Source organism: Mixophyes fleayi, chromosome 1, assembly GCF_038048845.1.
Source record: "Mixophyes fleayi isolate aMixFle1 chromosome 1, aMixFle1.hap1, whole genome shotgun sequence".
NCBI lineage: Eukaryota > Metazoa > Chordata > Amphibia > Anura > Limnodynastidae > Mixophyes > Mixophyes fleayi.
The window spans coordinates 14,991,443-15,063,531 of record NC_134402.1 but is presented as its reverse complement, the minus strand read 5'-3'; the positions used below and the strand labels follow the sequence as shown (position 1 = coordinate 15,063,531).

Here is a 72,089-nt window from a genome sequence, read left to right as displayed (position 1 = left end):
TCTCTGTAGGATAATACAGTGTAAATACTCCTAGCAGTCTCTGTAGGATAATACTGTGTAAATACTCCTAGCAGTCTCTGTAGGATAATACAGTGTAAATACTCCTAGCAGTCTCTGTAGAATTATACAGTGTAAATACTCCTAGCAGTCTCTGTAGGATAATACTGTGTAAATACTCCTAGCAGTCTCTGTAGGATAATACTGTGTAAATACTCCTAGCAGTCTCTGTAGGATAATACAGTGTAAATACTCCTAGCAGTCTCTGTACGATAATACAGTGTAAATACTCCAGTCTCTGTAGGATAATACTGTGTAAATACTCCTAGCAGTCTCTGTAGGATAATAGTGTAAATACTCCAGTCTCTGTACGATAATACAGTGTAAATACTCCTAGCAGTCTCGGTACGATAATACAGTGTAAATACTCCAGTCTCTTTAGGATAATACTGTGTAAATACTCCTAGCAGTCTCTGTAGGATAATAGTGTAAATACTCCTAGCAGTCTCGGTACGATAATACAGTGTAAATACTCCTAGCAGTCTCCGTAGGATAATTTACTGTAGTCTGCTAGGATAGTGCGCTCTTATCACTTATAGCAAAGTCTTGAGAGCAGCTTAGTGCATGAACAGTCTCTTTAAGTTAAGCTGCATACACACCTATTCTATCTTACTTCAGATGCAATTTCTGTAAAGCTTTCACCAACGATTAAAAGTCCCAATGAACGCGTCATTTCATGCGCACACACCTACACAATTTACCTTCAGATCTGTGATCTCCATCTCAAAACCATCTGCTGAAAAGACCGTGACTATGTACACTGTACAGATATCTGCCTACACTGCTGGTTGTGAGTGCGTACACACTGCCGTATGTGCCCGACAATATTCAATCGTTGATCATGATTCTTAGATAGTTTATAAAACCAAATCAACAGATGCAATGTGTTTTGCTACGATAAAACATGATCGGGGGAGTCTACACAGTCTAATCTGCACAATAGATTCTTAGGTGTGTACCCAGCTTTACTTTGGGTATTACCATTTAGTAACTCTCTGAGATGTCTCTTTAGCATATTACAGTAGGACCAGCATCTTAGTGATTTAAGTATTAATTACTATAATCTCTCTCTCTGTCAGCTGTCTGGGTATGTTGGTACAGCCTAACCACTCCATTTTGGTAGTACAGAGCACCAATATATATTTGTTGGCCCCTCAGGCCCATAATTCAACATCCATTGTGATGACCAATGTCAAAAGCTGACACCTGTTCTACTGGCTTTTGTTTTGGAAAATACAATGTAAAAGCTCTTAATGTAGACGATCATAACAGTGTATGTAATCACTCTTCCATGCACTTACTGAGTGAATGAAAACAGCTGACCTGCCATGGAAATGTCTCTTTCAATTAAAATGCTTCTGTTACCTAGTGGAAATGGAGTCATCCATTCTGTGAGCTTGACCTATATTCAGCCTATCAATTCACCAGAATCTAGTGGCTGCACGGAGACATTAGACTCTTAGGGGTATATTTACTAAACTGCAGGTTTGAAAAAGTGGATATGTTGCCTATAGCAACCAATCAGCTTCTAGCTGTCATTTTGTAAAATGTACTAAATAAATGAGAGCTAGAATCTGATTGGTTGCTATAGGCAACATATCCACTTTTTCAAACCGCACTTTAGTAAATATACCTTTTAGTGGTCTATTTAACAAGACCCGGGGGGTAAATGTATCAAGCTGAGAGTTTTCCGGCGGGTTTGAAAAGTGGAGATGTTGCCTATAACAACCAATCAGATTCTAGCTGTCATTTTGTAGAGTGCACTAAATAAATGATAGCTAGAATCTGATTGGTTTTTCAAGCCCGCCGGATATATGAAAATCTTCTTTCACCCAATTTAGCAAGAATATATCACCTGGGGGAGCAGATAGATGAGAGACTCTTAACGCTTCACCAGGCTATCTTTGGTTCTTCTGCGCATTCGTGAACCGGTTGGCTGGCTCGCAAAAGCGTACTGGGTGACCAGTTCCAGATTCGTTCTAAAAAAAATACTAATAGTACAAAAATAACAAAAGTTAAAAAAAAAAAAAATTTAAAAATTAATTAAATCAGACCATTCAGTTTCAAAGAATATGAGATGACCACAGTGACAGCAAGACAGCGGCAAAGTGTAAATACACAAAGCTAAGCGCAATATATAAAAACAAAAATATTGCTTTAATTCTCAATCAACACACATTAAAACACATAAAAATAAAATTATTAAAAAAATTGAAAATGTATCCCCAACAAGGATATGTGGATACGCAGTTAACAGGCAAGACAAAAATCCATGTGTAGATGTTTAAACCTGTGTATTCAAATTCTTAGCTTGTAAATTTACATACGCATCCATCAGAAAATCCGAGATTCAGAATTAAAGTAATATTTTTGTATACAGCACTTAGTATTGTATATTTACACATTATGCATTACTCAATGGTAATCCGTGGATTCACACGATACGCTCACAGTATTTCACTATGTGATATTTCTCACTCATTAAACATTTGAGTACCGGATGACTAGATGGAAGAAATCATTCCGGTGATCTGTAGAGGATGTTGATACCCTGACGGATTTCAAGTGAGTGCAATTATATGTACCATTGTTATCCACTTCATCATAGTACTTCACTATGGGCCTGATTCATTTTTTGATGTAAGTCCCTTTGCACGCCGTATCTTGTAGCTCTGCGGATGCTCAGAAATGGACCTTACGCCAATGAACGCAAGTATATGCAATTCAATTGTCAAAGTCGAATAATTGGATGAAAAAAAGTATATTGATTAATATTGTTTTACCGTGCGATTGTGATCAGTGCGCCACGTGTCATGGCGCAACCGCACGATAAATAACGCACGCATACACTTACACATTCACTTGTATATAGTTCATTTTTATAATAGTTCCAATCCACAGTCGTTTATGAACAGTTGTTATTTAGTTTATAGTTAAATAACATAGGGTTATATGTACACGTTAGTGAGATCTAAAGTTCAGGTCACAGGAAACATGTCATGTCTGGTATCATTCTAATCCCTTATTTATTCGCTGACGTCCAGTTCTATCTGCGAAAGGATCGCTCCTTGCGTATGCTAGTTATGGGTGATAGGGAATAAATGATTAGAATGATATTGTCTGTGTAATGCTAATAGACCAGTTTAAACTAGTTCTTGGCGGGAAGATTAGTATTCATCCTCTGGAGAGCTGACCTCCACCCTTGGAGGGTGTCGTTTGAACTGACCTATGGACTGCATTACACTGGACCTTCCTGAAGCCTAAACCTATGGAAACATGCCAAGTCATCTGTATTGTATTTACTGTAACACCAAATGTATATATATTGCTCCCTGGAATCATCTTGCAGTCACTCTGACCACAGTCTTCAGGACTGAAGGACTGTAAAGCTGGATCCAACAGAGCGCATGTATCAGCTGTACTTATTTATTGAACTGTTATTCTTTTGCTTTTGCTAAATAAATTGCTTGTGCTTTGGAACCACACAAATCGCATAGACAATGGTTATTGGAAAATGATGAAATAACTTTACAATTGACACGACTGCCTACGACTTGAAAGGCGGAATGGTGGAGGGAGGGGCAGAGGAACGTAGGCTATGTACGGTGAGGGCGCGCCAACGCAAATGTGGATGATTTAAGTCTTGGATCTCGCAAGTACGTGTTTTTTAGTCGTATCATGTGCACCAGCACTAAAAGTGTAGGTGTAAGTGCCGACTGATAGTGATGATTGACACGGCATAATCTTTGTATTAAAAACCACGCGTATGCGTGCCACTAACTAGCACAGAATTATGCTCAAGTCCCATGGTCGTTTTTTTAATCGCAAGTTGCGTGAAAGTTACATCCAAAGATGAATCAGGTCCTCAGTGTTTTTGTCTTATTTCTTTTTTTGTTGGAGCAGAACACTCATCACATGAAACTCGACGTATACAGTCTATACATATTGGTGGAATCAGACATTTCTTTTTCTTATTTGGACATTGATGATTGACTTTAGATGTTGTCATATGATACATTGCCATTCATATCACTTTACTTTGCATGCATACATGTTAGTAACTGATTTATTCTGCATTGGGATTTCTCATTACATACATGTTTTCAATTAGCGCCAAGACCAGATTGGACCTTGGATTCTGGTACGGCAGCTTCTCATTAAGTTTATTTATTTCACACCTGCCAAATAGTTCACAGTGATGCGGGAGAGTCCTGATTTTCGAGGTCCAATAAAAGCGAAGCTCACACATATGGGGTTGTGGTATGGTCTAATGAGAGTGTGATTTGCATGGACTGGGGGAAATTGGGGAAGTGGACAAAATATATCCTGATTCTTGTTAACTGGGTAGGTTGGAAGGTTTACTAAACTCTGTAATTACAGATAAATGGAAGTAGGTGATCAGCAAAGTGTGAAGCGAAAACTAATTGAGCAAACAGCTAACATCATTATTATTATTATCATAGATTTGTAAGGTGCCACAGTGCTCCATAGCATTGTACAGTAGGGAAAACAGGACGTACATAAAACAGGGACATACAAGGCTGACAAAATAAATGCAGACATGAAAACCAAGGAAGGACCCAGCTCATTAGAGAGCTTGCAATCTAAGTGGAAGAGGGCACAGCTGAAAGAAGAGGGGCAGGTTTGGCTTAGAGCAGTGGTTCTCAAACTGGGTGCCGCGGAGATCTCACAGGGGTGCCGCGGCCAGGGCCGGTGGTAAGCCAGGCAGGGGGACTACTTGGTAATTATTTTGACTTAGGGGTGCCTTGAAAAAATTAAGGAGACTCTAAGGGTGCCTTGAACTGAGAAAGTTTGGGATCCACTGGCCTAGAGTCCATATTTGGAGAGTTGTGAGGGTGTATTAGTGGGAATAATATCATCAGGGATAAGGTAAGCTTTAAAAAAAGAGATGGGTTTTTAGAGAACGTCTAAAGATTACAGATTTGAAGGCTGTGGGAAAGCCTGATTAAGCGTGGAAGGGAATTCCATAAGTGGGGAGCAGCACGGGAGAAGTCTTGCAGGCGCAGGGGCGAGTCTGAATTCTACAGCAGCCGCGGCGCTGTCAAGCAGCATCCGCGGCAGTGCTGTATTATACTACAATACAGCACTGCCGCGGACGCTTTTTTGACAGCGCCGCGGCTGCTGTACCATTCCGTTGGTTCGCGGAGGGGAGGGGTTTCTGGAGAACCAGAAACCCCCCCTGCGTGCGCCACTGAGGCGGGAGTGAGAGGTGGTTACCAGAGACGAGACAAGGTGCAGATCAGAAGTAGATCTAAGAAGACGGGAGCAGGGGAGAGCTGGCAGACTTTAGCCCAGGGGGCAAGCACACAGCACTGGCCCATAAGTAGCGGCGCATCCTTAAAGGGTGGTTTTTGGCACAATATATATTTATATAAAAAGAGGCTATTTTAGTGTTGCTTAATCCATATATATATTTTTATGCCCAGGCCCAGAGCTGAATTAAGGCTCTGGGGGGCCTGGGCACTTTAGACAGGGTAACCCCCTATGATGTAGCATGGTTATCATTTTATACAAATACACAAGCAATACTGTGTGCACCACTGTTAGGTGCACGCAGCTCTGCCTTCACGAGCAGTACACGGTGAAGCGGGACATACCTCCCAACTGTCCTAAGCGAAACAGTCACCCAAATTTGGGACTGTCCCACCAGATTCAGGACAGTTGGCAGACTGTCCTTCTCTCTCCTACCTGTTCTTGTCACTTTCACCACCTGTGGCTGCTGGTTTCTTTAGCTCAGTTGCAGGTTGTCTGGATCCTGGAATGTTGGAGGCTCTATTTTGAAAAAAAAAATGGATACATAAAATTTAGGAAACTCCAAACAGTTCTGGTGTTAAATTAATAGCACCAACATTTTATAATTAGGCCTCCTTCCACCCCCAACATTAAAATAATAATATTTACATTTGCTAAATAGATCTGTTTCCCTCCAACCACCCCTGACATTAGATAGCAAACACATTTAATATATAAATCTATTTCCCTCCCTCCAACAGCCCCACCAATAAATTAAATTGCCCACCACCACCCCAAAAACAAAATAGCACCCATTAAATAACTAGCCCCCTCCTGCACTCCACCATTAAATAGCCTACCTCCAACACTAAATTAAGACATCCCCCCTTCCCTCACACATTATATTGACAAGCTCCACACACACACACACACACACACACACACACATTTTACTGACTTGCTGCCCATCATACACACATTTTACTGACATGCTGCTCATCACTTACCTTATTCATCTGCGTGTTGCTCCTCACACATAGGAAAGGCACCTCTTACGTGGTGCGCTTCCCATGTGACACTGGGGCTCTGAAAGAGAAGGGAGGGAGGGAGGGGGATGGATCGGAAGGATCCGTGGCCAAGGATAGTAGGTGACTGGTCCCGGAGGAGGGGCCAGCCACCAAGCAATAGGGATTTGGGCCGGTCATTGAACTTCTTTTATCCGGCTCAGCCCGCCCCTGGGCGGGAGGGAGAGTACTTTGATATGAGATCATTTAAATTAATATTAGCAGCAGTCATATTCTTTCAGTGTCTGCCTCCCACAAAGCTCTATGTCCTAAAAGTAACAGAATGACAGCATGAATTTCCATTAATAATCAGTGCTCGAAGTGGGAGTTTGGAAGTGGTGGTATAGAAACCAAAAAGCAAGTGGCTGATGCCCGAGGGCCGCCTAGGTAGCCTGATGCTCTATAGATTTTAATAGAATACCATTAATATTATATGCTTTTTAATAATATATATAGAATAATATAAAACATATTACATGATTGAAGGCTAATCATCCTGTGTCCAACTACCTCTCTCCTGTACATTTTCCTAGTATCTCTCGTGTTCCTTAAAGCTTCATAAACTCTCTCTTTGCTTCTTTACATCTCACTTTTGTCTTCCGTGTGTCCCTTTTCCTTTTCCTTCTTGGTTTTCCTTGTTTTGTTTGCAACGGGCAGTTCCTGATTGGTTTGGGGACCCTCTTTCTGCTGTTTGTGGCACAATTTACTTACAAATTGATTCACCAAATTACTTACAGTCGGCTAATAGGAACAAAGAATATTTTTTTGCATAATTAAATGTTGCCGCCAGGACTGACTGTTTGAGCAGTGTGAACACTTCATCCTGACGGTCTGATCTCCAAATGTGATCTGATACTTTCCTGCAAAGGCAAGGTGCCTCAGAAGAAAGTCATGTCCAAGTCCTACAGTGATCTAGATACTATGCACTCACACACTTGATTTCATTGTCTGACCTGCGTCAGACAGATACAAATACAAGATTTGAGGGAACTCGCTGAGAATATAGAATGAGTGCGTTCTGCTCCTAGAGTTGGGTCTGGGGGAGGATTTCAGAACTGCAAAGAATTTTGTACAATGAAAAACCCCATAAACACGTCTGACACACCTCAGCCATGCCTAATCCACCTCCCAATATGCAGGTCAAGTGCCACTGAAAAATTGTTTTGTACAATGATGATGCAGGTCAGCTACTAGCTTTACAATTGGTTTATCAATCTAAAAAGAGGAAATCCAGTCACTAATATCCAACAAATTGTAGACAAGACCCATCTTGACCCAGAGCAACCCGCTTAAGACGAAGACCATGAGCAAATTCCTCCTCTACCTGATTACAGTTGACAATGGATTATTTTAACAGGTATCCTATTGCTCCTTCTGCTACAAATGCATTTACAGAATCAATGGAAGATATATTACTCTTTGAAATGTGCAATTTGTTGATAAATATTAACAGCTATTTGGATGGAAAAAACAAAATCAATAACGAAAACTTATTATCTACAATGAACCAAAGCGTAACACAAACAGCAGTATGCTTGCAATAACTGTTTACTGATTCAATAGCAGGGATATGATATAACAATCTCACTCTCTGAAGAAGACGCGGATCCATTCATGCTGTTGGCTATGAGAGTCACTAATATGGATTTAATATCACTGCAAATAGATGGAAATGGAAAACTCTATGGGCTGCGACTAATGTTTCTGCTGGATTAGATATGGAACGATCAAAACGCTTTTAATAAGACCAGGGGCTGGAAAAGAGAGCCATTTAATCTGGCCGCCATTCACTTTCTCCGGTAAACAGTCACAGTTCTTACAGGGGAACATTGTTAAGAGTCTCATAAAGGTGACAGATATCTGGTTTTAGCAGTTTTATTGATCCGGTAATAGGTGAGTTCAGAGATTTGTTGTGTGTAAATATTTTTCAGTCTGTTTTTCAGATATGAAAGTCGGACAGCATGGAGTTAGCTTGATTAACTCATTCATCACCAGAAGTGACCAGCGAATTGAATAATAGGAATGTACTATGCTATTGTAATTGAATATTAGCAGACGTGTTGCTGTCATCATCATAATCATTTATTTATATAGCGCCACTAATTCCACAGTGCTGTACAGAGAACTCATTCACATCAGTCCCTGCCCCATTGGAGCTTACAGTCTAAATTCCCTAATATAGACACACACTCACACACAGACACAGACAGACAGAGAGGGAGACAGACAGACAGAGAGGGAGAGACTAGGGTCAATTTTGATAGCAGCCAATTAACCTACCAGTATCTTTTTGGAGTGTGGGAGGAAACCGGAGAACCCGGAGGAAGCCCACGCAAACACAGGGAGAACATACAAACTCCACACAGATAAGGCCATGGTTGGGAATCGAACTCATGGCCCCAGTGCTGTGAGGCAGAAGTGCTAACCACTAGGCCACTGTGCTGCCCAGTGTTGCTAAAGTATATTTAAATATGTTAAGGCAGGAATTCCCAAACAGATACTTTTTTTTCAATGTGAATAACTTTATTTAAACCAATCTAAGACCAGGGGCTAGATTTACTAAGAATCGTGTTTGGTGGCGGTTTGAAACCGCCACTCATCGCCGGCAGTTTAGTGGTTCAAACCGCCGCATTTACTAAAGGGCAGCTTGAGGCTTCAATTTAAAATGACTGGCGATGTGTGGAGGATTGAAAAAGCTAAACCGCCGGCAGTTTGGATGAAAGCGTCATCAAAACCACCATCCAAAAGACAGGACAGGACAGTTTTAAATCCAGCTTCAGAACGACTTGATAGCTTAAATATGCTAATACAAAAGTGGAAGCTGCTCAAATCAATTTATAGGCCATAACAGGTGCTTGAAAGGGTGGGGTTATCCTGCAAGGAACATACACACAACATTTTTTCCCCCAGCACACTGCTATAGCCAGCAACAGATCTGCCATTTCTACTGTAGATAAAAATGCAAAAGTCTTTGTTGCACACATTTGCAAATGTATGTTTAAGCCATCCTGCCACGCCAAGGCGCTTTTGCTAATAGGATGGTCCTACTCTAAACAATGAGAGTCCCATATATTTGGGCCATACATATGTGTTTTTAAATTGAGAGCCAACTTACCAAAGAGGTACCCCAGAAGCCTCCAAACAGCAATTTAGTGCCAGTACCCCCTCTCAGCTACTGACACCAACATGCCTCTCAGACAAATACAAAAGTGGAAGCTGCTCAAATCAATTTATAGGCCATAACAGGTGCTTGAAAGGGTGGGGTTATCCTGCAAGGAACATACACACAACATTTTTTCCCCCAGCACACTGCTATAGCCAGCAACAGATCTGCCATTTCTACTGTAGATAAAAATGCAAAAGTCTTTGTTGCACACATTTGCCACATTTGGCTTAAACATACATTTGCAAATGTGTGCAACAAAGACTTTTGCATTTTTATCTACAGTAGAAATGGCAGATCTGTTGCTGGCTATAGCAGCTTAAATATGCTGTTTGAACTATTTTGCCATTCAGAACATAAGAGAAAGCACCATTGACATTTAAATTATGTTGGCAATCATTATTTATTGATTAAGGGGCAAAATGAATTAAATATTAACTTATGAGGGAATAAAAAAATTTCATTATATTAAGGGGATAAAATTATTTCATTATTATATTATTTGGACAATATGTCATGACAAATTGTTCAACATAAATAATTATATCCACCATTAACAATCAGTTAATAATATTATATATTCACATTTTCTACATAATATAATGCTATAATAGTGTCCCTTTAAAAAAAATATTTAAAAAAATTCTCTCATAAATTAATATTAAATTTATTTTGTCCCTTTATCAATAAATAATCATTTTCCAAATTATTAAAATATCAATGGTGCTTTCTCTTATGTTCTGAATGGCAAAATATCTCAAACAGCAGCAGTTTGATCAATCTCGCAACTCACAGCCACCTCTTTCATTTTGCCCATTTGGATGGCTGTTTTGCGGTGGTTTTGAAAACCCCAGCTTAGTAAATCCGGCTGTTTGTATGTTCATCATTGATAAAATCGGGACGGTGGTTTGCAAAGTGGTGAAAACCGCCCTTTAGTAAATCTAGCCCCGAGACTACTACGCTGGGATCATTCCTGTTGAAGACCCAAGAGCTTATTTCCAGAGAGTGGCCGTCAATCTGCCACAATGTAAGAGATTGCATGTTTGTACTTTGCCCAACATAAATCCCACGCCCCTATTGGACTAGGGATGTGCACCGGCGACTTTTGAGGTCTCGTGTTTTGTGTTTTGGATCCGGATTTTCGTTATTTTTGGGGTTCGGATTTGTCTCGCAAAACACTTGACGAAAGGTCTCGGTTCGGATTTAAGGTTTTGGATTCGGATTTTTTTTGAAAAAAACATAAAAAGTTTAAAAATCAAGTTTTTGGGCTTATTTTCACTCCTAGGCTATTATTAACCTCAATAACATTCAATAACAAGCATTTCCACTAATTTACAGTGTATTCTGAACACCTCACAATATAGTTATTAGTCCAAAACGTTGCAACAAGGTATCTTTCTGGACTGCGTAGAGGAGTGGGTCACCACAATATATATTAAAAACCCTGAACTTTTATGATTCGCACCAATAAATGTACCTGGACTGCGTAGAGGAGTGGGTCACCACAATATATATTAAAAACCCTGAACTTTTATGAATCGCACCAATAAATGTACCTGGACTGCGTAGAGGAGTGGGTCACCACAATATATATTAAAAACCCTGAACTTTTATGATTCGCACCAATAAATGTACCTGGACTGCGTAGAGGAGTGGGTCACCACAATATATATAATAAGAAAACCATCAACTTGTTTGATTCGCACAAATAAATGTACCTGGACTGCGTAGAGGAGTGGGTCACCACAATATATTAAAAACCCTGAACTTTTATGAATCGCACCAATAAATGTACCTGGACTGCGTAGAGGAGTGGGTCACCACAATATATATTAAAAACCCTGAACTTTTATGATTCGCACCAATAAATGTACCTGGACTGCGTAGAGGAGTGGGTCACCACAATATATATAATAAGAAAACCATCAACTTGTTTGATTCGCAGCAATAAATGTACCTGGACTGCGTAGAGGAGTGGGTCACCACAATATATTAAAAACCCTGAACTTTTATGAATCGCACCAATAAATGTACCTGGACTGCGTAGAGGAGTGGGTCACCACAATATATATTAAAAACCCTGAACTTTTATGATTCGCACCAATAAATGTACCTGGACTGCGTAGAGGAGTGGGTCACCACAATATATATAATAAGAAAACCATCAACTTGTTTGATTCGCAGCAATAAATGTACCTGGACTGCGTAGAGGAGTGGGTCACCACAATATATTAAAAACCCTGAACTTTTATGAATCGCACCAATAAATGTACCTGGACTGCGTAGAGAAGTGGGTCACCACAATATATATTAAAAACCCTGAACTTTTATGATTCGCACCAATAAATGTACCTGGACTGCCTAGAGGAGTGGGTCACCACAATATATATTAAAAACCCTGAACTTTTATGAATCGCACCAATAAATGTACCTGGACTGCGTAGAGGAGTGGGTCACCACAATATATATAATAAGAAAACCATCAACTTTTATGAATCGCACCAATAAATGTACCTGGACTGCGTAGAGGAGTGGGTCACCACAATATATTAAAAACCCTGAACTTTTATGAATCGCACCAATAAATGTACCTGGACTGCGTAGAGGAGTGGGTCACCACAATATATATAATAAGAAAACCATCAACTTGTTTGATTCGCACCAATAAATGTACCTGGACTGCGTAGAGGAGTGGGTCACCACAATATATTAAAAACCCTGAACTTTTATGAATCGCACCAATAAATGTACCTGGACTGCCTAGAGGAGTGGGCACTGGGCACCACAATAAAATATATAAAAAACCTTCAACAGGTCTGCATTACACTACACATACGGCTGCTCCTCCATCCTCTCCATCATATACATGTTGGAGTTTTAGCGTGTGACAACCTCTTGTTTTTGATAATGTCAGTGCATTTTGAATATTTTTCAATTTGCCCCACACCACTGAATGTACTTTATCTATGATACGCATCTATCTATCTTGACTGCGTAGTGTGGTGGCCCCGGTACACAATTTGGTACCGAGGCCACAATATAATTAAAAAACCCTCCACGTGTCAGAATTCCACCAAACAAGTATCTGGACTGCGTAGTGGGGTGGCCCCGGTACCCAATTTGATACCGGGGCCACAATACCTCCTCCAAACATGGTACAGACAATTCGTCATTGAGATCCCATCAAGTATGTTAAAGACAGACAGGGTCCAAGTGTTATTGGTTGACTTTGTAAACCAAAAAACTGTCCCTGTTGCACATAGTCGTGCAATGAAGACTGACTTTTTCATTTAAAGGCACCATCTTTCAAGTGTAGTGTTTGTAAGTCTAAGTCATATTATACTTTTGGTAAAATTGGTTTATTTTGTTCCTCTTTATGGTAACTACTAATAGAATTAAAGTATTAAATAGAAGCGGCAGTTCCTCTTTATGGTAATTAGTAATAGAATTACAGTATTAAATAGAATTAAAGTATGAAATAGAATTAAAGTATTAAATAGAATTAAAGTATGAAATAGAATTAAAGTATTAAATAGAATTAAAGTATGAAATAGAGTGGTATAGAGTTGTAGTGTGGTATAGATAGAGTGGTCCCCACAATATAATAATAAAACCCTCAACTGGTCTGAATTCCACCAAACAAGTATCTGGACTGCGTAGTGTGGTGGCCCCGGTACACAATTTGGTACCGAGGCCACAATATAATTAAAAAATTGGGCATCAACTGTCACCGTTGTTTAATATCTGATACACCTAAATATGGACTGCACAGTGGAGTGGCCCCGGTAGTAAATTTGGTGCCGGGGCCACAATACCTCCTCCAACTTACAAGTGTAGTGTTTATAAAGACAGACAGCGTCGAAGTGTTATTAGTTGACTTTCTTAACCCTAAAATTGTCCCTGTTGCAAATATTCGTGCAATGGACAGTTACTTTTTTATTGAAAGACTCAAGCTTTCAAGTGTAGTGTTTATAAAATATAAACAACAATACAGTAGTTTTAGAGCACGTCAATACCTCTTGTTTTAAATTATGACACGGCATTTTACTTTTGGTTTAATTTCTTGATTTTTTTAAAATTTGGTTTTACTTTTTGAACATGGCAAACGACTGTTGATTGGTCATATAATGCAAAAACAAAAGTTCCAAGATGGAATTGTCCTTGGGCCCTCACACCCACCCTTATGTTGTTGAAATAGGACATGCACACTTTAACAAACCAATCATTTCAGCGACAGGGCCTACCAAACAACTTTGGCTGAAATGATTGGTTTGTTTGGGCCCCCACACCAAAAAAGCTATTCATCTCTCCCTGTACAGACTAAACAGGCTCTACTGAGGCAAGATGTCGTCCTCATCCTCAACCTCTGATTCCTCTCCCCCTACAGTGTGTACTTCCTCCTCATCACACATTATCAATTCGTCCCCGCTGGACTCCACAACCACAGGTCCCTCTGTAGTATCTGGAGGGCAGTGCTGTACTTCATTGAGGAATTGATTATTCATTTTTATAAACATCATTTTTTCAACGTTGTGAGGAAGCAACCTCCTTCGCCGCTCACTGACCAGGTTCCCCGCTGCACTAAAAACTCTTTCCGAGTACACACTGGAGGGGGGACAACTCAGGTAAAATAGAGCCAGTTTGTACAGGGGCTTCCAAACTGCCTTTTTTTCCTGCCAGTAACAATATGGACTGTCTGACATGTCTACTTGGATGGTGTCAGCAAAGTAATCATCCACAATTTTTTCTATTGTGACAGCATCCAATGCAGCGAGAGTAGACATGTCTGCAATGGTTGGCAGGTCCTTCAGTCCGGACCAGATGTTATCAGCATCCCCGCCAGTGCCTCTTTTGGGAAAACTGAGCTTTTTCCTCGCAGCCATAGATGTGGAAGAAAATGAGGGTGGAGCTGTTGGCATGTCACGGTCCTCTTCAGAGGACAATCTCCTGACCAGCAGGTCTTTGCACCGCTGTAGACTTGTGTCCGCCGGAAACAGAGACACAACATACGCTTTAAACCGAGGATCGAGCACGGTGGCCAGAATGTATTCCTCTGACTTTAAAAGAGTGACCACCCTCGGATCCTGGCAAAGCGTACGAAGGGCTACATCCACAAGAGCTACATGCTTGGTGTAATCGCAATGGCTTACCAGCTCCTCCCTCACTTTCTCCAGCTGCTTCTGCAACAGCCTGATCAGGGGAATGACCTGACTCAAGCTGGCAGTGTCGGAACTGACTTCTCGTGTGGCAAGTTCAAATGGCTGCAGAACCTTGCACAACACGGAAATCAGTCTCCACTGCGCTTGACTGAGGCGCATCCCCACTCCTTTGCCTATGTCGTAGGTGGCTGTGTAGGCCTGAATGGCCTTTTGCTGCTCCTCCATCCTCTGCAGCATATAGAGGGTGGAGTTCCAGCGCGTCACAACCTCTTGTTTGAGGTGATGGCAGGGCAGGTTCATGCTTTTTTGATGTGCCTCTAGTCTGCGGTAGGCACTGGCTGAATGCCGAAAGTGTCCAGCAATTTTGCGCGCCACCGCAAGCATCTCCTGCACACCCCTGTCACTCTTGAGGTAATGCTGCACCACCAAATTAATGGTGTGGGCAAAACATGGGACGTGCTGGAAATTGCCCATATTTAATGCCCGCACAATGTTACTGGCATTGTCTGACACCACAAATCCCCATGAGAGTCTAAGTGGGGTAAGCCACTGGGAGATAATTTCCCTCATTTTCTCTAATATGTTGTCAGCGTTGTGCCTCTTATTAAAGCCTGTAATACACAATGTTGCCTGCCTTTGCATGAGCAGCCATTTTGTAGATGCTGCTACTGATGCAGCTGTTGCTGTTGCTGCGGAAGGGGATGCATCTACCCAGTGGGCTGTCACAGTCATATAGTCCTTCGTTTGCCCAGAACCACTTGTCCACATGTCCGTGGTTAAGTGGACAGTGGGTACAACCGCATTTTTAAGAGCACTGAGGACACTTGATCGTACTTCTCTGTACATTTTTGGTATCGCCTGCCTAGTGAAGTGGAATCTCGAGGGGATTTGGTACCGGGGACACAATACCTCCATCAACCCTCTAAATCCCACTCCACTGATGGCGGACACCGGGCGCACGTCTAACACCAACATTGCAGTTACAGCCGCAGTTATACGCTTTGCAATAGGGTGACTACTATCGGATTTTGTGGTCATGGCAAACGACTGTTGGACGGTCAATTGTTTTGTGAAAGACTTAGCGGTCTTACGACATCCCCTCTGGGAAGATGACCGACTAACAGCAGCAACAGCAGCAGTGGCAGTAGTAGGCGTACCGCTGCAGGATTCCTCGGATGAATCCCGTATTGAGGAGGACTCAGTCTGGCTGCTGACTTGGGCTGCAGGACTGAATCTGATGGAGATTGTGGAGGAAGTTGACGAGGAGGGTGTTGCTGGTGTGTATCCAACTGCACCACGGGATTTAGGTGTCCCTGTACCGATGAGGGTCCTAGCCCCAGTTCCTGAACTAACCACTGAACTATGAAGGTTATTCAGGTGACGTATAAGGGAGGATGTTCCTAGGTGGGCAAGATCCTTACCCCTGCTTATTTGAGCTTTACATAAGCTACATATGGCCATACATTGGTTGTCTGGATTTGGATAAAAATAACTCCAGACCGAAGAGGTGCATTTTTTGGTCTTCTGACCAGGCATGACGATGGGCTTTTTCATCCCATGGACATCAGCTGTTTCCCCCCCTGGTGCCTCATTTACAATAACCACATCACCATCCTCATCATCAAGTTCCTCCACAGCGCCAGCTACATCATCAATAGCCTCCTCCCGAGCCACCTCTTCCCGTACAGTGATGGGAATGTCAGGCTTGACAACCACCAACATCCTTGGACTCGCCTTGTGGATTTGTGATAATTTCTCTTTAGAAGGCAGAGTTGTTTGCTGTTTTGTTGCTGACAGCATAACTCTCTTCAATTTTTTGTAGGGGGGGGGGAGGAGGAGGAGGGCTAAGATCCGTGGGTGAAGCTGAACCACTAGTCATGAACACGGGCCAGGGCCTAAGCCGTTCCTTGCCACTCCGTGTCGTAAATGGCATATTGGCAACTTTACGTTTCTCCTCAGATGATTTTAAGTTTCTCTTTTTGCTACTTTTTCTTAACTTGGGCTTTTTGGATTTTACATGCCCGGTACTACGAGATTGGGCATCGGGCTTGGAAGACGACGTTGATGGCATTTCATCGTCTATGTCATGACTAGTGGCAGCAGCTTCAGCATTAGGAGGAAGTGGGTCTTGATCTTTCCCTACTTTATCCTCCAAATTTTTGGTCTCCATTATGTGTAGCACAAGATACTGCAGAATGTGTGAACTTGGTAATATTGCAGTACCAATGGACTTATACTGCTGTATTGGTTTTGCAAATTTGGTTATAATTATTATCTATTTTTTTTTTTTAAAATTTTTTTTTTTTTTTTACTTTTTTTTTATTTTTAAAAAACTTGGGAATAGTGGGGAAATAACTATGCCCTTAGAAGCACAGAGCACAGGACACAGCACCACTGGACTGAACAGGACACGGCACAGGACCCAGCAGCACTACGGAACTCAGCAGGACAGAGCACAGGACACAGCACCACTGGACTGATACTGCAGAATGTGTGAACTTTGTAATATTGCAGTACCAATGGACTTATACTGCTGGATTGGTTTTGCAAATTTGGTTATAATTATTATATATTTTTTTTTTTTTTTAATTTTTTATTTTTTTTTACTTTTTTTTATTTTTTAAAAACTTGGGAATAATGGGGAAATAACTATGCCCTTAGAAGCACAGAGCACAGGACACAGCACCACTGGACTGAACAGGACACGGCACAGGACCCAGCAGCACTACGGACCTCAGCAGGACAGAGCACAGGACACAGCACCACTGGACTGATACTGCAGAATGTGTGAACTTTGTAATATTGCAGTACCAATGGACTTATACTGCTGGATTGGTTTTGCAAATTTGGTTATAATTATTATATTTTTTTATTTTTTTTTAAATTTTTTATTTTTTTTTACTTTTTTTTTATTTTTTAAAAACTTGGGAATAATGGGGAAATAACTATGCCCTTAGAAGCACAGAGCACAGGACACAGCACCACTGGACTGAACAGGACACGGCACAGGACCCAGCAGCACTACGGAACTCAGCAGGACAGAGCACAGGACACAGCACCACTGGACTGATACTGCAGAATGTGTAAACTTTGTAATATTGCAGTACCACTGGACTTTTACTGCTGAATGTGTGAACTTGGCAATATTGCAGTACCAATGGGCTTATACTGCAGGATTGGTTGTGCAAATTTTGTGGTAATTAAAAAAAATTAAAGTAGTTTTTGGTATTTTTTTAAAAAACTTTTTTTTATTTTTTTAAACACAGGGGAATATTGGGGAAATAACTATGCCCTTAGAAGCACAGAGCACAGGACACAGCACCACTGGACTGAACAGGACACAGCACAGGACCCAGCAGCACCACTGACCTCAGAAGGACAGAGCACAGCACACAGCACCACTGGACTGATACTGCAGAACACAGCACAGCACAGCACAGCACAGCACAGCACAGCACAGCACAGCACAGAACTAAACAGCACAGCACAGAACTAAACAGCACAGCACGAGATCTACCAGGACAGAGGACCACCTAACACACCCTCCCTCTACCCTGATCAATGCCCGAGTGAAGATGGCGGCGACTAGCGGGGAATTTATAGGATCCGAGTATCGCGAGATCCGACAACGGGATTATGAGTCAGAGCCTCAGTTTCACATTTGAATTTGGCGCCAATACCCGGATCTGTCTCGGATCCGACTCGGATCCGCAACGTTCGGGTGGGCTCGGATTTCATAAATCCGAGTGCGCTCATCCCTATATTGGACCATTGCTTTCTCTGACAATCTCTAATTTTATAGGGAGATGTTTCACCTGCATGGACGGCCTCGCAAAATTGTCTCTGATCAAGACATACAATTTGTGTCTAAGTTTTGGAAATCCCTGTGCAGATGCTTCGATATTCAACTCAATTTTTTTATGGTCTACCATCGTTAGTCAAAAAGACAGTCTGAGGTGGTCAACAAGGATTTGGAACCTTCCTAAGAATATCGATCTCTGCTAGTCAAGATGATTGGATGGATTTGTTACCCTGGGCAGAATTCATTCACAATAATCAATTTCATGAAACTGCTTCTTTTTCACCATTTTTCATTGTCTACGGAACATCTTTGTCACAGTTCTTGGAACACTGGAATGTACCTGCCGGCGTTGGAACAACTCCAGTGAGAAGTGCGGGGTCTAGCGCACCTCCAGTCTTCTCCAGGGACCCCCACAAGGAGGTATGGGTTTTGCTGCGGGAGATGCGCAGGTCGTGGTCCTTCCACTGAGCCGCCAGCGAGATACAGAAAATTGAGGGTAGTCAGTCTAGCTGGATCAGCAATGTACGGACAGCAGAGATACACAGGGATGTCCAGAAGGAGTGGTCAAGGTGAGCCGGGTTGGTAACGTTCGGGCAACACAGTACAGTAGGAGGATTTCCGGAGGAGTGGTCAGACAAGCAGGAAACAGTACCAAAAAGCCAAAAACAGGAGCAAACAGGAGAATAGTGTGGAAAAGCCAAGGTCATATACTGGAGATCACAAAAGAATACACTGCAACGCTGGAGCTGGGGGACCTAAAACTTTGGCACCCACATGGTGCCAGAGACAGCTTTAAATAGTGGCCAGAACCAGTCATTAGCTGCGTGTTATATTGGGCACCGCTGGAGCTCCTAATAGCGTCCCGTCCCATGCAATGAGACACACATGCATAGAGGAGCTGGTGGGAACCCGGATGCATCAAAGCAAAACATCTGACAGGCGGCTATCCCGACACGGCAGAGGGATGATGTCTGACAATCCTTTTCTCCCTAAAACTGCATCTTTACCCTGTTCTGAGGTACCAGCCGTTGAGCCACTTTATCAGAATTTCTTGAACATTTGGTCTAAGGTTATGAAAAGTTTGAAGAAGTCTACCACCAAATATAAAAAAAATTCTGCCAAGAAAAGACTTTCAGTCCCTAAATTACAGCCGGGCGATAGAGTGTGGTTATCCACTCATAAATCATGTTTCCGAGTTCTTTGCATGAAGTTCACACCACGCTATATCGGTCCCTTCAAAATCTTTATGTATTCCCGTATTTAATATGTCTCTCCTTGAGCCTCTTGTTACCAACGGATTATCATCCAGTCTAAGTCCTCCATCTGCTAGCAGAACCCAACACCAAGATGAATCAGAAGTCAACCAGATCTTGGACACCCGCATTTCTGGGGCGATGTACAATTTCTTGTAGACTGATTATGGGCCTGAAGAATGCTCAAAGCAACTCCCCTCATCTCCTCAAGCTCTTCGACAAAAAGGTCCACGGTAATTCTAACCCGGATTTCAGCTCACAGCAGAGCTGCGAGCAGAAAGCCGGAGTTAAAAGTACCATAATAACAGTAATAGTGCGCAAGCCAGTGACTTTTTCAAGTAATGCGGCTAATTGAATTCCCCCCACTATGACTATGTCCACCAACTTACTGAAGTAACTGTGCTATGCACAATTGGTATGGGCAGGTCCCTGGGGAGTCCACATGGTGCCAAATTAATATATTAATCTGATATCTATATGATCGGTGATCACATGGGACTGAACACACATAAATGTCATCCATGTAGCCCTTAGAGTAACCTTGTACTTACACTGTGTCACACATCAGGGTCTTAACCCCACTTACCTGGTCCGGCAGTGTCAACTCACGACCATCCGTGCCCCTCCTTGCCGCCATTGACACTCCTGGGTCCCTTGTCATTATGTGTAAACAAACACTCTCTGCTGTTCTGCTTCATAGGCACCGCCATCTTGGATTGCACCACATGATCCATTCTGACAAACCAGTCTCCAGCAATACTGGTCACATGATTCAGCCAGCCTATCAGTGCACAGTGTGCCCTACTTAAACCAGGATCTGCTGATTATGCATTGCTAGAGCTCTCATTCCTAGGTGAAGGTTTTCTGGCTCTGCAGTATCTTCTACCAGCAAGTGCTCTGTTTCTGTCTGCAGTATTTCCTAAAAGCTTTACCAAGTGCTCTGACCCTGTCTGCAGTATTTAATACTGATCCACTTGTCTACCCTCCCGGAATGTTCCTGGAGACTCATAGAATATTGGGAGGATAGCAGAAAAATCTCCCGGATTTCTGTGGGGCATCATTTTGGCTCCCGACGGGAAGGATGCGGGAGATTTGCCTTCTTTCCCGGGAGTCCAGGAGACCTACCCGGAATTCAGGAGTCTCACATTTTGGGTGAGTGGGCAAGTATGGACTAGTGCGATGCTCCATGATGGCCAAATTATGGTAAAGGTCCGTTGCGTTTTCATGCCGTGTCAGCATGTGTATGTCCTCCCAATATTCTATGAGTCTCCAGGAACATTCCGGCAGATTAGACAATTATGATAAATATAGATAATAAGTAAGAGAAAGTGTCATTGTATGATGGATGGAATTCCACAGACTGGGTGCAGCCGGAGAAATGTGCTGTAACTGGATATGGGAGCAGGTAATGAGCAGGGAAGGGTTGGAAAATTTTAGCTCGGGGGTCAAGACTGGACTAAGCAGCCAATTAGGAACATTTTAAAGGGAAATAAATGCAGCCCAAGATAGCCCACTATGGGACCGGCCCAGGGGGCAAATGCACCCTGTCAATCAGCCCAGCCTGCCCCTGGTAATAAGTATGGATAAGAGGCGCAGTTCTTGTGCAGAGGGGTTGAGTTTGGTAGATACTGTGAAGAGATGTATGTTGGAGCAGTTTTATTAATGGCTTTGTATGTTAGTAGAAGTATGTTATATTTGATTTGTTACCGGCAACTGATGGAGTGACTGACCAGTGAGAGAGACATCCGTCTGTTTGAGTACTGAACCTGTTTTTCACAGTGCGCGTGCGCAGAAATGCACAACTTTTTGCCACTTACCACTCCTTATGCCTGAAGAAGGGTGACGGGGGAGGGAACGGGTGTTCTAGCATAAGCACTGTACGGTAAGGGCAGGGGAAGGCTGGCAGACTTTAGCCCGGGGGGCAAGCACTCAGCACTGGTCCATAAGTAGCGGCGCATCCTTAAAGGGTGGTTTTTGGTACAATATATATTTATCTATATAAAAAGAGGCTATTTTAGTGTTGCTTAATCCATATATATTTTTTTATGCCCAGGCCCAGAGCTGGATTAAGGCACTGGGGGGCCTGGTCACTTTAGACAGGGTAACCCCCTATGATGTAACATGGTTATCATTTTAGACAAATACACAGGCAATACTGTGTGCACTACTGTTAGGTGCACACAGTTCTGCCTTCACGAGCAGTACACGGTGGAGCGGGACATACCTCCTAACTGTCCTAAGCGAAACAGTCATCCAAATTCGGGACTGTCCCTCCAGATTCAGGACAGTTGGCAGACTGTCCTTCTCTCTCCTACCTGTTCTTGTCACTTTCACCACTTGTGGCTGCTGGTTACTTTAGCTCATTTGCTGGTTGTCTGGATCCTGGAATGTTGGAGGCCCTATTTGGAAAAAATATGGGTACAAGAGATTTAGAAAACTCCAACTAGCCCCAGTGTTAAATCAGTAGCACACAAGTTTTAGAATCAGGCCTCCAACCAGCCCCAACATTAAGTTAACAGTATTCCCATTTAATACATAATCCTTTTTCCCTCCTACCAAACAGCCCCAGAAATAAATTAAATATTTACAATTACAATTAATAGCCCTCAGCCCCAAAATCCCATATTCAATTAATAGCCCCAAACCACCTCACCTTAAATTAATAGGACCCAATATTAATTTAAATAGCCCCACCTTCACCCCACAAATAAAATAGCACTCATTAAATAATTAGCTCCCACTTGCACTCCACCATTAAATAGCATACCTCCCACACAATATTAAGACCCCCCTTCCTTTACATATATTAACATACTGCCCCCACACACACTATATTTATATACTGCTCTCCCACACTCACACACACACACTATATACTTCCCACACACACACAATATATATCACACACTTACCTCATTCCACTCGCGCATCTGCAGTACTGCACTGTTCACACATGGGACGGCACCTGTCACGTGGTGCGTGTCCCATGTGGCAAGCCGGGGAGGAGGGGACGTGGCCTCAGCCAATGGTGAAAGGTGGCTGGTCCCGGAGGAGGGACCTGTCACCAAATAGTAGATACTTGGACCGGTTCATGCACCGGCCAAAAAATTTCTGTCCGGCCCAGGGGGCATGTGGCCCCCTGTAGCCCGGCCCAGCCCGCCCCTGGGTAAGGGCGTGTTTAAGTAATTGCGTTCAGATTCAGACTGGGACATAGAAAAGAGATTTTAACTGTGGGTGGTCAGGGCAGGTGTACAGTAAGTTTGGAATAATGATGAGGACGACGAACACCCGATCTAGTGGATTGCTTGCAATTAGAGCTTTGCAAATGATTCACGGATGCGTAGTTCGGCCATAAATTAGAGTTTGCGGAGAGTGCTGTAGGAAAGACTTAAAAAAACCTGTACGCATCTGGGAAGTTGTTCCTGTCGTATTTGCTCGGTTATTCAAGTTTACATGAGGCTTCATAGCAATTACATTAGTAACATATAAAAATAAAATAACAGGTGTTTGTACACCAAGTTAGGCGTGTCTAAGGGGTGTTCCGTTATCAATAGATGCAATAGATGTTTCTTCAACTCTGAACACGGCAGACATACACATTCACTTACCTGCAACTTTTTCAATAATGAGTTTGAAAAAAAATGTTCATATACTGCATATTTAACTTTCACAAAAATTTGGCCACTAGGTGGTGCTATTCGTGACTGTCTAATATAGGACCTCTACTGTACCTCCAGTATATATACATAACTGCAGATCTCTCTTGCACAGACATAGCATCAGAATGTGACAACTGTATGTATTTTGTAATGAAGTTGCATAAACATGTGAGCTTATACAATAAAGGACAGTTGTGTTATTTATGTATTATTTCTGTCTGTATTTTTAAATGTTACAGCATGATGGAGCAACTACTCCCGTCACTTTAATGTGTGGAGAAAACAGCAGCAGCGCTACGATAGCAAACACACTAATACAAGATTGTCTCCCTCCCAATCGTATTTTTCTAAAGGAAGTATTTAAACCACAAGATTTTCAGGAATGTCCCAACGTACGTTACGGGGATTCCGTCTTTATATTGTGAATATCGTCTTTATTTAAAAGACACTTAATACATTAAAACCTTTACTAAGAGACTTCATATCAGTCTTGTTTCATGAATGCGTGATAAGAGTGGGGATAAATAATGCGACACTCATTTCTGGTCACTATGTAGATTGGTCTCCCCCTCTAGTCGGTGTGGTTGCTTCCACTCGCTGCGGTGACCGGCTGAGCTCGGGGAGGGGTGTGTCTTCGCAGTGACGTGTAATAATGGATCCCGTTCTGTACATTGTAGCAGCTGCTCTGCTGGCTGTGCTGCTGTTCTTCGCTGCCAGGATCTGGGGGCAGACGGAGCCAGGTTAGCGAGGTCTGGGGGGGAAGGCGGAGCCAGGTGAGCAGGGTTTAGGGGGGAAGGTGGAGCTAGGTGAGCAGGGTTTAGGGGGAAGGTGGAGCCAGGTGAGCAGGGTCTGAGGGGGAAGGCGGAGCCAGGTGAGCAGGGTCTTGGGGGGCAAAGGCGGAGCCAGGTGAGCGCCGTCTGGGGGGGAGGCAGAGCCAGGTAAGCAGGGTCTGGGGTCGAAGGTGGAGCCAGGTGAGCGGGGTCTGGGGAGGAAGGCGGAGCCAGGTGAGCGGGGTCTGGGGGGAAGGCGGAGCCAGGTGAGCGGGGTCTGGGGGCGAAGGTGGAGCCTGGTGAGCAGGGTCTTGGGGATAGGCGAAGCCAGGTGAGCGGGGTCTGGGGGACGAAGGCGGAGCCAGGTGAGCGGGGTCTGGGGGACGAAGGCGGAGCCAGGTGAGCGGGTTCTTGGTGGCGAAGGCGGAGCCAGGTGAGCGGGGTCTTGAGGGGCAAAGGAGGAGCCAGGTGAGCGGGGTCTGGGGGACGAAGGCGGAGCCAGGTGAGCGGGTTCTTGGTGGCGAAGGTGGAGCCAGGTAAGCGGGGTCTTGGGGCAAAGGCGGAGCCAGGTGAGCGGGGTCTGGGGGGGATAGGCAGAGCCAGGTGAGTGGGGTCTGGGGGGAAGGCGGAGCCAGGTGAGCGGGGTCTGGGGGCGAAGGCGGAGCCAGGTGAGCGGGGTCTGGGGGACGAAGGCGGAACCAGGTGAGCGGGTTCTTAGTGGCGAAGGCGGAGCCAGGTGAGCGGGGTCTTGGGGGGCAAAGGCGGAGCCAGGTGAGTGGGGTCTGGGGGGGATAGGCAGAGCCAGGTGAGCGCGGTCTGGGGGGGGATAGGCGGAGCCAGGTGAGCAGAGTCTGGGGTCGAAGGTGGAGCCAGGCGAGTAGGATCTTGGTGGGGCAGGCTGAGCCTGGCGAGCAGGGTCTTGGGGGGGGCAGGTGGAGCCAGGCGAGCAGGGTCTGGTGAGCAGGGTCTTGGGGGGGCAGGTGGAGCCTGGTGAACTGGGTCTGGGGGGCAGGAGGAGCCAGGTGAGCTGGGTCTGGGGGTCAGGAGGAGCCAGCTGAGCTGGGTCTGGGGGTCAGAAGGAGCCAGGGGAGCAGGGTCTGGTGAGCAAGAGGAGCCAGGGGAGCAGGGTCTGGTGAGCAGGCTGAGGGTGAGCTAGCGAGAAACATAAACCTTTTTGTAATGGAGCTAAGCGGGAGATTCAAAATATATAGTACAGGAGGTGTAAAATTGAATATAGTAGCTGATAAGAAATGTCCTGGACCCTGCAGCCAGTTGCCATCTTTAATTCTCCCATCCCAGAAGTGTTATGTTTTGTCCATCGTGTGTAACTAATACTGTCTGCAAGTCTTTGATCCTGTGTTCAGCGTTGGTGAATGAACTTTCACACTGTATTAACTTCAATTTCAGGTGCAGCATCCTTTTAAGATATTTTATATACATAGAATTAATACATTTTCTGTTTCATTGTAGCTGACCGCGAGCACCAGCAAAATGTTGTGGCAGCAGCGACGGCGAGGCCGCGGCCTCAGCTAGAGGAACGAGGGGATGGAATGCCGAGGCGGCGGGTGAATCGTAACATGTTGGCGCAGAGACGAGCTCAGCGTATGGAGGAAGAGAGAGAAGGTATTCCTCTTAGTCTGTTTATTGCCATGTAATGGAAAGGATAGCTCTTTTTTGGACATTTTTAGGGCTCACGTATCCACTTTTGTTGCTCTTTTCACACGCCACTAAACAGATGAAAAGTGCTTTAAAATAGTACATAAGGGTCATTGGTGCCATTCCCATATTGTGTTCTAAAGCTTTAACATGGCATTGACGATCTTGGAACGTAACGCGCCTCTCTCATGCGTTATCTTTACATAGATTATATAGTTAAAATCACAGCGTATGAGAAGTGCCTGGCGAATAGCATTAAATATGCATCACAAAGACAAATGTTCATTTTAATGCATTTTTTTTTGTTTTTCATTTTCCCAGAGTGTATCAGTGGATGAGCCCTTAGCAACTAAGTGTAGTAGACTCGGATGGTTTATTTTGCAAGTTAAGTACCCTTTTTGTCTACCTGTTAGATGCATTCTGCTAAAGAGTGTATCTAACTTGTACTTTGAGATACAAAAGTTCTATGCTGCTTGGGGTCAGGCATAGTTTGAAGGCACACTCGACCCCGCTGGCACGTCATCAGCCTGATTTTTCCATTATTCCTGCGAAACAACTGCGGTTTTTAATCCACATAAACCCACCGTCCTATCACTGACCAGCAGAGTGCATGACAGCGCCACCATCTAAAACCCCACAGCTCCTAATTTGCTGCCTAATGCTCCCTGATCTCTGAATCTCCAGGTAAAGAACATGCAGGAAAGTTTGCACAGGTTATTTTTTCTTTTTCTGTTGTCGTGGGTGTGATCACGAAGATACAGTTTACCGACATGACGGGTATTTTACTAAGTAACTGACAGTCCTGCAGTAAGTGACATATTGGAGGGTTGATTGGCCATTTAAACCCCGACAGTGAGAAGATGAAACAGCAAGAAATGAATGGTTGCTATGGAAACTCTTATACCACAGTCCAGCCACACAGGGGCAGCGTAATAACACATCTGATGCTGAAGACCCTACATGGGGCTGTGCCCACTGCGTTGTTGGAGTGGCAGGGGCAAAAGCAAGATTTGTAGAGGGGGGTTTTTCACATCACGCCGCCAGTGGGCGTGACCAGCATGCATGGGGGCGTGGCTATAATTTTAGCCAGTGCTTGGCTGCTCTCCAACTCTTCCTATCCCCATAATATACATGGGCAATGCTGCGTGCTCTACTGTTAGGTGCACGCAGCTCTCCCTTTTCAAGCAGAGCCGTGTGAAGCGGGAGCAGTGTCCAGCCACCACAATTATACAGTGCCCCAGGCTTGGAGGGGGCTTTCTGGGCACTAGGAAACCCCCCACCCTTGGTTTGCCTGTGACTGGGGAACTATATAATAGCCCCTAAATGCTTTTGCATCCCCACAACATTCATGGAGGGTGGGGGCAGGTAGGGCCCCCGAGATCTAGACCTGGTGCCCTTAAATAGTTCTGACACCACAATGCACAATGGTGGGGCTGCAAAGATGTGACTTGATTACTATTCCTCGGCCACACAAGGCAACGGGGGCTTTTTGTAATATTCCTGGTCCCACACTGCTCCAGCTTGTATTGGATTTGCCATTTTATTTTTGCCATCCTTCCAACTTACCAGGGGAAAAGGGGCATCTTTCACAGCAGTCCCTGCACTCCCGCAGGAGGGAAACTTGGCACCTAAAAGGTGAATACACTGATACTGAATTGCGATGTAATGTATCGCTGGTCACTTCTATTTAGGGGGGTAAAATGCAGTGTTGGTTCAAAATTTTAGCTACAGAGGCAAAGGTGTGTTTGCTGTGTGGTGCAGGCTGTCAGGACTCAAGGAGCGGTTTTGTTTAGAAGGGAATCGGCTAGCTGATAAGAGGGCTAAAAAAAAAGTGCAAGGAGTAAGTAATTTACAGTATTTAAACCTTTTGGTTGTAGTCATCCCATTTAAAGGCAATGTAAGCCGAAGCATTTATATTATGTATATGAAGTACACCACGTGTACGGTAGTTTGCTTAAAAGTTTTTCTCTTGTAGACCAGTCTAGCATTTATCTGCTTGTTTATGGTAACTCGGCCTCTTGGTGGCGCTGTTGTAAAGGGCTCTATGGATAGACAGTAAACCTATTTATTTTTCTCTGCAGACGATGTGAATATTATGGTTCTCTCTGCAGAATAAAACAAAATCAAACCCTGCTCTCCATGAAGATTAGGGTTCTCTTTTGGGGGGATCTCTTGTTGGTCTTGTTTAGGGTAAGTTACCCCAGAAAATATTTATATACTGGTTTGCAGATTTAAAAAACAAAAAAACACCTCCCACAAATGTCCCATGGATAATGTCAAATATTTAGGCAGCCTGTGGCTCTCCAGATGTTATGAAACTACAAGTCCCAGCATACCCTGCCAGCTAGGGCTATGCTGTGCCTTTAACTGCACCCCATCTGGAATCTCTGGGCACAAAGTTGACATTTGTTTTAAGTTGGACAAATTGCTCTATAACATATTGTGAACTGAACATTTCATTTAACTGCAGGGGCAGCGGAAAAGCCCAGGATTGGATTTATATATCCATTTAATATTTATATTTTGATTTATATATCCATTGTCCACTATATATTTTATTGATGAAATGGCAAAGATAACATTTATGACCTTGACATATATATGCAAATATAAATGTTTCAATATAATCATTTATGTGCATTTAGTGGATTCTCCTGGTAGCTGGAGAAATGTCACATTAGTTAGGAGCTGTTCACCCTGATTTCATTCAGTGTACATGGTTTGGATGGTGAAGGTGGTAATATTATTGTCTTTAATTTATATAGCGTCGCCTTGCTACTCAGCGATGTCATTCACATCACTCCCTGCCGAATTGGAGCTTGCATTCCGTACCAAACAGACAGGCACGCTCTCTAGGGTACATTTTAGTCATCTGCCAATTAACCATGTATGGAAACCCACGCAGACATGGAGAGAACATAAAAACTCCACACACACATAAGGCCGCGATTGAGAATCGAACTCTTGACCCCATCTCTGAGGCAGCAATGCTAACCGTGTTGCTTCCATTCCTCTCCACATCTGGGTTGGCTGGATTCACCTGTCAGCAATGATAGCTAAACAGCAGTGAGGTAGCGATTGTAGGACAAGTGGTTATATTATTGTTAAATCCCAGAAGCCCGTTAACGTTTTGAAGTCTGAGCTGTGGTTTAACTAGAGTCCGAGCATCCATGTTCATCCTTGTGTGTGTTCGTCAATCAGGTCCTCAGTATTTTCACAAAAGCACAGAGTATTTCAGGAGACGGGTGCTCTGTTTTTGTGAGTCATTGACCTGTCCTCTCATGTGATTATTTTTGTGGGTACAGGGCTGCATGTGATGGGGTATTGACTGAGTGTTGGATGGTCTTCCTGCAGCACATAGTATGATGTGAGGCTCCTGCAATACTTATTCGGGAAAATTGTGGAACTGCTTCTGTGTTAACTAAAGTTCATATCTTTGTTGTCAACTTGGCGTATAATTATGTTGGATTAATAATATAATTGTTAATGCTAATGGAGCTTGAGGCCAGTCTTTAAATGTTGAGAAAAAAATTACATTCTTAGATAATAACTGAATATTAAAACTAAAAAGGTATTTATTCTGAAAACAATGTATGCTATGCAGACATCTTGCATATAACAAAGTAACGCTTCAGTTGATTGGCTTGGGTTAAACGTTGACGCTCAGTATAGCCAAGCAAGCATTATTTTAATTTAACAATAATTTGACCACCAAGGTCAGTGATTTTTCCTGTTCATGTTATCTTGGCGGTGGGGCAAATTAGACTAATAAATTGTATTAAGGAGGGGAACAGGTTTGCATGTGCAAGATTACATATACTTGTGTATTTTACTAAATATTTAATAAAAATAAAGTTGTGGTTAATTTTGTTTTAGAATATAGGGCAATACCCCTTGTTAATAGTGGCAAACAAGGCTATGTGTGTTATATAATTTTTGAGGATCTATTTAGCCAAAAGAGAAATATAAAACTGTTTATTAGTCAATTGTATTTCTGACGTTATTGGGCACATATTTGTGTGTAGATGACCGAATGTTTCTAATAGACACCAATGCCGTAGTTTTTATCTAAGGTCAAAATTAGCATTGAAACATTGCGGAACCTTTTTCATGAGTGTAATCAAGTTATAACTTGACTACTGCGACCTTCTCCTTACTGGCCTCCCCACTCCCATGTTGCTTCTCTTTAATCTATACGCTTTTAGACTTATCTTCCTCTCTCTCCACTTCACATTTTCCTCCCCTCTCTGCCAAGCCTTAAGCTGGGTACACACTACAGGGTTTTTGTCCAATAATCAGCTCAACCAGCTGACATACGACCGCTCGTTCGAAAGTCGGGTCAGTGTGTGTAGTGATAAAATGGTCGAAAGTCTGCCCAAATGGACGATTGTCGCCTCATTTGGTTGGTCGTACCGTTCAATATTTTCGTTCCAATCTCCTTTCCGTTGTGTAGTGTGTATAAACTTCCGACCGATCCACGATGATCCTCCGAAACTTCCTCGACCTGGGGGGGCGTGTGTATGTAAATTTGTGATGCCTGTACCAGTCCCACATGGTGCGGTATCCGCACATCACAGACCTGTGTTTTGTATAGATGTGTATTGCACCTGTCTGGCTTACACTTGTATAAAGCACGTGTGTTATTACCCTTTGCATCTGTATTGGGAACCTATTCATATTTACCCTTTATAAACTAATACCTTTATAAACTATTAAACTTATAAAGTCATATTAACCTTTATTAACTAATATTTGTAAAATACCCAGAATAAACCACACAGTCTTGATGCAACAGTTTTATTGCAGGAAAAAGTACAAACATTTTTATTGCAGAATATGACAAACCGCAGACACATTTCAACAAAATTTCTCAAAGTTTTGAATTTTTTTCTTGATGTCGCTTTGGTTTATATTCCATTTGATTTCTGTACCTACGCAACTAGGAAATAAAAAAATGTTTACCATTAAACTTCTATATCTGGAATCTATATCCAACACCAGTAATACTCTCATTTGCTCACCTTGCACACTGCTCAAGTACTTTTACCATCATCTCCACCTCTCTTGGGCTCATTGGCTTTGCTCTTCTTGAGCTTCTCCACCCCCCACCTTAACTTTTTCAACATTTTTTGGCCCTTCCAGCACCATCTCTGACTCTGTCTCCGTCTCCATAGCTGCAACCCCCACTGACACCTTCTCCTCACCCGCCATCTTCTAACGTTCCTCAGCGCCAAACAGGCTCCTCTGTCATTTTATACACTCAGACATGGGCGTTTGTTTCTGCTGTGGACCAATGAGCGATGATGTGCGCAGAGAATGGAGCATTGTGGGTGATGCCTATTCGTGTATAATAACCTCGTGTATGGAGATTTTGGGCTATAACTTTAACCCGTACAGGACCATTACATACGAAGGGATTTTATTATTAGGTAATAATCATTGCATTGCACTTTTACAAGTGAAATGTTTTTTCTAAATTTTATGTATGGTAATAAACTTCTATTTTATAGGAATGAATGACGAGACAGTGTGGTCTTCTCTTTTTATGCAGTTTTAGTGTTAACTATAGTGAAAGCTCTGCCCCTTTATGCTAATGTCTTTGCTATATAGTTACATGCCCCGCAAATGTTGCTTCAGTGTGTCCGAAATTAAAATCTTTGCTCACGACAACATTGCTGTAAAAAGTTGCTACCTGGATGGCCGCTCTTCCCTTTATCGTCTGAAACAAGGTTAGTGTGTATGCAGTCCATGGACCCAGCGATCAGACCATCGATCGGATGTAAAATCGATCGGCAAAAAAAGTTGGTGGAATATTCTGTAGTGTGTACCCAGCACACTGGCTCCCCTTCCCTACAGAATCCTCTTCAAACTACTCACCCTCACATGCAAGGTCCTCTCCAACTCCACTGCTCTCTACATCTCCAACCTCATCTCCATACATGCTCCCTCCCGCCCTCTCCAGTCGGCCATCCCCTAGCCCAGGGTTTCCCAAACCCAATCCTCAGGGTGCAGGTTTTCCATATCTCCTTGCTGGAGCACAGGTGTATTCATTACTGACTGACACATTGTAACATTCACAGGTGGTCCTAATTGTGTCACATGTGATCTGGAAAACCTGCACTGTTGGGGAGCCCTGAGGACTGGGTTTGGGAAATCCTGTGCCTAGCCTGTAAAGCTTCAAACGTTCATCGACAACCCACCTGTTCATAAAAGCCCACCAGTCGTCTGTTTAACCATCTCACCATGTAGTATATACCTCGACCTCTTTCATCCTCCATTGCTCCCACTCTGGCTTCTTGCCCTCAGATCCCCTTACACTGGCTCACTCCCATGTGTCAACGGTTTGTTCCCTTTAGATTGTAAGCTCTAGTGATCAGGACCCTCCTCCCTCCTGTTCTCATTACCTATAACTTTTGCTCACTAACTACACTGCTCACCTCCTCCTGGGCTCCCTGCCCATTGACTCAACTCCTGGTCTTCGCACGTCTTTCAGTGGCTCTACACCTGTTAGTTGCACCCACGCTAATTGACACAGGATTCAGCCTGCGCTAAATATACCCCTTGTACCCCATTACCCATCCAGGCTATCAGCTGTGTTGAGCTGTAATGTTATTTGTTCACTGTATTGTACTGTTATACCATGTACTGTCTTGTTTGCCCTCGGTACGGCACCGTGGGCCCCTTGTGGTGCCCTGTAACTAAAGGTTACTAATTACAACTTTTAAATGATGCATGTTTAATATATGGCATAAAGTATTACCTGCAAATAAGTAATTTTACTGCGTAGTGTCTTCCTATAGTGCAACTATTACCCAGATATAGTGGTGGCGTCCATCTTGTAGGCTGAGATATTATTTGTGAGAATACAGCGATTCCCTAGGAACTAATGCCGTGACGACGAGTGAATCTACAGGCTTCATCCTCATTAGTGTCTGTTCAGAAATCCACAAGATGGCTGCCTTCATTGGAAGTTGAGTGCATGCTAAATGAGTGTACTGTAGCTGGTAGGCTTGCATCCTGGCAGGAAGCAGTATTTACAATCTTGAGTGGATCTGCAGATGCCTTGTCGGCACCTCTGACCGTGAAAGGGCAAATTCTTGAAATGACTCACAGGGACGTACGTCTTGTATTTTGTGCTGATTTTATGCATCGATAAGGCTAATTTATAAAGACATTGACATTTTCCTGAATTTTAATGTAGTTGTCAATCTCGACGTGACTGACTCCAAATATATATATTAACTGAAGATCTTCGTTGTTGTTTTATTTAAAAATAAAATAAAAAATTAAGTCCTTTTTCAGTTTGTTTTCAACCTCCTCTGGAGATCCATCATTTTTCGGGCCCCTGTGTCTGGGGGCCAGAAGTAATATAGAGTCTTCTCTGTCAAGCGAGAGTATCTGATAGCAGGAAGCCTTTCATATTTAAGGGGGATGATCAACTGTGGTTCTTATGATTCATATCCTTTAAATCTGTCAGTAGGTACAAGTATGTTATCACAACTTTGTTATGCAGAAACGATCATGATACCACAGTACATAATAACATTATTAAAAACACTAATAAGATTCTGTTGGAGAACAGAAAATCTGTTTCTTCCAAGGTTCAATCAACATTTATATCGTGCATCATATTCTGTACTTCTTTACAACTGGGAACTAACGTAGTAATAAAACAATACTGGGTAATACATACAGACAGAGAGGTAAGAGGGCCCTGCCCGCAGGCTTACAATCTATAGGACAATGGGAGTTTTATACATGAGGGTAAGTGCTACATATTGCATATTGGTCCAGCCAGATTGCAAAGATGAAAAAAGTGCTTAGTGGGCTGTATGATCCAGTCACACAGTAATGTTGGTCAGTGGGTTGTTGTCTGTGTGAACTGTATAAAGGGTGGTAATAGGGTAACCTAGGGAGGTTGAGGGCGGTAGAGGAATATTATAAGCTAGCCTGAAGAGGTGGGTTTTCAGAGAACGCCTGAAGGTTTGAAGACCAGAGGAAAGTCTTATTGTGCGATGGAGGGAATTCCACAGAGTGGGTGTAGCCCTGAAAGAAGTCCTGTGACCGGGAATGGGAGGATGTGATGAGAGTGAAAGAGAGACGTAGATCTCATGCAGAACGGAGGTGTCAAGGTGGGAGATATTTTGAGACAAGTCAGGAGATGTATGTTGGCGCAGTTTTGTTCTTGGTCTTGAATGTTAGTAGAAGTATTTTATATTGGATTCTGTAATTATCAGGCAATCAGTGTAGAGACTGACAGAGTGGCTCAGCAGAGGAAGAATGATTTACAGTCTAAAATAGATTGTAGGGTTGGGAGTCTGATTCGGGGGGCGAGATGTTTCTTAGATATATGTAGGAGGATGTAGATATTACTTGTTATTAGTCTTTCTTTATAGTCGCTCCACCTGAGGTCTGCAGTGCAGTGAGCGGGCAAACAACAAGACAGTACAATACAGCAAACAAATAACATTACAACTCACAATACAGTTACTGATTAGCCTGGGGAAAAAAGTTACAGGTAATAAGAGCAGGAGCGAAGAGGTTCCGGACCCTAGAGCTTACAATCTAAAGGGAAAGTGGACAATAGATTGACACATGGGATGAGCCATTGTAAGGGGATCTGAGGACAAGAAGCAAGAGAGGAATAGATGAAGGATTAAAGAGGGTGAGATATACTACATGGTTTTAGAGTTAAGTGAAGGACTGGTGTTTTTTTTTCTAAATGGGTGAGTTTTCAATGACCATTTGAAAGGGATAGTCTAATAGAACAAGGGATATCGTTCCAGTGGTGGGGGGCAGCACGGGAAAGATCTTGGATAAAGGAGTGAGATGCGGTTACCAGAGGGGAGGAAAAGGCGACGTTCATTGGTCAACCGGAGAGGGCAGGAGGGAGTATGTATGGAGATAAGGATGAAGATGTAGAGAGCAGTGGAGTCGGAGAGGATCTTGTTCATGATGGTGAGGAGTTTGAAGAGGATTCTATAGGGATAAGGAGAGCCAGTGTAAGGCTTAGCAGAGAGGGGTTGTAGATGTGGACCGGCGAGAGTCTAGTTGCAGCATTAAGTGTTGATCGGAGGAGTGAGATGGGAGCGGTGGAGGATAGTAAGGAGAAGGTTGCTGTAGTAAAGACGAGAAATGATCTGTAAGTGGGTAAGTTTTGGTGGCATCCTGGGAGAGGAAGGGTCTTTCTTACATGTGCGATATTGCAGAGCTGGAATCGACAGGATTGGGCAAGAGGTTGAATGTAAGGGGTGAAGGAGAGGGGGGGAGTCAGGAATGACACATAGGCAGCGCAGCTGGGGCACAGAGGAGGGTGTTGAATACCACTAGGGTTTAGTCAGCGCTCCAAGACCCTCTCTATAAAGAAAATGAGTCCTACACAAAGGGAGAATAATCAAGGACACAGGCTGCAGGAATAGCAATTAATAAGATTTAATTGCATAGAAATAAAGAAATAGGATAAATAAAATGAGAGCATATGTCACTTTGTGACTTTTATAATACATCTAAAATAGAAGCTATAGCAACAGTAACATCATATGAGAGCTAATAAATAGTAGAAAACTGTATATAATGAGGATCCAACTCTCCCTAAGGTTGGGAGATAAATCTTAATAAGTCCTGAGGTAAGCAAAATATATTATCAAGACCGCTTCAAAGGAAAGTAACTGCCAAACCAAAGTCATCTGATATATGGGGTCCATTAGGAGAAAAAGCAAATAACTCACACTCCAATTATTTTCAATAAATAGTCCCAGTTATCAGAATAAGGTAATCTCCATGGTCCAGAGCCAATTTAGTAGCAGGAATCGGGGGAGGGGGGGGGGGGGGGCAGTGAGAAAGGAAAACTGCTTCTTACTCGTATTGATAATGCGATCATGTGGCTCCACCCAAAGTCTGCAAACTAGCGGTGCGCACCTGGAAAATCTGCCCGGACAGAAACTTCCTAGATACTAGGTTCCTAGGCAGATTCATTCCTCCTTCCGTATGAGAGTAGAAGTACTGCAGTCGAAAGGATCCTGCTACCAATACTGCTCTCACCACACCCCTGACGCGTTTCGTTCTCTTGGAACTTTTTCAAAGCGGAGGGTGTTGTCAACAGTTATAGAGAGGACAGGAGGGGTGGAGGGAAGACGATGAGTTCAGCTTTGGCTATGTTAAGTTTGAGAAAGTGTGTAGAACATCTAGGAGGAGATGGCAGAGTGGCAATTGCACACCTAAGAGAGGAGGGAAGGGGAGAGATCAAGAGATGAGAGGTAGAGTTGAGTGTCATAGGCATAGAGAATGGTACTGGAGGCTGAAGGAACTGATGAGTTCACCCAGGGAGGATGTACTATATAGCGTGAGTTAATCGTATTGGGGTTCCCGTCTTCTGGGGTAGTTGTGTGAAATTCAGACAGACCAGACAAGGATATCGCACCAGTCAATTGTTTTGGTTTGACTAGCTACAGCTAATTTTTATTCACCAGCAATAAAACAAAACTTAATACAAACAAAAGATCTTGCCTGTCCAGCACTAACTCAACTCGTAGAATCTACCTCTCTGAAGTGCGGGACCTAGTGTCCCACACACACAAATGCATTCAAAACCACAGTACTCACGGGCTATAACCTGTAGTTTTTCTCAACAAGTAGCCACCAGCTGCCCAGACAGTGAGAGATTGAATGAGCTGCTTTGCAGCCTTTTACTGACACCAGAAGTGCAGCTCCTGATTATCAAGCATAGGTAATTTAGAAAACGCGGAAATGGGCCTTATGTTTGGAGCTCACACCCCACTCTCCATTCTGTTGTGGGCAATCGGAGGACAGTGGCGGTACATGTACAGCTGCGGTCCTTGATTAAACATCACAGGAGGCCCCCGGGGATGGCTACACGCCTGTGATAACCTTTACTGGCCACTGGTTTTGGCGTATAGGGAGAAGCCCTAAATTCTGCGAAAAATCTCCTTTTTATTCAGTATTTAGGGCTTATGTCCTTTAATGAATAGACCCCATAGTCTTCTACTCAGTGTTGTGTGAGCAGTGTTTCAGGAGAACGGAAGCATGTTCTTGAGGTTGGGTTTCATGTGTACGAAGACTCATTAATTCGTAGCTGGTGATGATTAGTAATTACTAGTAATCTGTACTTCCATCTCCCTTCCTGCGTAGAGCACAGAGCCGGCGACAGCTAATATCTAGAAAATATGAAACCATGACAAGTGGCAAAACTGATTGAGTTATACAGACAAGGTCGTGTGGGTGATTATTTACTCCTGGGTTCTCATTGAGATGTCTGTAGTAATGAGCTGATTGTTCCTCCTAATTGTGAAAGTGCTAGTTGTGCCCTTTCAGAATAGATGGTTGAAGTATCGTTTTTATTTTTTTCCCCTTCACCTCGTAAAGTGGAACTAAATAAAAAATAAATAAACATTGTTGACTCAAAAATCTCTTTCAGCAGTTGCCTCATTGACTGTTAGCAAGGACTTATCCTACAGCCAGTTTTGTAAGACAAAGGGGTAGATTTATCAAGCCTTCTATAAAGGAAAATTGGTTGTGTTGCCCATAGCAACCATTCAGAATCTAGCTATCATGTATCCAGTACATTCTAGAACAGCGATAGGCACAATGAATAGTGTGTCTCTCCAGCAAGGTGCCCACGTAGAGGAAGAAGGGAGAGCACAGTGCGCTCCCTTCTATAAGTGGCACATTTGACATGATGGGTAGAATCTGATTGGTTGCTATGGGCAACACCTCCACTTTTCCTTTTTACAAGGTCTGATAAACCTACTCTTACAAAACGTAAAGCACTGAACATGAGTTTAATTCAGTTTAAAAGTAATATGGAAATATTGGGCATACATCTCTATTAAAATGGTTCCTTTATTGCAGTTGCTTTCTCTTGGGAAGGGCAGCTCCCATAGAATAAAAACAAATTAATTTGTCTGGTGGTTTGTTTGTCTGTCTAGTTTTACATTCGAACTCCATTGTACCAATTGGGATGAAGCCAACATGAGGTGGTCCAGTTGGATCCTGGCCAGGTTGTAGGGGGGGGGGGGTTTAGGGTACCGATCGGACCTCCTGTTGGTGTACACTGGGCAGAACTTTGACCCGGGACATTTTAATATAAACATTTAATATAAAAACAAAAACCGGCACTGGGCAACCGCCTCATGGGTGTGTTGGAAAAGCTGCTAATTATTTTTAAAATGTTGACCGTTACATCCAACTTATTGATAACTTAATAACTTGAAGATTTAAACCTGGGCGGCGCCGGGTACTTCAGCTAGTTATAGAAATAATTTAAGTTGTTCTTTGGTTGCACTTACAAGGACTGACATTTACAGTTCCAAGAGCTCTGCTAATGAGACTCACAAGTGCACGTGCGCACGTTTCAGGAACTTCTGAAATGATTGATATGAGACTATGATTGTGAATGTTCTACTTCCTGTCTGTTCGTTCATTGAAAGCCTCTGCAGGGGAATATCAGGGACGTCTGTATCTCTATATTATAAACCTTCATAAATAAGGTTGCATGGGGTTTAACTTTGTATTTAATCTTGCAGCCATTTGTTTAAGCTTTATTATTCTTAGGACATGTGTTCTGTCTCCTGCCATCACTATGTCTGCAGGAAAGTGTCCCTCCGACCTTTCCGGATTTCTGGGGGACAGTCCTGTGTAAGGGTTCTGTTTGTCCTGCGGGTGAGAATGTTGGGGGAAGGGAGATATCTAATGGACAGCTTAGCGCTGAGGCACAGTCCCCCCCTTGTCGCGGGGTGACCATGCCCTCCTTTCCGAACATGTTGGAAGGTATGAGAAAGACCTGTAATACAAAGGTTCTGCTCACGCTAATGATGTGATGTTTTTACACATCCATGTGAACAGGAATAAAAATTAGTATGTTTGAAAATGAAAGCAAGTTTCAACTAAATGTGCCGTTCGCTATTAACATATACTTCATGTTCTGCTTATTTTAAGTGGTTTTTCCTCCAGTCTCTGGATTGTTGTGACACATCAGCCTGGCAATGTGGAACATAACAATGGTGAGGAATCTTTAAAGACAATGGCAGGACCCTCATTTCTCATGTTCAGAGTATGCAAAGCTTCTAAATCTCACAGCACAATCTATTCAAGCTCCTTAGATCCAACCCCTTAGGGACGAACATTTAGTGTCTGATTCATGTTTGGACATAAGTCCGATTGCTTGCTGTATCTTACATGAAACAGCTGCGCGGACCTTAAACCAGTGAACGCAACTGCATGAAATTCATGTCTAAACGCAAATGACACTTACAGCTGCCTACGAGAGGCGGAGCTGTGGAGGGAAGGGGCAGAGCCATGTCAGAGTGTGCCGAAGCAGATGCGGCCGATTCAAGTCCTGTTTTTCTCTGACGGTTTAAGCAATATCGCTTGCTCCAGCTACAGGGCAGGTGTAAGTGCCGACTGACCTGGTATAGTCTTTGTATTACCATTTACACGTATACGTGCCACTAACTAATACACAACATGTGTATGCCAGGAATATGGACCGTAACATGCATTGTATGTACAGTATGCATTAAAACCATCTTGAATTATGTGTTTAAAATTGATTTAAAAAAAAAAAAAAAAAAAAGAGCACCCTATATTTAAAAGCAAAAGCATATAGAAATTGTATTATCCCTTTAAAGCTATAGATGCAGCACTTTTGTTTGGCTGCAAACATCTAGAGAGGTGACTGGGTAATTGCATTTTTTATACAGCGCCACGGAATTAGTGGTGCTATATAAATAGCTGATGATGATGTACTGTGAGTGCCTTTATTTGCTATTCTGTACAGCAGACTGAGGTCCAGCAAAATGACTGGAATTTGTCAACGTTTACAGTCTGGTTGCTAGGACCCTGTAGGACATGCTGGGACTTCTAGTTCTTCTGGTTTAGGTTATTAAAACAGACTTAGATTTAGCTATCTGTGCCAGGACAAGAAGTTGTTCCAGATAGTTTAGAACATATGTGCTGCATCGCACTATGTATGTACTATCCAGCCTGCTATCAGGTGGGGTGATGCTTTGCAGGGTAGTTTTGTGGAGTAGTCTACAAATGAGATTCCAGTTTGTAAGTAGATTTTCTGCAGTTGAGATAAAGGATAGAGGGGGCTAATTCTCGTGTTTTCTTGCTGGATGTAGGATTGGGATCTTTCCACGAGCACTTGGGGTGGCAGTGATGGTGTCTGGTCCCAAGGACGCATCTTTCACCTTCATCAGAGAAGTACTAGTACCAGTTTCTGGGTGCACTCTTCCCACCTGACAACAATTTCAACACAGCAGTCTGTGTCACATGTAATACAGACAACCTCAATGGACCCTCACTCTTTTATGCTTCATCTTTAGCCAGTAATGAGGCCGCATCGAGCAGTATTGTAGCAGAACAGCAGAGAAGTCTCTGTTCCTCTTTAATACCGGCATTCTGTCTAGTTGGTTATACGCACAGCGAGTCTCTGTTACTGAGCTTCAAAACATTTGTGCAGAGCAGACGGGGTGTGGGTGGGTTTAGTCCGCTCTCGGTTCCATCGCGTGTGGGAGGTCTATTGGGTTGTGGAGATGATCTCCTTCACTGCAGCGTGTAAAACAACACTGAGTATAACCACACTTCAGCTTTTTGTTTGTGCATGGCAGTTTTCAACCGAAGTAGAATATGTTTCAAGTAGATGAAGTCTGTTTTTTCCCCCTCCTGGACGGTCCTCTGATGGGACTGGACTCGTGGGCTCATGTGGCTGATGTACCTAACACACAAGTGTTATACTCTAGATCAGTGCAAAATAGTAACACTGTGCTTCTCTCTATTATTATATAAAGTGGACATTTTGGCTATACACCGGGCCTGATTCATTAAGGCACGCGAAACGAACGTATTGTGCGTTTCTTTTAAAAAACACGTAAGTCATCCCCTGTTGAATATAAGTACAGGTACGCTTTGTCTATACGACACTTGCTGTATGCAGACAGACACATCACACTGCATGATATGTACAGTACAGAGCTGGAACATACAGAAAGCACAGAAGGAGAAAAGTATTCACTTATTGTCACCTGTTCATAATATAGTCATTAATGGGAAAAAATATTTATTAGGATGTTATTAATGTCTGTTGTACATAAAATTCATTTTGCAGTTACCCCTGATTGCAATCGGATGTTGTAGCGCGCATACGCGTCCGTTATCACTAGTGATTGGCACTTACACCTGACCTGTAGCTGGTGCGAGTGATACAACAGAAAGACATGTAGAGAGATGCCCAACGCTTGAATTGGACGCTCCTGGTTGTGCATGTACATTGACTATGGGCATACGTGCCCCCTCACCAATTCCACTCCACAGGATTGTTGGCTGTCAGAAGTGTTTTTTGCGTTCGAAGATGAATTGGATGTTTGTACGTTCACTGGCGTATAGTCCTTTTCTGGGCAGTGCAATTTAACACAAAATACAGCATGTATCAACATTTATGGCGGACACCAACATTCAGGAACATGTAACCTATCGATTCAGTAAGAACGTTGGAATAGTCCTCTACAATAAAAAAGGCTGGGTCTCTACTATGTCTCAGTGATAGCAGTAGTTCTTGGTGAATTCTTAGGCTGTATTCTTATAAAAATTGATTAAGCCATCAAAATCGCTACCTCCGCACTGTTCAGGCGATGTGTGTACTTAAATGATGGATTGAGTGTATTGAGGGAAAAAAATATATCCTCTGATCAAACTTTCTTGAAATGTTTGGTACAATTTGTAGTTAAAAGTAATAATTGATAAGAAAGCAAGCTCTTAATGCTGATACTGTTAAAAAAAAATTGTTTTTCATCAAGGGAATTCATCTCTCGTGGTTTTACGTTACTAAATGTACACAGACGTCCGTCCTGGTTTAATGTGAATTATATTATTATTTGATCATATAATGAAGTTAGAATTTACTGACTATCTGATATTTTAAGAGCTACGCATATTTGATAGATCTGAATATAATCAAGCTACCATGTCTTGAGAGATAAATTGTATTAATGTATCCATCTTAGACACATATTAATAAAAGTATTATTATATATAGTTCGGTTTACTTTATTAGTTTAGAATTAAACACTCATTTCCTCCAGGTTTGAAAAGGGGGAGTCCCTATAGTGTAATGTATTATATTGTGCCTACTTTGATTTATGTCTTACTTGTTTGTCTTCAACAGTGGTGGAGGAAGAGGAGAACGATGATGAATCTCCAGAGGTTCAGGCGACAGGAAAAATCGGGGCCAAAAAACAGAAGAAGTTGGAAGAGAAGCAAGCCAGAAAGGCCCAACGGGAGGTAGGGAAATCCCAGGGACTCTTTCTCCAGACAATATAAACATCAAGGGCTAGATTTACTTAAACTACGGGTTTGAAAAAGTGGAGATGTTGCCTTTAGCAACCAATCAGATTCTGGCTGTCATTTATTTAGTACAGTCTGCAAAATGACAGCTAGAATCTGATTGGTTGCTAAAGGCAACATCTCCACTTTTTTCAAACCAGCAGTTTAGTAAATATACCCCCAAGCAACACACTATATAAAGGTCTGTACAACTCCTTCTAGCGTCCAGTATCTTCAGCAGTCTGGCGTAATTATGGGATTCTGCAATAATTCCTGGAGCAGAGGCGATAAGTGGTCAGAGAGGAATGACTGTTCTGATGCAGGCAGCTATATACTGCAGCACCAGTGTCATACAATTGAGCACGATGATCATGATTTTCAAATTAGCATCAAAGACGTAATCTATGTACATGTCCGACTGTGCGGTCAGAACGGTGTACCGGCAGCATGCTGCCTCTAGTGTGACATCGGTGTCAAAACTGATCTTGATTGTTGTTATCTTGACTGAAATGTCAATCTAGCTATCAGATGACTTCAGTGGCGCTCTTATAAATGCGCTTTGCTCAGTCGCAATGCTTGTTCCCCCCTCGCAATTAGAAAAAACTGGTTTGCAATTGTGCTCTTTTACTCTGGCAAAGCTTACCGTTGCACATTTTTATTTTCTTCCCAACATGTATTTAGTTTTTTTAGCAGCAGGTTGTCCTTAAATCCAGGTAAGCTTTTCGAATTTTCGAGTGCTAATGTCTCCTCCGAATTTCTCGACAGGCTGAAGAGGCCGAGCGCCAGGAACGGAAGAAGCAGGAAACGAAGCGGGAAGAAGAGAGACGGAAAGAGGAAGAACAGGTCCAAATGGAGGAAGAAAAACTGGTAATTTTGTCCTTTTTTTTCCCCCTCCTTTTTAACATGTGTGGTGAAACCTAAGGACCACATTCCAAGTACATGGTGATGATGTCAATAAGTAGAACGGTCCATTATAACAATGGGAAGGACCAGTTAATGTTCTGAAGGAGCTTGATTTGGTGCTGATCTTTATTTTTTATTTAGCAGTTTGATTGCTTTTATATGTACATTGAAATTTTAGTTCCCTTTAATCTAATTTGAGCTTTGCGTAGGCTAGCGAGACTCACGATGCGTAAGCCGGGTGTAGTTCCGTGCTCCCACAATAGATTGTTTCTGCTCCATTGTACATGACACACAACGCTTTAGTCTCTAACTTTTTACTCATGGAGTCTATTTGTAGCCATTGCTTAGTAATTACACCCTGTTTTATTGAACTGCAAGTGGGCGGTCTCTACTCATTACATACATGACACAATCGGCTTTGTTCTGTGTAACCCATTCATTGTTGGAAAGGTTCAGTGTCTAGTTGTGTGAAGGTGTTAGCGTCAGGAGTCTCTGGGTCTAAGTGTCGCACGTTTCTTCCCACATTCTCTGAAGAACCCAGTTATACAGAGAGCAAAGGTTGTAGGAGGAGCAGTGAGTCACGATTGTGTATCTGTACTATATCTGTACTGTGTGTAGGCTGCAGTTGCAGAACCTGTCTATGCTTCCTTATTATAGATGTGCAGGGTTTGACGTTTAGAACGTTTAGTGTCTGTCGGAGATTGGATTTGAAGTTGACCTGTTTCTTTCCTCAACACGCGTTCATGCAGTTAGCCTCGTGTTCATACCCAGAGGTTCAGACAAATGATCACATTTCTTTATGTCATAGAACTTGTTTTTTGTAAACTGCAGGACCAAATTTTAGACTTGTTTCTATTATCAGGAGAAATAAGGAAATAATGCACTTGTTTTGCCTCTTGCTCATTGAATGCTTTTAATGTAACTATATATATATATATATATATATATGTTAACCCAACCCGTGCATGATACTCATGCATTCTAGTCAAATCAAGCTACTTAAGGTGTTAAAAAGGTTCTTGTCATGCATTTGGGCCTAGCCCAGGCCTCAACCACCAACCACTCCCAACTGTCACTTCTCCTTCAAGAAATATATATATATATTTTTTTTAAATCTTTATAAACACTTTTAACAATTAACAAATTAAAAACATCTTAGTATACCAAATTTCAGCCCTTTCTGAATTTTTTTTCCCACACACACTAAGAATTTAGTAGGTCAGTGTATAACTCCGCCCAGCAGGTGGCGCTGCAGCTTGGTTTTATTTTTTCCACACACACACAGACAGACTAACACACGCCACTAGACATTTATAATATAGATATATTGCTAAAAAAATTGTACGAGTGATGATTTTACACAGGGGCCAAATGTCAGGGCAGAAAGTTATAAGAAGACATCTGCTGTGTGTGGAGCATAGCGATAACAAAAACGAATAGCAGTCCAAAAAGAGTCCAAACTATGCAGCACTCTCCAGGGAATATTCATCATCATCATCACCATTTATTTATATAGCGCCACTGATTCCGCAGCGCTGTACAGAGAACTCATTCTCATCAGTCCCTGCTCCATTGGAGCTTACAGTCTAAATTCCCCAACATAGACACAGAGAGAGAGAGAGAGAGAGAGAGAGACTAGGGTCAATTTTGATAGCAGCCAATTAACCTACCAGTATATTTTTGGAGTGTGAGAGGAAACCGGAGCACCCGGAGGAAACTCACGCAAACACGGGGAGAACATACAAACTCCACACAGATAATGCCATGGTCGGGAATTGAACTCATGACCCCAGTGCTGTGAGGCAGAAGTGCTAACCACTGAGCCTCTGTGAAATTGAATCATTCTCATTGGACATACACACGCACTCTAGGGTCCATTATCGACAGAAGACTGTTTACTTACCAGTATGTCTTTGTACAGTGGGAGGAAACCGGAGCACCAGGAGGAAACCCGGAGAGAACGTCCAAACGCATCACTACTAGGGTCTTGGTTGGAATCAAACCCACGGTCCCAGCTCTGAGAGACAGCAGTGCTAACCACTGTGCTACAATGTACCCCTGTTTATATCCAGCTACTGGCCAACCATTAGACCAATGTTATTTCCCCCACAGAAACTTAATACCACCCCCCATCTCACAGTAAGTGCCCCTTTCCAGAGTTTAGCAGCTAGGACCCCACTAAACCAACAGTATATTACTGTTGTGTCCTCCATACATTGCCCACGTAATGTCTATCGTGTAATATTAGGCGAGCACCACACATGTGAGTCCAAAACGTTAAATGTTGGTCTCATCAGCTCAAGTCTAGGTAAGATTCACGTTTGTGCCATATTTTCTCCATTCTTTATGGTGGCCTTGACACTACTCCTGGGAAATATTAAGCCTTCCCCTGATTTGGTGTTTTTCAATAACATTTTTTCAAAAGCAAATCAAGTTGGCTTTGAGAATGTTCTTTTGCTCTTCATGATGAAGCTCTTGTTTGGAAATGTACTAACTAACTGCATTTACTTTGAAACAAGTTGAACCACATCGTTATGTGACCTCTGAAGACATCTGATTGTACTAGCCTTTATTTTAATATCCGTTGATCAGTCTTTTGGTTATTTAGTATATACTCAGACTGTAGCTGCTCTCTCACACTAAACAAGTTGTATTGTATCTAAATTACTTCAGAGCTTCTTTGTCCGACATCCATCATACAGCAACTACTCGCATGCAAAATTCTCTTCGTACCAAACCAAGGGAGCCTCAAATACCAAACTAGAATTTACCTGCTACAGAAGCTGTACAGGGTCAAAGTTAGCAACACAACATAATGATGGTGACCAGCATCTAAATATATTACACGGTCCCTAGGCCTGGTATATAATATGCATACCTGCCGTTTATTAATCCTTATTGGCCTTCTGCCCTCTTGTATAATACAATTCATGCTGCGTACAGGATGTCAAATCATAGTTTAACTTGCAAATGTCTTGCTCTGCACAGGATGAGAACATTGCTGGGCGTGCAAATAGCTGCCGGACAAACGCAGATAATAGAAAAATCAGTACTAATAATTCTGCTACTGGGTGGAAAACCCCTTTAAAGCTATTATTTGGCAGCCCCTCCCCAGCTAGTGGTACTTGCATGCATATGAAAGGGCGGAGACCTTGTTAGTGGAATTTCCCACTGTTCTTGAATGAAATAATAACAATTATTCTGGTTTCACTAAAGATGAGGCGGATAAATATTCGTTTGTTATAAAATCATTAATATAGTTTTATTTGGGGAAAAAAAAGGTGCTTTGTAAAACGATGCCAACCATATTTGTGTTCGGCTCAAAATGGGTTTTCGGTATAAAGAAATATCAACCAGACTATCATAGTGGCTAAATTATTGAAGACGATTACACACAGAAGGGTTAATGTATCAAGCTGAGAGTTTTTCGGCGGGTTTGAAAAGTGGAGATGTTGCCTATAGCAACCAATCAGATTCTAGCTATCATTTTGTAGAATGTACTAAATAAATGATAGCTAGAATCTGATTGATTTTTTAAACCCGCCGGAAAACTCTCCGCGCTACATTTAACCCAAAATATCTTACAAATCATGACAACAAAACCCAAATGTTGTTTCTCGATTGATAATGTAGTTTTCAGTGGACAGTTTGACTTGCTTTAATTGAATGGAGCAGACAGCAGTTTGGATAACTGCAACACTCTAGAATGTTGGTGGTATCGCGAGTGGGTATGAGGTCATTGAAACTAATGGGTTCCATTTTAATGTTCAAACTGCTAATACAGCGCACTGATTAGATGCCAGTTGGTATGAGACCACAGATTCTTTATATTACAGTGATAATCCTGCTACAGAGAAGCCCATCTATTTAAATGATGCGCCCCTTCGCCCTCCCCCAAAATTATCTATTTATTACATGTCACTTTGATGTAATTGACATATTTTTTTGTTGTTCCAAAAAGCCTCCATTGAATATAATATTTTTATCACTTTGCAAAGCACACACTGAGCATGTTTGTAAGTTTAGTTAACTTTTTTTCTCTTTATAAATTGGATGAAAAAAACCCCAAAACTGCTGATTGAAAGGCTGTAAGAAAAATGTGACCGTGTGTGTGTTCTCCTTCCATTTCTGCTGTACATTTGGTACAAGTGCATCAACATTATTGTGTAGTAATTTAATTGTTATTGTTTATCCCTAAAACTCTGCAGTGTTGGACGGTCTGTATAACAGATCACACAAATAAAAACTACACAAATTGTACATAAAAATAAACGGTGGAAATGTGGGACGGACGGCAGAGAAGACCCTGCTTCTGAGAGCTTACATTGAATGTATGAGTGGATATATTTATATCAAAAGTCTAGTTTGTCAGCTTAATCTGGTAACCCAGTTACTTTATCTGTGGAGACTTTTTTATAAAAAAAAAAAAAAAAAAGCATCAATTTTTTTTATTCAAACACAGTGTTTTGTGACATTGTTTTGTGGTATCATTTTAATAGTACAACACCCTTATTTTCAACATGGTATAATGACAGGAAAAACACTGTCTGTCCTCCTACTCGATCATTCAGGGCTGTGTCTGAGTCTGACCTTCATTCTTTTTTTTTTTTTTTGTGTGTGTGAACTTTTGCCCAGTAAAACAATCCGTGGGTTCATGTACAAATAATATCTGACACTTCTGTAACGTGCTGGTGACATGTGGGGGGGTAGAAACTGAAAGACCGGGTTACTTTGTAGCTTCGTGCCCAGACCAAGTTAACCGTTTTGTGCCATGTGTTGGGTAAAGAGAGAATGAAGATTATTTACTAATAGTGCTGAACCTGCAGTAAAACCCCAGCAAGCAATGAGATATTTATTATCATTTATCTAGTGCCAGCGCTGCTTTACAAACACAGCAATAATACAAGACTGAATATTACTCACAAGCTCACACTCTATAGGGAAATAGGAATTTGATGCACACAGGTAAAAGCTAATTGTTTTAATACAGATTTGCACCTTTGGGGGGTATTCAATTGACTGCAAAAAATATATATATATATTTTTTTTTTAACACCGCGTTTATTAATTTTAACGCTATTTTTTTTTTTATAATTTTTGAGCGGGTTAACTTTACCCAAAATTAATTTCTATTTTTAACGCTCTGTTTTTTTTCATGAAACGGTCCTCTCGCGCTCCAGTAGAAGGTCTATGGAAAGTATAGGGTGTGCGAGAGGCAGCCACGTTACAAGCTATTCAATTGTTTTTTAACGCTGCGCATTAAACTGGCCAATATGCTGTTTTATTTCGCACCTCTTTGGGGTGTGATAAAAATAAAAAACCTAAGAGAACTATTTGAAATCATGTAATAATGGGGAAAAAAATGATAAACTATGTTTTTCCCTTAATCCACGAAAACTGCAGTTTAACGCAACGAAATAGTAAGGAGGCCACTTATTCATGCCGGACCCAGCTTCTTCAATCGCAAATCTAGTCCCCATAGGTGTCTATGGGTACTGCAATTTTGCCCTATTTATCAAGATACGAAAATTGGAGCTAGACCCCGATAGCTGCTACCATCTGTAGATGGCGCCAGCCGTCATTACTGATTGGGAGAGCACAGCGAGAAAGGGACCTTCGGATCCCTCCCAGGCAGACTTTAGTCTCCACGCATTGCAAATGTGAACCTGTAAGTAAAGAGATCGCAATTGTGATCACATTACTATATATTATTATTCACTGGGAAAGGGTCCTAGTTTAATTAGTTTCTTTGTGCTGACTGCATAGGTGCCCCAATGCCAGCAGATCACCCGTGTGTTCTCTGCCCAGTGCACTCACTGTTATGTTGCTCCCACTAATATTAATAACAATCTACAATATACAAGCAGCCCGTAATAAAACGTTTATGTGCAAATGTTGTTCTGAGCAATTAGTGAAATAAAACTTTGAAATAAACACTGTTTAGTGACGGCTTATAGTGCACTTTGTGAGAAGGACAGAGAGGAGCGTGTATGTGTTCTGTGTGTTCTAGCGGTCTTCGGCATGGCAGCTTCGTGGGGAATTCCCTTTCAGCCGTGGAGTTTTTCTGGTGAGGAAATGGTTTACCAACTGACACCTTATCACCGAGAGAGAGCTTCCTTTTCTGTGCAAAACAGTCCGCCTTGTAGAGATGATAAGAGGTGTACCGTGGGCTTCCTGTGCACACACTCTGTTAGGGGCTGTGTTTTTCTTCTCACCACTGATTTTTTCTTTCTATTTATATGATAAGAGTAGTGGCAGACAACGCATTAAAGATCATTTAAAGTGATATTTTCTGAGCAATGACATTTATACGTAATTTATAAATCCTTTCCATTTTATTATACGGTAATTGTTGGGCATCCATAAAAGTAACTTTTTTTTCCGTGGCCCACGCTGCTGCATATGTGAGAGGCAACTTACACGGTCGCTTTGGTCCTTCGTGGGAATATAACAACCAATAAAGTGGACCAATATCCATTTAAGATCCAGGTCAGCTTTTCAATGCACAGTTTGGAATGGGTGCCACACATTAGATGGTCTTGATATTTTATGGCTGTGAGTTCACCCATTTTATTATGCACTGATCAGCCACAACAGTGAAACCACCTGTCTAATATTGTGTAGTTCCCCATTGTGGCGCCAAAACAGCTCTGACCCGTTGAGCCATGGACTCCTCAAGACCTCTGAAAGTGCCCTGTGGTATCTGGCACCGAGACGTTAGCTGCAGATCCTTTACGTTCTGTAAGTTGTGAGGTGGGGCCTCCGTGGCTCAGACTTGTTTTACCAGCATATCCCACAGATGTTCAATCGGATTGAGATCTGGGGAACACCTTGAACTTTGTCATGTTCCTCAAACCATTACTGAACAATTTTAGCAGTGTGGCAGGTCGCATTATCCTGCAGAAAGAGGCCACTGCCATCAGGGTATACCGCTGCCATGAAGGGGTGTAATTGGTCTGCAACAATGCTTAGGTAGGTGGTAGGTGTCAAAGTAACATCTACATGAATGCCAGGACCCAAGCAGAACATTGCACAGAGCATCAAACTGTCTCCACTGGCTTGCCTTCTTCCCATAGTGCATCCTGGTGTAATCTCTTCCCCAGGTAAATGATGCACATGAACCTGGCCGTCCACATGATGTGAAATAAAACGTGATTGATCAGAACATACCAATTTCTTCCATTACGCCATGGTCCAGTTCTGGTCGCTCACGTTTCATTGCTGGCACTTTCGGTGTTGGACAGGGGTCAGCATGGGCGTCAATGAGCCTTGGGCGCCCATGACCCTGTCGTCAGTTCACTGATTGTCCTTCTTTTGGCCAATTTTGGTAGGTACTAACCCCAGCACACCGGGAACACCCCACAAGACCTGCTGTTTGGAGATGCTCTGACCCAGTCGTCTAACCAACACAATTTGGCTTTTGTCTAGGTTGCTCAAATGTTTGCGCTTGGCCATTTTTCCTACTTCCAACACATCAACTTCATGTACCGACTGTTCACTTGCTGCCTAATATATCCCATCCCTTGACAGGTTGCCATTGTACCAAGATATTCAATATTATTCAATCCACTCGTCAGTGGTTTTAATGTTGTGACTGATCGGTATATATTATGACCTCCGGCCTTACATCACTGTGTTTTCCCAATAATCATTTGACCTAGCAGAAAAAAAATGCTGTTATTTCCAGTTCTGTAGTAGTATATTGTGGGGTTTTGTTCCTTGATGTTTACAATTCCGGGCTCCTTTACATTAGAAGTGTTTTTAAATTTCAAAATGTCAAAAACTTTAAACCTAAGTTTAGTTTTCCATACATTTGAAATTACCGCCATGTTGGGATTTGCTGTTCCTTATTGAAGTATGAGTTGACCAGACCTGCTGGATACATCATCTCTTAGAGGATTATTAAGGAGCACACGTCAAACAATATGAACTGTCAATGTTTACAAAACTCTGCAAGGATGTCATGATAATCTTAACATTCTGTAGCAGTACGTGACCTGCCTTCAGAGATTATTATGATAGGCAGCAGCGGATGTTGTCCATGTTTGCCGATAATATGCAGATGCTTGTAGAGAGCCCTCCATATATGTACAAAGCCCACAACATTATGGTGTTTTGTTAGCTTAAAGTTAACACAATTATTTATATAATTGGAGAGTGACACATAAAAACAGACGTGAGACAAAGGGTAGAAAGCCCCGCTCGTGTGGGCTTACAATCTAGAGCGAGAGGCCAATGCTGAGACGATAGGAACAAGTTGGATTTAGAGTGGACATATGGCTGTGGCATATATAGATATAGACTAAGATTCATACTACAATCTCTGCTGTATTTTCTCTAATTTTACGGCTAAATGGTCTGTATTTGAACACTGTTACCTCCTTTGATCTCTAAAGAGTTAGGATGCATTTCCTGCATCATGCAATTTGGAACAGTACACTTTCTTGCACTTGTGGAGTGAAAGTTGGCTACTTAGTTCTGCCGCCATCTTTGCTGGCATGTATTATAATTATTACAATGACATCAAACAGCGCTTGTTATATTCTTATAGTGAATATTAATGTGATAATACAAAGTGTGTAGAACAGGTAACTTGGCTAGTCTAGACCTGCTTGACCTGACATCACAGCATGTGCGGGCTCAGCCACATAAGTCGCAGGAAAAACTGAAAATCCAATTGGATACCTGTCCTGCGTTGAATGGAAAACGATTGGCCGAGTAGTCTCTTCTGTGTGCATCTGTGTCATGTAGAAAGGGAAACGATTGGCCGAGCAATCTCTTTTGTGTGCATCTGTGTCATGTGGAAAGGGAAACGATTGGCCGAGCAATCTCCTCTGTGTGCATTTGTGTCATGTGGATTAATTATTGGGTCGTTTGAGTCAGGGTGTATAGAATAAGCGCTTCTTTTAGAAATGGGGTGTGTCCCATTTCCTTACCGCCGCCCTACATTGCAGACTTGCAGCGAAGATTGCGTGTTATGAGCTACAAAAACCTAATTGTGTGCATGTCACTATCTTCTCCTCCCACACACTAGATGTGAATATAAGTGTACCATGAGAGGTCTGTTCAGGCTGCTAATTGTATTAAAACATAAAATGAAGCCACCGATATATAAGCAGTTTTTCCATATCATAATATAAGTTGAGCACAGACAACAATGTTTGTGATGCATTTTTAAACTTATTGTAATCATTCGGAATCTAGAAAATTACTATGATTTGATAATAACTTTAGGTCCTAAAGTTGTTCTATTATATAAATAGTCGGAATTATTTCTGGGGGTTATGATGTAGAGCAGCTGGGATTTGAATTATTATTGGGGTTTATGATCTAGCTGTGATCTGAAGTATCAGGGGATGTTGTTTACCAGTGTTAAAATATATTGCAAGGGGGTTATATAGTCGAAATCAGATTAAATTGAGGGAGTTATCAAATGGATTTTATTTTTTGAGTTATTTAATATTTACTATGCAGGATGTTATACAGCTGTGAGTAGGTTTAATACAGAAAATATTATTATTACTGCTACTATTTTTATTAAATGTCATTTACATTAAGCTTTTAAGACTGTTTATTAATTTGAAATATGTTTAGACGTTGAAAGAGTTATAGAAATCAATGAACTGTAAATGAACTGTGCAATAGATGTTGACAAAAGAAAAATTCACCCTTTATACTTTGAATTTTACCAGGTTTTTGAGCATTCTAAGAAATGCAGATCCGTGAGGTCTTGTGACCCTGCCTTCAGATCGTATTTGGTGGCAGTGCTACCGGGCCTGTATAGTGTGTTTGGTTGCTGGCCATGATAGCAGTGTGTGTTAGGGTCATTATTCTGAGCATCTTAAACAATGTGTGTGTTAAGTATTTTTTTGGGGCGAAGAGACGGGTGAATTAAGCAGTGCATTCCCTTGTTCTCCTTTGTCCTCTGTGGACATTCTCTGCAGAGACATCGGCACTGGCCTTGTATGTAATTACACACAGTAATTAAATCCTCTCTAAAGTTGGCGAATTTGGAGACTATATCGGCAATTTGGGCTGATATCACATTTACGTGTGGCCCAAACGTTAGCTTGGTGTCCGATTGATGTAATCGGGTCATGTTTGGATAATTTGGTGTATCCAGGCAGCAGATGACGGCTGTCTGTGTGTGGGGGGATCTTCTGCCAACCACACGCTGGTGCTCTGTAGTTTTTTTTGGGCATCCGACCACTTTGTCTGTTTTATGGCCACATTTGAGAACAATCCTGACATATAGTGACTGGTCTGCAGCGTTACATACCGTTTGCAGTGAAGAATAATAGATTGTCTTCAGTGCAAATAAATTTGGTTGCTCCTCACAGTGTATTTTAAATTACCTGTATATTCTTTATTATAAGTCTGTTGTAGTTTTCCAGACTTACAAATGCATACTAATCTTGGTGCTAAACACTCTAATAATAATTGTCCATAATGTATGTTATTTACAAACCTTTATAATAGAATGCATAGGGAAGGCACTGCGGAGAGGTTGTACTAGACTTCCAATAGTACATTTAATGTTCTCTGAATTTATATAAACTTAAACATTTCCAATTCCCATTATTAAATCATTAATATGCAAATACATTGCAAATTTCAAAATGATTATTATGCTTTGTTAGAAATCAATAAGATTGCAGTGCGTGCAATAGATCTGTGTATATATGGAAGAGTGTGTGGCTTCACTTCTCTACATTGTATGTCTGTGGTCAGTTCTGTATAGACAAATGCCCCCAAATGAGATAAAGTAACAATAATCAGCTCCCACACTCACTTATGACTGTTTTGTTTCATTGTTTTAATGACAATAATTTATATTCTCAGTTTGACATTTGTAGCACATTTTTGTGAAAGATTATTATTATTATTATTATTATTATTATTATTATCCTTATCCTTTACTATAAGGCACCGCAAGGGTTCTGCAGTTCCCTACATAGGAATTTAGAACATACACCAAAATAACATGAGTACACAAGTGACAAAATGATATAATTGTGCACAGCAAGTTTATATAATTACTTAAGGTGCACACTAGGAGTGAGGGCCCTGATCAGGAGAGCTTACATTCTACAGGGGATAGATGTTACTGCATATCACTCATAGTGATGTTTCACCTGAACCTGATCTGGACGTCGTAGGTAGGACACAGGCTCTCCTGATGCTGATGACTTTGTCTATAGGGTCATTGTTGTGGGGAATCGGTTCATCTTTTACACAAGACTATTTTAGCTCTTGACAAGACCACATTTCGTACTGTGCATTTAGAAGAGGAACTAACCACAATTAATGCTAAATGTGGGCGTGTGTATGCTAATTCACCAGCCTGTGCACTATTAAAGGTCTCTGCAGACTGCTATTGTCCTCAGCTGATTTATGTCATCACCCAGATATGGTCCATCCAGTCCGTTATCTCTGAGTCTCATCCGTGTTTTATCTTCCCCATAGGAGGAAGAAAGGAGAAAAGCTAAGGAAGAGCAGGACAAGCGGGACTATGAGGAGTACCTGAAGCTGAAGGAGAGCTTTGTGGTGGAGGAGGAAGGTGTGGAGGAAACCATGGACGAGGACCAGGTAAGACCCTTGTATATAACGTACCCCTGAATTCTGTAATATCACTGCCATGTCTGTATAACACTGCAATCAGCAGCTTGTGTAATAAGTAATCATCATCCAAGGCAACATTCCTAAATAAAAATCATGAAATATTAAAAATATATATAAAATATTATAGTTGCATCATGCAATTATTTTGAGTACATGATGTGAATTTCCTCTGATTTACGCTGTAAACTGAGCAGGTAGATTACACAGTATAGGTGACAGTTGGTGTTTATGTCTGTAACTTAATATATTGCTTTCATTTTTATTATTTTCCTTTTAATCGTGTGGTGTTTCTAAACCACCATTTTATAACCTGCGTGAATGATTGGCAGATTAGTCCCTCGCCCTAAGAATTCTTATTCTAGTATATGTGGCTATGACACATGGAGAGAGAAAATGACGGGGAAAAGATAAAAAAAAAAATAATAATCCAGGGACCAGCTTAAAAGTCCTTATTTGACAGTAGGCTGCTGAGTACCTGACATCTGGTGGCGGCCATTTTGTGGGCTAGCAACTATTTATGAGGAACAAGGGATATCGCTGAGGTAATTTCTGATCGGACATCACTGTGGGGACGGTGGTTTATAATAGTTACTTCGTGCTGGTTCCTAATGATTTTGCATCCTCATAAATATTTTTGTGGTGTCAGAGAATGGCTGCCTTCAGATATGTATGAGACATACAGGGGTATATTTACAAAACTGCAGGTTTGAAAAAGTGGAGATGTTGCCTATAGCAACCAATCGGATTCTAGCTTTCATTTATTTAGTGCATTCTACAAAATGACAGCTAGAATCTGATTGGTTGCTATAGGCAACATCTCCACTTTTTCAAATTCGCAGTTTAGTAAATATACCCCACAGTCTCTATGCCACAAATATTAGAAGTGTGATATCTGCAGGATGCAGCAATATTACCGAACATACCGAAAAGGAAGGAATGTATTATATTACTATTATTTATTTATATAGCTTCACCATTTCGCGCAGCGCTGTACATGAAATAGGTCATTAATTTTTCGCCCTATAATGTTTCCCTTTATTCACAATATCCGGTTGCGTCACACATGTCCTCGTAGTATTAATTTCTCGGTTTCGGTGGCTTCTCTCCATAGAGGAAATTGTAACCTTCCGATGACGTAAAAGGAATTTCCCGTCCTTAGAAACATAATAAATATCACATTAAGACATTAAAACCTCTAACAGAAAACGTAAGACTTTCCTGAATGTGTTTTCTGTATATTGTCATTCAAGTTTTAAGATATTTGTTTGATCCGTTAACTGATATATAATCATATAATCTCTGGAACTGGCATCCTCCTTATATAATGTTTTATGTGTAATCGTTACGTTATTGGTTCCTGTATCCTTGTCTATCCCAATTAGCTGTTCATTTATGTTGTATCAGTATGCAGAGTTTACTCTCTATTATTATGAATGTAACGCATATTAATCATGATCTACAGCCAGAGACGCAGAGATTTTCTCTGTCTCACCAAGTGACCCTGTCACCGATACACCGCCTGAGGGCAGCCATTTTGTGTGCTGAAGCGGTAGTCTGCATGTCCATTCAATAGGAACCAGTGGGATCGCCCAGACATCGGGCACATGGTAATGACACCGCTTCCTATTGGATCAGCCCATTAGACGTCGGCCTCCACTGTGTGGGGGTGAAGGGTCCACTTTTAGTTCAGGAATTTTTTCTGGGAAAATCCTCAAATTGTGCTGTGAAGAGAACGCAGGTTTGAACGTAAACATTTTAGTGGCACATATAGGGTTTATGTCACTTTTCCCATTTAGTTTTCCTATTTATCCAAGCCCCTGGCCGAAGAAGGCTGTCGCTGGCAGAAGCCTCGGACGGGGGCCTCCTGAGATGCCGATGTATCATTGACGGGTCCTTCTACTCAGGATACCATTAGCCGGGGTCACTGCAGGATAAGATGCTTTATATACACGTACAGTACCCTGTGCTGTTGAGCTGTGTGCCACATTCTCTTGTTATATTGCCCGATAGAAGATTTTAGATAGAATATGAGCGGGGGGATCCTTGTTTAAATATAAACCCCTTAATGTACGGTCACATGGGAAACCTTCAGTGTGCAGCATACATTTATATCACATGGGAATAATGCGGCTTACACACCTAACGCCACCGTTAACCTGGGTCACAGGTTGAGGTATAAGGACTCATGATCTAGACCAGTGTTAATCCTCTCCGTCCCTCACATACCCCCAGCAGGCCATGTTTGTGAGGATTTCCTTGTCGGCTGTTTGGGGCAGGAATTATACGTCCTGTTACCTCTAAGGGGACGTTCTGAAAACCTGACCTGTTCTGTTAGCGACAGTAGAGGATGGACAAGATATTATTTCACTGCTGTTTGAGTTGTGAATTTGCAGTTTTCATTTTGTGTATATTTTACATCAGTTGTTCAATTCCTGTGTGTCTGGTGTAATATAACACTTCACATGTAATATAGTAACATCTAGAACTGTTTAAACAGGTTTGTTTATTACTTCTCCTGGCAATGAGTTATCTTGCTGGAGAGGAACACTGTTTCATTGTCTTATCGGGGTGATCAGTCTGTACAAGCGGTGATGGCACAGTCTCCTTAATGGATTTTATAGCTAATTATATCTGTTATAATTAACTTTCCTCTAGGTCAGCACAGAATGTAGGTAGAAGAGGTGAACAAACTATGTAACCGTTTAATGACTGTAGGATTAGCGCCTACCCCTTGTCTGTGACCAGAATTAAACGTAACTTAATTAAATTTGTATTTGGCGTTAGAAACAGAAAATAATATTTAAAAAATAAAACCAAAATCTAATTTTCCATTATTTCAACTCCTACAATATACTATTCTTTCAGTTCTCACATTTATTGTAGCTTAACACTAATTCTTTCATGTGTGCCATATCAATACTACGTAATGCCCTACCCGTTAGTTAAGTACTTCTCTTATTGTGAACTCCGCTGTATGTTTCTAGGAATATCGACCATGCAGTCTAAGGGCTAGATTTACTAAGCTGTGGGTTTGAAAAAGTGGGGATGTTGCCTATAGCAACCAATCAGATTCTAGCTTTCATTTATTTTGTACCTTCTACAAAATGACAGCTAGAATCTGATTGGTTGCTATAGGCAACATCCCCACTTTTTCAAACCCGCAGCTTAGTAAATCTAGCCCTAAGTGTTTTATTTTGATTATATTTCCATAGTATTTCCCTGTATAAATATAACACATCTTTTCAATAGTTCTGGATTAAATGCCATGAAAGAGATATCGGTCTACAAAAACATCAGGCAACAGGCGTCATTTTTTTCTGTGTTATTTGGCTGGAATCTGTCCAGAATATCTATATGAATAAATAAATAATATTTGTCTATTGAATCCTAAAAAGTCTTCATTTGCACTGTTTATTTACAAGTGTATTTCAGAATCAGTGAACCATCATAAACGTTGTTAGCCGTTCATATAAATACATTCAGATTGATGCTTAATATGTTTATATATTCTAGTAGCTGGTGTATTATCAGCTGTACTGAAGTAGTGCGTGAAGTAGGAAGGATCACTTTTAAACCAACAAAATACAATATTTCCATATAATCTTGGGGAATCCTCAGGGTTAATGTGCCCTGTCCCGTCCCTGGTAATATCCCGATACCACCTAAGTACTGGGGGTGCTTCCTGTTGATGCCAGTAGATGCCCACCTCCCCTGTCTCCGTAAACTGATCCTGGATTCTATACTTATGTGGTCCTCCTCTCGTGCTGGTAATAAGCTGTGTGCTCTGTGTATTTTTCTGATGTGCTTGGCCTTATTTTTGAATACATTTTGTGAGTGGTATGTAAACTTTGCTACAAGGACTTTTCTGAAATACAAAGTAAAACACCGCTTAATGTTATAAATTGGTGATGTGCAACAGGCGGGCCCCTCCGTGCCCTCACAGGCGGGCCCCTCCGTGCCCTCACAGGCGGGCCCCTCCGGGCCCTCACAGGCGGGCCCCTCCGGGCCCTCACAGGCGGGCCCCTCCGGGCCCTCACAGGCGGGCCCCTCCGGGCCCTCACAGGCGGGCCCCTCCGGGCCCTCACCTGCGGCCCACGGCTCCTTCCTTCCTTTATTGTCAGGTTTGTATGTTATAGCTTGTAACACTTGTTTATAATGTCTGCTGATACGTTATTACAGATAGGTGTCTCGTTCTTAGATTAAATATATTGTTTTACCCTATTACTGAGATTAAGTTTAATATGTGGCCCTTTTGAAGGTTAGAAGGCTGTCGGTGTGGCCCCTGAAGTGGATCTGTGCAGCCGTATCGCCATGTAATGGCTGTTATTGCATCTAATGACTTTGATACAAGTAAAGATTTTCCACCATTATTGGTATTTCATTTTTCTAGTGTACCAGAGACGCGGGAATTCCAGCCGAGCGATCCCCCGAATTCAGGATTCAATACAGGCTGCGGCTTCTTAGCAAGACTACAGTTCAGCTAAATTCTTAGAGTTTGGTCATTTATATTATATTCCTGATTTCCCTGTGATTGTCCTGTGCAAGACATAGTTATTGCTTTCAAATAAAATGACATCTGTATATTACTCTTACTCAGGAGGTATCTGTGATAAAATGTTAGATTAGTGCCAGATATGGTTTGGTGCAGCTCTACAAATACCTAAGGGAAAGCAAAAAGGCTGTAGGATATGCTGATATGTGGGATGTAGGGTTGTACCTAATCTATAGCTCAGGGTTCAGATAAATACAGAGTTCTGTTACAGAACCCTGTAGCAAATCCAAACCGTCATTTGCATATTATATTAAGTAAGTGGTCACTAATCTTAATTTCCCCCATATTCTCAGGAGTAGATAGTTCTGTGTCAGGCACACTATTCAACCACAGGAAAATGACATTTGGTAGACTGAGTCTTCGTAGAACATCCTAACAAACTAACTATTGGGTTCCGTGCACCCCTAGACATAATCCAACTCGTGGTCTTCTTACAACACACAAAGCTGTCTAGTGTAACCCACAGCATAACTGAGAATTCTGAAATGAGAGTTTTTAGGTTCCCCCAGTTAGTCCTAAGTGAAGCGGTGATATTTTTCCCTCTCTCCTTATCAATGGGAGGAGAAGAAACGTTCACCGGATTTTTTAACTTTTTTTTTGTCCCTCTAGGTGGCAGCCCAGCTCTTCTATAAACAAATAAAAGCAGTTGGTTTCCTTGCCTGGTTTTAGTTATTTTTTATTTTATTTTTTTGTTAGACATTTACATTTACTTTAGAGAAATGAACTTTATGCATCCAGCGTCTTGTGGTTGGCGAGCTCGCCAGGCAGATCTCACCTGCACATCACATTCTTAGGTTAGGAAACTGTCTGTCATTTACTGTTTTTATACATATGAAACTGTATCGCTCTGTGTGTTAATCTGACCTTCAGAATGTATATTAGTGCTCAGTGCTGTTGAAAGCTGTTTGTTTTGTTGGTGTATTGGGTGACGCAGCGGTCTGTATCTGAACCCCGTGGTTGGGGGAGGGTGGTTAACCCATTCACTGCTCAGGCTCCGCATTGCTTATGTTTTTTTTGTGTAAATGTCATATTGGATGCAAGGCTGGAACTACACAGTATTTGTGCTGAGCATTTAGTGGCATATACAACAAATTGCATCTGTGGTTAGTTTATGTCTGTACAGCTTGCAGATTGATGCTTTAAAAAGCAAAACAACACTTGGACAAAGTAAAATTTGCCAGTGTACCTTTCTCCCTAAGGCTCCACCAGTTAGAGTGCGGATTTTCGTTTTTTGTAGTTTAGCATTTACTTGTTTTTTTTGCCAGTATTATATTTATACAACAATCCCATATAGAAGATTTTTTTTTCTTTAGATAGCAACTTAAGTCTCTTTTCAGCATGTATCATTTTTCTTAGCTATCCTCCTACAGATCACTATTACCTTTACAAAAGCTCTCTGGCTGGCTTCTAGACACAGTCAGTCTGCTACACAGACACTGGCTCGCAGCTCTCAGCATGTCATGTGATGGCAGGGGGGAGAGGATGTCACAGAGCAGACAGAGCTCTGAGAGGTGTTCTAAAGCCTCTGCTCACTACATCATGTGCCATGTGACTGTGGTTGCCATTGGAGTCCGACATCATTAATCATTAATTGCAGCCTTAAGAGAAAAAAAAAGAGAAGGGGGAAAATACCAACTTGTATTTTATAGCCTGCCACATTGATTTATGTTAAAGAACAGACATTTTTTCACGGCTGCTTTAATTATGACATATTTAGGTAAAACTTGTTGCAAGTAGAAGTCACATTATGCTCTCTCCTAATCTGTATAGTAATTTAAAAGAGAAAAAAAAAATATCTGATAAAGACATCTTATGAAAGTCACAAAATAAATCTGTTAAAACTGCCATTAACAACATTTACATGCTGTCAGCCATCTATCTTCCTGCAAGATACTGTCCTTTGTTGTACGTGTTTTAGTTCCACATAGACTGATGGGTGTATAAAGAAAAAAAAGCTTCCCCGCGATATAAACTTCCATCTCAAACATCTCTTAAAGCTCCTGTAACACACAGTTATTTGTACTTGTTTTCAGTAAGTTTTACTTAAAGCAACTTGTACTGTAGATTGGTTGAGGTCAGGTGACCCGTGACTCATCCTATCGAATATGACCGTTGGTGAAGGTGAAACGCGTACAAACTGCTTGTAGACAGCACCTTCTGGTTTTAGGATCAAGGGTTCAAGAAAAGATTGTTTTATGGAGATCGATGTGATCCGTTTTGGGGTGTATAACTGGTTCAGCTCAATGTAGATACAACATTGGCAGTGTACTGTGTTAAGAACCACTGAACCTATAAAGCTAACCTACCTGTTATAATGCAGAATGTTCCAGGTGTGTGTGTGTGTAAATTTCTCTATGTAAAGCGATTTGCACATGCTGGTCACACATACTCCAACATTACACATATGTCAGTGTGAGTTGTCCCCGTTTGAGCAGAGTACAGAGAATGATCCAATCAGAATCTTTTGGATAGATATCAGGAATACCCCGGAACACTGCAGTCAGGTGACCGCCATAAGCTTGTGTGTATGGTCAACTTGTGACTGCAAGAACAGACTCCAGTGCGACCGCTCTGCCCAATCGCCCAGCGACTGGATTCATCTGATTTGTGTAATGATTGGGAAAGTGACCCTCTGCTAGGGACATATAACAGGATGGACCCATATTTGACCAGTATCGCTCATTAGATGGGTATAAGAGTATTTAAATAACATTGATCACTAAAGGAATAAACAATTCTTGTTGTGCTATAATGTAACAACACTGGCCCTGGTCATTGCCAATTTGGGTTTTTAATATATTTGTTTTGTTGTTTTCAGACCCGCAGTTTCCTCTCAGAGTTTATTGACTACATTAAGGTGAGTGACTGACACATATACAGTGTATGGTGCATTTGTTTCCTTGTATCACGTCTATGAATTCTCCCAAATCTTTTCTGCTACTCGTTCTCTTCTCTGCAGCTTTGTATGATGCGCTCTACATCAGTGTTTTCTCAGTGTTGCCTGTGTGATAACGCCGTATTGTAAAACTAGTGTAGAAGGCTCTGCAAACTCCATGTGAGAGGCATATCTTCTCTTATGTGAATTTAAAGTGCACATGTCATATAGTTTTGAAAAATCTCCCGTTAACCGTACATAAGGCTGGACTGTTATTACCACACATACCATTATTGAGAAAATTCTGCTATAAAACTGTGACAGAGATCATGTGATCTTTCACAGCCAATGTACTGCTAGCTGGCAGCTCGATGATGTCACAGGAAGTTTCTCAGGAGCACACTGCGCATGCTCCTACCAGTACATGGGTTGATCTCTCTCTCAATAATACTCAGGAATAGTCAGTTGTCCAGAAGTTGGCAAACTTCATGCTCATATGTAAGAAGGTGATTTTATAAGAAACTATTCAGCTGTAAGACATAGTAAATATAACATGTGTGTATTTATGTGCTGTCTGTGCATGTATCCATGTGCTGTGCAGTGGTGTGCTGTTGACCGGTATGCTTTAATTTGGTATTTGTGTTTTGCAAGCTTGGTGGCTGACATTATGGTTTCTATCAAAGCGGGTGGTACTATAAGGCATTACTGAGAATGTTCTGTGATAACGGGCTTCTCTGGTTTATTACAGGGGATCTTGCTGTACTAGTATATTTAGCTATTAAAGGAGCAGATTGTACAAGTGGCAAGTTTTTTTTTTTTATTAGTGTAGATAATGGCAATAATTAATTTGCTTGTCTACATCTTAAATCAGGGCAGAACTAATCCTTGTCACCAAAGTTGAGAGCTGGTTCCTGTTGCTTTGTACTCCTGTGCACCGCTTTATAATAAGCTGTGCCGTGACGGTGGTCAGAGCCATCCCAAGTGACATCATAACCGGGGTTTCCTTAGAGCAGGGGTAGGCAACCTGCTGCTCTCCAGGTGTTTGTGAAACTACAAGTCCCAGCATGCTTTGCCAGTAGATAACCAGCAGATAGGTGGCAAGGCATGCTGGGATTTGTAGTTTCACAACACCTGGAGAGCCGCAAGTTGCCTACCCCTGCCTTAGAGGAATGAGAGAGATCCGGCCACTGTAATATAGGTATGAGAGGGCTAATAGTTAGGAACTGGTTCTAATTGTTCCCGACAGTTGATTTGCAAAGGCCATGGTGTGGCCTGACGGTGGCCGCTGGTATTCCACTCAAGCTAATTTTCTATTGTATGTTTTGGACAGATGGGGCTTTCTTTTGATACCATAGCCAAGGAATTCTACTTTAAATGGATATATATAATTGATTTTACCTTTAATTACTTATATAAAATAATACCCCTTATTTTGACTGAACAGTACATCAGTAACAAATGTACTGGAGGTTTGGTCTATGACATGGGCCATGATATGTTTATAAAACCTTTGTCTGTGTATCATGTTTAGGTCTAGTCAGACATAAATCCTATCCATACTCCAGTAAATCCTTAGAGTTTTTCCGCACGTCATTGGGGTCCATTATGATGTATGTAGATGGCATCTCTACCGTTACCTTCCTGTGTCGGACAAGGACACCTGGTCACTATTTGTGTGAGTCGGGTTCCTCCTCAATTGCACACTTATGGCCTAGTAAGGGTTCGATGTACTAAGTATAAAGAGCCCTTGAGCCATGCAGTGCTCCATTTTTGGAGTAGAGTGGAGCCATGTTACAGCTCTGCCACCTCAAAATGGAGCAGACCTGACATCCGCCACCTCTGATGGAGGACGTTACCGCACAGAGGAGGAGATGGAGCATTGCTGACACAGCATGGTAATGATCTCATTATCATGGGTATGTGTTGTAGCTCCACTTCAACTCCTCCTTAAGGAACATGGCCAAGAGACAGAGGAAGAAATCATGGACTTTTACTGCATATCTGGTTTGATACATGGACCTCTAAGTCTAGGGCAGAAGGTTATTTAGCTTTCTGCAGTCATATACAGGCAGGTCTCTTCTTGGAGACCATTCACCCAGTGGGGCTTGAGGTTGGGAAGAAAGACTTATGTGGTCTTTTGTCAGTATATTCATTTCTATGCTCATTGGCCATCCTGTGCCTGTCTTCTGTTCGCTTACCGTCTGTCCTGCCGTTAACTGTTTGTACAGATGGTCATGGTCCCAGCTCAGAAGATGGAGATATCTGATGGCAGGTCCCAGCCCTGAGAACTGAATTCCATGGACTGTTCCAGTACAGAACCTGCAGTCCATGGACGTCAGTTCTCCAGCTTGGCTGCCACTAACGACACGACTAATAAGGCAATGTCTCCTGTATTGTCCTGGCACTCTGGGCTAGGTTCCCTCATCACGTCCGAGAACATTTACTAGACCATCTAGAAGGTGTATCAGGGTCATGTAAAGGAAAAGGCAGACGTGCACTGGAGCTCGGAATGTATCGGTATGGGTTGATCAGACCTCTTGAGAGGTAAGTTTAAAAGGAACAGTCAAATAGACGGAGAGATCCATAGAGAATCCTCAATCTTCTGTTACTCTTTTCATGGTTAGAAACTTCCAAGATCATTCACACAATAAGTTTTGCATTTTTGTGCTCCACAGGGAAAACTTTTTATTGCATAGTCTAACTAGGTGAATTACGTATAATCATCAATTATAAATGCACTTTTCCTAATTCTTCCCTTAGCTAGGGAGAAGTAGGCGATGACTTGTGAAGTGTATTGCTCCTGATGTTATATTCTTCTCTCAGGGTGTAAAGTAGTTATAGGGCTGGGAGTTAGGATATACTCGCTTCCCCAAACTTTTATTCCATTTTTTTTTACTATAAAAAGAGAATTGCGAAAAAAGTTTAGGCTGTACAAATTAAGCCACAGTGTTTTAACTATGCCACACCCCTTCATTCATGTCTCATGACGAAGACACTGGTAATAATCATGTAATATAATTACTTGAAATGTGTACATAGCAACTTATCAGGGAAATAGTATTATAAACGCAATTACCCTGAGTAGCCTTAAAGGCGGTGATTATTACACATTATTCAGTATATTTTGATAATTAGTTCAGAATTCAGAGAGCATTCTGGTAGCAAAGTTACAGTGCATATTATCATCCCAAACAGTAGTAAGGAGCCAGTTAATATTCTCCGCAGTAACAGTAGTATAGTGCCCAGTAGCGCGCACCTTCCCCCTTTGCGCCTAGCTTCTCCAGTTGCGCTCAGTTATTCACCTCCTTGGACTGATCACTAGAGGGCGCTTCAGACAGCCAGTGTTTGCAGTCCTAGTAATCAATCGATGGACGCAGCCTGTGATTGGTCAACAGTGTAAGATGCTTCCTGTTGGTTAATAAAAATACAACCACAAAATGATAACTTACAGAGAGGTTTAGGCAGTCTAATAAGATAAGAAACTGTCTTTATATCTATGGACAGCAAAGATATCCTGGCGCAGTAACCCTACCTTGAGCTGCCACTCCAGTATATCTCCCCTATTTCTGTCACTAATAGTTCCAATCCAAGCTGGATGCAACAGCAACTAATGTAGCATTTTTTTGTACATGCATTTGCATGGGTGTAATAACATTGCCTTGCATGGGAGGCCTGCTTCAGGTCTCCTGCATGTAACAGTGCTTTTATAGTCTGGAAAGAAATACTTATGGCGTTGTTGGAATTTTTTGTTACAAATATGGAATTGCATAGCGTTGCAACGCTGTTAAGGCTGTGTATGATGAATGTGGGCCAGGATCTAATCGGAGGCTGTGGTAGTGCATGACTGTGCCCCTATTTATAAACAGGCAATCCATATAAGAATTGGAGTCGCCTGCTTACACCAAACATTGTACAAACGTTCCTTAGTACATGATGCCACATTTCCATGGAAACTCTTCTCCATCCTTCACCCTCTCATTATATACAGGACAGTGTGGCCCAGTGGCAATTGACACCATCTTGGCAGCTCCCGTCTGCAAAACTGAGATTGTAGAGCTCACCTAAATTATATTGTGACTTACTTGTATTGCAGGGAGCCAATTTGTGGGCTGATACAATAACCATACCAATTCAGCCAATAAAGTCACTAAGACATCACTGAGACATAAAACACCAGTGATATCACTAGTATTTAGTTAATATGTAATGATCCCACATCTGTAGGCAATGGGGGTGCACTAAGTCAGTGTATGGTATTTACATACCATTGTACGTAGATGCCTCTTACATGGAGTTTTATAATGGGTTTAGTAATTTTGGAGGTTTAGTTCCTTGATCTAGAAGTGTCCCTCCAAATAACTGTGCATAAGCAGCTTTTAATTGCTCTTCTGATTTTCGTCAGTGTCCTTAGTTACATAGAAAAAATTCTACTGCCCTTAATCACAGTTTTATCCCAAATAATAATCGTTTTTGAAATTCTTCACTATATATTTGCATACCGCACTTATCCTCCATTCGGTCTGGGCAGACCGTGTTTTTATTGTTTATTATTGTTCATTGTTTTTAATATTCATTCTGAGCAATGGCTGTATTTAGTGGTCAGTGCAGGTGTTACGCTTTATAGAGCACATACATATGTGTAGTAATGTCTCTGTAGGGCCAACCTGGACACAAATTAAAGCCAGAATTACAGAAGTGCCCAACTTATTCAGAGAGGCGGTGGAGAGGGTCCTTTCTCCATTAAAAGGTAGCTTTGGGCTACCCTTAAAGTGTAGCGGTCACCTGCACACAGCGGAGGCAGCCACTTTTATGGGCGGTACCAACAGTTATTGAAAAAAAAAAAAAAAAACAGCTACTTGTTCACAGAGAATCAGTACCTGATGAATATTACTGTCACCCCTGAATATTGGCCAGGCAGTGCCTCACTGGTGTCAGGTCAGTGGTTCCTAGTGATTTAATTGGCTGCATTGAATTTTGGTTCAGCCCATAAAATGGCCGCCTCCTCTGCATGTAGAGAACAGATGGCCCATAATCTCGGCATCCTTCCTTCATATCTGCATCCCTGTATTGTCTAAGTTCAAACAGGCTTTTTCTTTTTGTATGTGACAGCGCCATCTGCTGACACTTTGCTAGGTTGTCGTGTTTCAATGATAAATTGAGATCCTTAACAATGTCGCTGCACATTTTACTAATTGTACTAGTCTTTCAGTGCCCGAGGAACTTTAAAAGGCTCTTTACTGTGGTGCGATCATTCCTGGTACTGTAGGTGGGGTAATGAAGTGTTGAATTTGGTCCTTGTAGTAATATGTAATAATCTAAGTCTTGCACACAACGGATAACCTGGTCTGGTTTACTCTTTTTTCTAGATGTCAAAAGTGGTTGTTCTTGAAGATCTAGGGGCCAATTTTGGTCTGAGAGCGCAGGTAAGTGATATTCCAGGGTACTGAAGGTTCCGTCACTGAGTTTCCTTATTTTATGGTGGTTTAGGTTCCAGCCCCACTGTCTCAAGGGTACCTTGAAAATGATGACTGCCCCAGTAGTGGTTTTCTTTAGCTTGAAATTGGGTCATTTAATATACACTGGAAATAACGAATTTACATTACATTCAATTGCTCTGGTCTGAGGTCTCCTCTATTCTCTTATGAACAGGATGCCATCAGCAGAATACAGGATTTACTGGCGGACGGTTCTATTACAGGTGAGTGAACCTACACCCGGGAGTGCTTGGAAAACAAATTAGACTATTTTTTTAATCTGCTAAATTTGTAATATAGCTCATCCACATTGAGCCAATCAAGACCGCGCTCTAAACATTGATTTAATTTAGTGCCCTGAATCCTAGATGCTGACTGATATTGCAGGACTATACCCTAGATAGATTGATAGAGAGTTAGATTAGTGATTAGATTTGATTGGCAGATAACATTGGTAGATTAGATTTGATTACACACACATACACCCCTTACAGGTTCTAGATACATGTCTACAACAACAGCCAATAGTGCGTAATCTCCCTTTATCTTGACTATATATTACTAAACGATGAATAACACTGGCTAATCTATGAAGAGTTTGACCATAAAATTAAGGTTGATGATTATGAAATGGTATCTTTTATAAATGAATTAATATATTTGAAGAATGAGATTGTACCATGACAGGTGTATAGTTATTACATTATATGTAAATAGCTTTATTCTTTGCCTCTTAGGAATCTACATTAGGCTCATAAAGGTTCTCTGCACTGTCATTTAGTGTCCTTAATAAGTCTATTATAAGTCTATTACATTATACACCCCTTGGTCATCTCTGATATCTTTAGGTAAATTCATGGATCTTTAACATTCGTCATCTCAGCAGTTGTATATGACATAAATGTGTCTGCAGACAGCACTTCTCCGCCTATACAGTACTCCAGGAATCGCCTCCGCTGTATCACATTAACGGTCTGTTCCTCCGCAGGTGTGATTGACGACAGAGGGAAGTTTATCTACATCACCACAGAGGAGATGACGGCCGTCGCCCAGTTCATCCGCCAGAGAGGACGCGTCTCCATCTCAGAACTGGCTCAGGCCACCAACAAATTGATCAACCTACACCCGGAAAGAAGCCCCGCTGCTCTCGAAGTTTCTTAAATCCCTGCATTTTTATTACACATTTTGGAGAGACTTTTATAGGAAGCGAGGTCCTTCCGCACAGTACAACAGCAGACCTGTTCATGTGAGTTGTAGTTTTACATCATTAAAAGAGCCAATGATGCGGTTTTGCACTCGGATGTGTCATGTTGTCCTCCTTACGTGTTGGGTTGGAACGTAACTCTGTTTAGTGGGTAATAACAGAGCGCAATCGTTAACCTGGTTTCTAGGGGAAAAGGCCATGACAAGCCTATCTAACTATTCGGGCTGTGCCCACTGCATCCATATATACATATATTATATATGTGTGTTTTTGTTTGCTTAAGGTGTAAAACATAGGGGCTCATTTAGGAGCTCACAAATGCCGGGCAGCTTTATTCTAACACTGAATTACGGTTGAGCTCGGACTTTCCTCGTGTCATCTGCAAATCTGGGTTTACCAAGGAGTAGAATTGGACCTTCTAGCTGGAGTTACTCCTTACTACACGAGTCCCATAATGTCCAGTACACTAATGACAGGAGATCTCTGCACTATTCTAATAATAATTATTATAAAACATAAGCACATGACATGTATATTTATACTATGAATGAGTAGGCCCAGTTGTCCTGTAAGGTGCTGTTAGGCAGAATGTGTGGCATTGTTATGCTGTTGGCAAGCTACAGGTCATGGCATGCTGGGACTTGTTGTTCAGCAAAAGCAGGCAATTAAAGGCTATTAGACAACTGACCGTTTGTGTGATTGTATCATTTAATTTAGTAACAAGTGGATATTAAAACCTATTAATCGGTATGGATATCATTTCATGTTTATTGATACAGAGGAGATGGAGGTTCCCCACGAATGTTTGTGGTTTTATGCTTCTAGTGCAGGTAGGCTGAAATGACGTGGAGGTGGCATAGATCAATATGGGATAAAGAATGGCTCTTCTGTTGTTTGGTGCACCATGCCTAATATGTAGAGTTACATACACAAACGTGTTTTCTTTCTCCACACTGCCCGTGGCTCCCCTTACTAGCGGTGCTCCTCAGTGATTACAGGAGGAAGTGCTCAGCAAGCGTGTCTGTGTGTATGGCACTGTTATTGAACAGCAGCAATCCTGTGAAATAATGGAACCCAAAATATACGCATATTAAAGGTCTACAAGCATACAAAGCACAGGACCCCAAGTTTTCAGTGACCAGTGATGGGTTCAGATTGTGCTCTCTCGATCGCCTGAACACAGCGCTCAACTCCAGCTTTGTGCTCAGATTGTGGAAGCTCCTGTGCGTTTCGCCATTTGGCACGGGGAGGTCGCTAGGAAACCTGGTGATATCACCATGATGTCTCTGGGATCCCTTAGGATCTAGAAGTGTAGGTAAGGTCCAGATTGGATCTCCCCTCACACAATCGCTAATTTAGTGTTATATAAACTTCTATTAGATCTACATAACAATAGATTACACAGTGTTAGTGTGCAGAGGAGATCCGTAAGACCCTCCTCTCTCTAAAGGGTTTTTCGCAATAACGAATAAAAAAATAAATAGATCGTTTTATCCGACACATACACACTAACACTATATTTACTAAACTGCGGGTTTGAAAAAGTGGAGATGTTGCCCATAGCAACCAATCAGATTCTAGCTGTTATATTGTAGAATGTACTAAATAATAACTAGAATCTGATTGGTTGCTATAGAGAACATCTCCACTTTTTCAAACCTGCAGTTTAGTAAATATACCCCATGGTCTTGGTTTCTCTATGTCACCACAGGTGTTTTATTTAGAGAGATTGGCAATTATGCCTTACGGGAATTTGTATGTTTAATTGTAAAATGTTCTGTGTGTTCTTTCATAAGCGGTACAATGCTGCCATCTAGTGGGCTGTGTTGTATATTTATTGTAGTTCCATTAGTAACCAGTCTGCTTAAAACGTCTTATTTCAGACCATTTAAATCGATCATCCGAATTTACTTTAAAAAATGTGCAGCACAAGCTGTAGCCATTTGCTCACACCTTTTTTATAAAGCCTATACTAAATAGTAAATAGATCACTTAATTATTACAACAGTGACCCATAGATATTTAAAGACTTCTTTGATTCCCCTGGATCACCTACACTGTTCCTACCAAGAAGCCTGTCAGCAGGGGCTTAATGTTATGAGGGGGATGCTTCAGGGACTAGGAAAGAAGGATGGAGCAAGGTATAGCCAAGCCCTGGAGGAAAACATGCTGCAAGAGACCTAGTACTAGGGAGAACATTTATATTGCAGCAGGACATTGACCCAATGTAAATAGCAAAAGCCTCATGGCTTCAATAGTCAGAGCCCAGACCACAATGCCAGCGAGACTCCGATACATGATGCTGTTCACCCATCCAGCCTGGTGGAGTTCCAGTAATATTACAGAGAACAATGGGTGGAACTTGCAGTGTCCAGATGTGACAATCCGGTAGAGATCTGAACAGTCTCCCAGCTAAAGGGATTCTGCCGAGTATTATAATAATGGTCTGAATATTATAGCGAACTGTTATCTGGTTTTTATTTGGAATTATTACAAAGCTTTAGCCCTCCTGACCACCGATATGTTTTCCAAAAGTGGTTTTAACCATTAGGGTTTTCCTTGTATTTAACATTTTTGTGCTGATCAATGTTAACCAAATAAATCTTTTTGGTTCCATGATGTTAGAAATTAAAATAGGTAAAAAAATTATTTTTATAGTCATTGTATACAATATTGTTATTTCCCGAGAATATTCCTATAGTTATCTTGTAAAGCATTTCTTTATCATCATTTATATTAGACCGCTAATTCCGCAGCGCTGTACAGAGAATATTTGTCAATCACATCAGTCCCTGCCTAATTGGAGCTTACAGTCTAAATTCCCTAACACACACTAGTGTTAATTTTGTCATCAGCCAATTAGCCAGTGTTTTTGGAGTGTGTGTGGGACCTGGAGCACCCGGGGGAAACCCACACAAAAACGGGAGAACATACAAACTCCACACAGATATGGTTGGGGATCGAACTCGTGACCCCATACAAAACTTATAGGGGCAGTATTATCCATCTTTGATTTGTTTTGTGGAAAAGTAAAAATAATTATGCATATTATGTCAGTAACATAGTTTTAGTCCTTCTTAGTGCAATTTTATTAAGGGAGTGCAGTACCTTCTTCTAACCTGATGATGGCAGTAACGTTCCATTTGCTGTCCATAAAAATCATTTGTCTGACTCTCCGTTGAGTTTTAAAACCTTTTATTTTTACACACCTACCTTTTTAAATGGTTCATTTTAGCACTATGGTGTCCTTCTTTTTAATCTGGGATTTTCCTTACAAAGTGT

General features: G+C 41.8%; 1 protein-coding gene across 1 annotated transcript; it reads left to right on the top strand.

The window, feature by feature from the left end:
* The first annotated feature begins 24,023 nt into the window (after positions 1 to 24,023).
* DDRGK1 (DDRGK domain containing 1) lies at positions 24,024 to 68,904 on the top strand. The gene is made up of 9 exons (XM_075189528.1): positions 24,024 to 24,150; positions 25,651 to 25,803; positions 42,020 to 42,135; positions 42,943 to 43,044; positions 54,547 to 54,669; positions 62,073 to 62,111; positions 67,496 to 67,552; positions 67,779 to 67,827; positions 68,592 to 68,904. The coding sequence occupies exons 1-9, from the start codon at positions 24,063 to 24,065 to the stop codon at positions 68,762 to 68,764; spliced, it is 900 nt and encodes a 299-aa protein (XP_075045629.1). The 5' UTR covers positions 24,024 to 24,062; the 3' UTR covers positions 68,765 to 68,904.
* Positions 68,905 to 72,089: the final 3,185 nt, after the last annotated feature.

Coding starts and splice junctions, on each gene's coding strand:
- DDRGK1 (XM_075189528.1), top strand. CDS start 24,063: ATGGATCCCGTTCTGTACATTGTAGCAGCTGCTCTGCTGGCTGTGCTG. Junction 42,136..42,942: donor CCAGAAAGGCCCAACGGGAG/GTAGGGAAATCC, acceptor ATTTCTCGACAG/GCTGAAGAGGCCGAGCGCCA. Junction 54,670..62,072: donor AAACCATGGACGAGGACCAG/GTAAGACCCTTG, acceptor TGTTGTTTTCAG/ACCCGCAGTTTCCTCTCAGA.